This window comes from Salvelinus alpinus, chromosome 33 (assembly GCF_045679555.1).
Source record: "Salvelinus alpinus chromosome 33, SLU_Salpinus.1, whole genome shotgun sequence".
Taxonomy (NCBI): Eukaryota; Metazoa; Chordata; class Actinopteri; order Salmoniformes; family Salmonidae; genus Salvelinus; species Salvelinus alpinus.
The window spans coordinates 11,838,828-11,899,775 of NC_092118.1; the positions used below are offsets into that span (position 1 = coordinate 11,838,828).

The window sequence follows — 60,948 nt, forward strand, 5'->3', positions numbered from 1 at the left end:
CTTCATCAGATGACACTCATAGGACTTCGTGTTACACAATACATGTATGCTTTGTTGGATAAAGCGCATATTTATATCCAAAAATCTCAGTTTACATTGGTGCGTTACGTTCAGTAATGTTTTGCTTCCAAAACATCCGGTGATTTTGCAGAGAGCCACATCAACTTACAGAAATAGTCATCATAAACTTTAATATAAGATACAAGTGTTATGCACAGAATTAGAGATATACTGCTCCTTAATGCAACCGCTGTGTCAGATTTCAAAAAAACTTTACGGAAAAAGAAAACCATGCAATAATCTGAGTACAACGCTCAGACAACAAAACCATGTTGGAGTCAACAGAAGTCAGAAATAGCGTTATAAATATTCACTTACCTTTGATGATCTTCATCAGAATGCACTCCCAAGAATCCCAGTTCCACAATAAATGTTTGATTTGTTCGATAAAGTACATCATTTATGTCCAAATACCTCCTTTTTGTTCGCACGTTTAGCCCAGTAATCCAAATTCATGAGGCGCGAGCAGACGAAAAGTTCAAAAGTTCCGTTACAGTCCGTAGAAACATGTCAAACGATGTATAGAATCAATCTTTAGGGTGTTTTTAACATAAAATGTCAATAAAGAATTATTTTGTCTGTAGAAATGAGATGGAATGCAAGCTAACTTTCACGTGAACGTGCGTGGTCAGCTCATGGCACTCTGCCAGACCCCTGACTCAAAGAGCCCTCATTCCCCCCTCCTTCACAGTAGAAGCATCAAACAAGGTTCTAAAGACTGTTGACATCTAGTGGAAACCTTAGGAAGTCCCACTGTATATTCGATAGGCGATGAGTTGAAAAACTACAAACCTCAGATTTCCCACTTCCTGGTTGGATTTTTACTCAGGTTTTTGCCTGCCATATGAGTTCTGTTATACTCACAAACATCATTCAAACAGTTTTAGAAACTTCACAGAGTATTTTCCATCCAAATATACTAATAATATGCATATCTTAGCTTCTGGGACTGAGTAGCAGGCAGTTTACTCTGGGCACCTTATTCATCCAAGCTACTCAATACTGCCCCCAGCAATAAGAAGTTTTAAGTTGACCAATTATTTTGACCAATTACAAAACGGCATAGAAAAGTGAGTAAAGCCCATGTTATTTTTTCACTGCACGTAGATCAACTTCATCCGGATCAACTCTCCTTCTATTGAAATAGATGTAAAGGTATTTTGTTTGAGTTAGCCTTTATCTTGCTCAGGTCTCTGCCTCCAATTGGCCTTTTCAGCTTGAGTACCTCTGAAACAATCAATGAAATGGACACAGATTGAGGGGAGCATGTCGATATGGAAGGTGGGTGGACCAGGGGCTGAACAACTCAATGAGGCAACAAGACAAGCCATCAGCCATCACCTTCACATACTGTACACCAGCAAGAAATACAAAAAAAGAAGATATTCTCAAGGTGTGTGTATTTTCAACCATTTATGCCGCAATTCACTTTTGTTTGTCAAAATATATGATATTGTTTAAACTCTCAGATGACTGTGGCCTTCTGTTTGATTAAGAAAATATTAGCATCATAGACAATACTGCTAGCATTGAGCATTGCATGACATCCACGCTCATATCTTCTTTACACGGTACTCCTATCAAGTGTGTCTGGAGAAGAGAGACATAATAGCATAATATAGTTTAAACCATTTTTCATAAACGCACATGCAACCATATTCAGTCTGGCGTCTGGCAGAAAGGACTATATTATCCACTTTTGCAATCATGACTAGACTGAAATGATTGCATCTTCTGGAGAGTTTCAATTGTTTCTGCACCATCCTCTATGCAAAGAGCGTTCAATTGCCTTCAGATCTTTATTTGCAATGTGCTCTGTGTGCTGTAGCTAATACTTCCTTTGAACAAGAGCAAAGAATATTTGTCTTTTAGATACATTTTCAGGACATCGGAAAGTTGTGTCAATTTTAGACTATTGTGTGCATTTGTAATACATAATCCTTGTCACCTGCAGAGTTTTTATATTTACTTAATTAAACAACCATTATTACTATGAAATGAAAAGCATAGTTTATCTTAATTTTTTTTTTTAAGTTGTTGCCTGTTGCTCCAAAAAGTCCCTACCCTCCTTCTATCCTCTCCTCTATGCATGGATGCCGACATTCTACAGTAGGTGACATACAGGAAAGGTTTCTGATGGGGTAGGGGGGAATCTTTTGTGAGATTAGGGATGCAATTACAGTTGAGGCCCTTGCTGTGACATACACACATATAGCGTAGTGGAGTGACAGCAGGGTGGGGGTGCTGACGCGGTGACAAATGAGCCAGCCACAAAAACTCTCGCTCACAGCTAGTAGCAATAACCTGGAATAATGGAGGATGACCTTAAAGCTCTCACCCTGAAATCTTCACGTTGATTACGCTAGCAGAGAGGCTAAACTCAGTCGGCGCTGATGCGTCAGCCTCACTGAAAAAACATTGCCTCACTACACTACTGTAAAAAAAGGGAGGTAAGCCAGAGGAACAAGAGGTTGTTTCAATTTTACATTGTTGACTCATGTATTGTCCCATTACGGGCCCTTTATGCACTGTATTGTCCTCCATTCAGTCCTAAAATCGACGCTGTTATAGGCCTACTTCCTAGCTGCAACTTGCTTGGCCCAAGAACCAACCAGTGTGAACCGAATGTTTTTAAACCTCAATGAATGAACAAATTGTTAGGACTTTCAGAAGTTGGATATGCATGACTTGTTTTGACGAAATCTGACATCTCATTTATGTTGTGTAATGGTGGTACCCTGCAACAAAGATGAGTCATTAGGATGTCACAAAATGCTTACCTAAAGTCGTCAGGACGTTGTGTCATGGTCCAGAGGAAGTTTTGTCTCCTTCTCAGTTTGTTCCGGGACGTCCCCAAGGACAATATTAGGACGTCTCAGGACTTTTTGTCATGGTCCACCCCCCCCATAATAAAAGGATTTACCAGTTTAAGATAGAGACATGGGCTGCTTCTCAATACACCGTATCCGCCTATGTCGGCCTTCCGCCGAGCTACAGCGGTGTTTGTCAGACTAAGAAACATACCAAAAATTGGTCTTCTCACGAAAATGTCTGTAGCATACCAACATCGGCGGATGCGGTGGTTTGAGACAGCAGCCCATGCAAAAAAAACGGAAGTCTCTAGCTTAAACAGACAGACTTTGATGCAGTTTTTTTCATTATGTTAGTTAGATTGCTTGAATTGGGTCCTAAGCCTTTAAGTGAGACTACTCTGAAAGATTAGCTAATGAAATGCATTGTGTCGATGAAGAAACAGTAAAGCTCAAACTTTCCTCAGATTGCTAGGTGGTGCCAGCAGGTAGAGAGCCCTCTTCTCAGCAGCTTTCCCAAAGAGCCGTGTTTTATAGGAAATGGGAGTGGAGAAAAGAGACAGTACTAAGCAATGCAGTTAATTCTCTTCAGGGTTTATTGCTCGACCTCATTAGAAACAATAGACCTTTTAAAGGCTTTTAAATGCCCAGTTAACTGGTGATACAAATGATCAGTGTCAAATATCTCAATGAGAAGAGGAAAAATCTGCTGATTAAGACTAGTGATAGATTCTGAGTAGAGGAAAGGAGAATACAGAGGCTGAATACAGAGTGCACAAAAGGAGGAGGAGAGTAAGGTGAAAGTGAATTGGAACTTTGGTGTAGAGAGGAGACAGGGACAAGTAAGGACCTTCTTTAGAAACAAGGAAGGACATTCTGTATCCACAACAAAGAATACACCGTGGGTATTTTCTAACTGTAATTCACAATATTTCACCCAAGGATGACTTCAAGGCACACAGACCAACATGTTCACGTCCTTTTCACCACACGGTGAAATGTTGAGTCAGCCTTGCCTTGCCTTGCTGAGATGTTCGTCCCTGAGTGATAATGTTAGCGTGAACATGTAGAGGTTGAGTTTTGGCGTGAGGACATCCTGTCAGGTAGCTGTATATTTAGCTCGACTGTCACAATAGAAAAGCTTATTTTTACATTTTGTACCAGAGATGAGCTTCTGCTGACCGGTGCCAATGTGGCAGGGCCGGATTGACTCACAATCGCCTCCCGACGTATAACTATCTAGGAGAAATATTGAATATAGCAGTGTACTGCTGGAGACCAGCCTGCCCACAACGGATGGAATGATCTAATTGGAAAAATGTGTAGAAAGATAGACAGATGTTGAAGATCAAATAAAATGTTATTTGTCACATGCTTTTTAAACAACAGGTGTAGACTAACAGTAAAATGCTTACTTACGGGCAAGGGTGTGCCGAGTACTCGGACACAACGAGTATTGTAACAGATATGGAGAATTTTCCAAATACGATTATGACACAAGTATTTTTTTGCAATTATCTGTATTCGGGGAAAAACAGTTATTTTTAACTGCCAGAACGCATCTCTCTTTTCCTCAAACTGTGTGAAGCACTGTGTGCTCCAAACAACTGTGGGCTAGTTCTGGTAAAGAAACTGGCGAGGTTTCAGTTGGGCCTGCTGCAACGATTGGATTAGAAAGAGCCACTCTCCATCTGCTCTCATTACCAAGACAGACACATGCGCATGGCTGTTTCAGACACTCAGGGCACAAGTCTCCCCTTCTCCAAACATCATGTACGAATCAGAATCCGTATCTCATCATCTAGTTCTTTTCTGTAGACTTTCCTGAGGCCATTTGGTTGTTTTTGTCTGTCTACTTGGTGTTGTTCAGCAGGCCTACATTGTCTGTCTACTTGGTGCTGTTTAGCAGTCCTACTTTCTCTGTCCGTATAATTATTCCATTGCTGACGACGTCTGTCGTTTTGTAGTGATCCAAGCCCATGCTTCTTCCTATTATTATTTCTTCTTGCATGTTTACAGAGCAACAGATCATAAGAAAATAAAATTACTTATGTAGATAGTTTAGTTTGATTGTACAAATGTTGTGGCATAAGTGTCGGGAGAGAAACATTTTGCTCCTCTCGAAAGTGAAACAATATATTGGGCAAGCGAATTAGCCAATCTTCATCTAAATCTGTGTCTGGAATAAATGCAGGCAGTAGTAGCCAGCCATGCATTAGGGTATGTATTAATCTATTCCATTGATAAGTAGGCGTGCGCGGACCAACTGGCAAGTGTCTTCACTGACATTTTCAACCTCTCCCTGACCGAGTCTGTAATGTTTCAAGCAGACCACCATAGTCCCTGTGCCCAAGGAAGAAAAGGTAACCTGCCTAAATAATTACCACCCTGTAGCACTCACGTTTGTAGCCATGAAATGCTTTGAAAGGCTGGTCATGGCTCACATCAACAGCATCCTCCCAGATACCCTAGACTCACTCCATTTTGCATACCGCCCCAACAGATCCACAGATGACGCAATCTAAATCGCACTCCACACTGCCCTTTCCCACCCGGACAAAAGGAACACCTATGTGAGAATGCTGTTTATTGACTACAGCTCAGCGTTCAACACCATAGTGCCCACGAAGCTCATCACTAAGCTAAGGACCCTGGGACTAAACACCTCCCCCTGCAACTGGATCCTGGACTTCCAGGTGGGCCAGTCGTGAAGACAGTCGTGAAGAGGGCACGACAAAACCTTTTCCCCCTTAGGAGACTGAAAATATTTGGCATGGGTCCCAAGCTCCTCAAAAGGTTCTACAGCTGCACCATCGAGAGCATCCTGACTGGTTGCATTACTGCCTGGTATGGCAACTGCTTGGCATCTGATCGTAAGGCGCTACAGAGGGTAGCGCGTACGGCCCAGTACATCACTGGGGCCAAGCCTCCTGCCATCCAGGACCTACAGTTGAAGTCGGAAGTTTACATACACAGGTTGGAGTCATTAAAACTCGTTTTTCAAACGAAAATCAAAAGAAATCAGCCAAGACCTCAGATAAAAGATTGTAGACCTCCACAAGTCTGGATCATCTTTGGGAGAAATTTCCAAATGCCTGAAGGTACCACGTTCATCTGTACAAACAATAGTACGCAAGTATAAACACCATGGGACCACGCAGCCGTCATACCGCTAAGGAAGGAGACGCATTCTGTCTCCTAGAGATGAATGTACTTTGGTGCGAAAAGTGCAACTCAATCCCAGAACAACAGCAAAGGACCTTCTGAAGATGCTGGAGGAAACAGGTACAAAGTATCTATATCCACAGTAAAACGAGACCTATATCGACATAACCTGAAAGGCCGCTCAGCAAGGAAGAAGCCACTGCTCCAAAACCACCATAAAAAACTACTACGGTTTGCAACTGCACATGGGGACAAAGATCGTACTTTTTGGAGAAATGTCCTCTGGTCTGATGAAACAAAAATACAAACTGTTTGGCCATAATGACCATCGTTACGTTTGGAGGAAAAAGGGTGAGTCTTGCAAGCTGAAGAACACCATCCCAACCGTGAAGCACGGGGGTGGCAGCATCATGTTGTGGGGTTGCTTTGCTGTAGGGGGGACTGGTGCACTTCACAAAATAGATTGCATAATGAGGAAGGGAAATTATGTGGATATATTGAGCAACATCTCAAGACATCAGTCAGGAAGTTAAAGCTTGGTCGCAAATGGGTCTTCCAAATGGATAATGACCCCAAGCATACTTCCAAAGTTGTGGCAAAATGGCTTAAGGACAACAAAGTCAAGGTATTGGAGTGGCCATCACAAAGCCCTGACCTCAATCCTATAGAAAAGTTGTGGGCAGAACTGAAAAAGCATGTGTGCAAGGAGGCCTACAAGCCTGACTCAATTACACCAACTCTGTCAGGAGGAATGGGCCAAAATTCACCCAACTTATTGTGGGAAGCTTGTGGAAGGCTACCCCAAACGTGTGACCCAAGTTAAACAATTTAAAAGCAATGCTACCAAATATTAATTGAATGTCTGTAAACTTCTGACCCACTGGGAATGTGATGGAAGAAATAAAAGCTGAAATAAATAATTCTCTCTATTATTATTTCACATTCTTAAAATAAAGTGGTGATCCTAACTGACCAAAGACAGGGAATTTATACTAGGATTAAATGTCAGGAATTGTGAAAAACGTAGTTTAAATGTATTTGGCTAAAGTATATGTAAACTTCCAACTTCAACTGTATATAATAGGCGGTGTCAGAGGAAAGCCCATAAAATTGTCGGAGACTCCAGTCACCCAAGTCAAATAGTGTTTTCTCTGCTACCGCACAGCAAACGGTACCGGAGCACCAAGTCTATGACCAAAAGGCTCCTTAACAGCTTCTACCCCCAAGCCATAAGACTGCTGAACAATTAATCAAATGGCTACCGGAAGATTTACATAGACACCTCCCTACTCGCTGTTTATTATCTATGCATAGTCACTTCACCCCTACCTACATGTACATATTACCTCAACTATCTTGTACCCCCGCACACTGACTCGGTACCGGTACCCCCTGTATATACAGTGGGGCAAAAAAGTATTTAGTCAGCCACCAATTGTGCAAGTTCTCCCACTTAAAAGATGAGAGAGGCCTGCAATTTTCATCATAGGTACACTTCAACTATGACAGACAAAATGAGAAAAAAAATCCAGAAAATCACATTATAGGATTTTTTATGAATTTATTTGCAAATTATGGTGGAAAATAAGTATTTGGTTACCTACAAACAAGCAATATTTCTGGCTCTCACAGACCTGTAACTTCTTCTTTAAGAGGCTCCTCTGTCCTCCACTTGTTACCTGTATTAATGGCACCTATTTGAACATGTTATCAGTATAAAAGACACCTGTCCACAACCTCAAACAGTCACACTCCAAACTCCACTATGGCCAAGACCAAAGAGCTGTCAAAGGACACCAGAAACAAAATTGTAGACCTGCACCAGGCTGGGAAGACTGAATCTGCAATAGGTAAGCAGCTTGGTTTGAAGAAATCAACTGTGGGAGCAATTATTAGGAAATGGAAGACATACAAGACCACTGATAATCTCCCTCGATCTGGGGCTCTACGCAAGATCTCACCCCGTGGGGTCAAAATGATCACAAGAACGGTGAGCAAAAATCCCAGAACCACACGGGGGGACCTAGTGAATGACCTGCAGAGAGCTGGGACCAAAGTAACAAAGCCTACCATCAGTAACACACTACGCCGCCAGGGACTCAAATCCTGCAGTGCCAGACGTGTCCCCCTGCTTAAGCCAGTACATGTCCAGGCCCGTCTGAAGTTTGCTAGAGAGCATTTGGATGATCCAGAAGAAGATTGGGAGAATGTCATATGGTCAGATGAAACCAAAATATAACTTTTTGGTAAAAACTCAACTCGTCGTGTTTGGAGGACAAAGAATGCTGAGTTGCATCCAAAGAACACCATACCTACTGTGAAGCATGGGGGTGGAAACATCATGCTTTGGGGCTGTTTTTCTGCAAAGGGACCAGGACGACTGATCCGTGTAAAGGAAAGAATGAATGGGGCCATGTATCGTGAGATTTTGAGTGAAAACCTCCTTCCATCAGCAGATGAAATGTGGCTGGGTCTTTCAGCATGACAATGATCCCAAACACACCGCCCGGGCAACGAAGGAGTGGCTTCGTAAGAAGCATTTCAAGGTCCTGGAGTGGCCTAGCCAGTCTCCAGATCTCAACCCCATAGAAAATCTTTGGAGGGAGTTGAAAGTCCGTGTTGCCCAGCAACAGCCCCAAAACATCACTGCTCTAGAGGAGATCTGCATGGAGGAATGGGCCAAAATACCAGCAACAGTGTGTGAAAACCTTGTGAAGACTTACAGAAAACGTTTGACCTCTGTCATTGCCAACAAAGGGTATATAACAAAGTATTGAGATAAACTTTTGTTATTGACCAAATACTTATTTTCCACCATAATTTGCAAATAAATTCATTAAAAATCCTACAATGTGATTTTCTGGATTCTTTTTTCTCATTTTGTCTGTCATAGTTTAAGTGTACCTATGATGAAAATTACAGGCCTCTCTCATCTTTTTAAGTGGGAGAACATGCACAATTGGTGGCTGACTAAATACTTTTTTGCCCCATTGTAGCCTTGTTATTTTAATTTTATTGTGTTACTTTTTATTATTTTTTACTTTAGTTTATTATGTAATTATTTTCTTAACTCATCTTGAATTGCACTGTTGTTTAAGGGCTTGTAAGTAAGCATTTCACGGTAAGGTGTACACTTGTTGTATTCGGAGCATGTGACAAACAAAGTTGGAATTGATTTGATTTGAATAGGACTAAGCACATTGAACAATGTGCATGAATGAGTGAAGATACATAACGATGCGCTCTGAGATGCGATTTGATTCACCAAAGTTTAAAACACACTTCTGGTTTTCCGATCAGGAGTTAATCTGATTACAAGTATCAAGTGTGATAAAACAGATACGAATACGAGTATGACGAGATCAGCACACCCTTACTTACTGGTCTTTTTTCAATAATACAGAGTTAAAGATTAAATATATACAGTATATCACAAAAGTGAGTACACCCCTCATATTTTTGTAAATATTTGAGTATATCTTTTCATGTGACAACACTGAAGAAATTACACTTTGCTACAATGTAAAGTAGTGAGTGTACAGCTTGTATAACAGTGTAAATTTGCTGTCCCTTCAAAATAACTCAACACACAGCCATTAATGTCTAAACCGCTGGAAACAAAAGTGAGTACACCCCTAAGTGAAAATGTCCAAAACCCGACGCCTCGAGTCCAGTATGGACCGAACTGCATACGCCGGACATCGGGGGGGCGGAGGGACCTCCGCACCTCATCTTCTTGAAGCGGACCAGCCACCACCGGCCTGAGGAGAGACACATGAAACGAGGGGTTAATACGGTAATAAGGGGGGTGCTGTAACCTATAACACACCTCGTTTATTCTCCTCAGGACTTTAAATGGCCCCACAAACCGCGGACCCAGCTTCCGGCAGGGCAGGCGGAGGGGCAGGTTTCGGGTCGAGAGCCAGACCCGGTCCCCCGGTGCAAACACCGGGGCCTCGCTGCGGTGGCGGTCAGCACTGGCCTTCTGCCGCCCTTTCGGCCCATTTAAGATACCCGTGGGCGGCCTCCCAGGTCTCCCTTGAGCGTCTCACCCAATCGTTCACCACAGGAGCCTCGGTCTGGCTCTGATGCCATGGTACCAGGACCGGCTGATAGCCCAACACACATTGGAAGGGTGACAGGTTTGTAGAGGAGTGGCGGAGTGAGTTCTGGGCCATCTCTGCACAGGGCATGTACTTCGCCCACTCCCCTGGCCGGTCCTGGCAATACGACCGCAGAAACCTACCCACATCCTGGTTCACTCTCTCCACCTGCCCATTACTCTCGGGGTGAGTAAAAAGGCTGACCGAGACCCCCAAACGTTCCATGAACGCCTTCCACACCCTGGACGTGAACTGGGGACCCCGATCAGAAACAATGTCCTCAGGCACCCCGTAGTGCCGGAAGACGTGAGTAAACAGAGCCTCCGCAGTCTGTAGGGCCGTAGGGAGACCGGGCAAAGGGAGGAGACGACAGGACTTAGAAAACCGCATAAACCACATAAGGCCACATAAACCCTCACGTCCTTGGCTAAAGTGGACCACCAGTACTTCCCACTAAGACATCGCACCGTCCTACCGATCCCCGGGTGACCAGAGGAGGGGGACGTGTGAGCCCACCAAATTAGCCTGTCTCTAACCTCCAGCGGAACGTACACCCGTCCAGCTGGACACTGTGGTGGAGTAGGCTCAACACGCGATGCTCGCTCGATGTCTGCGTCCACCTCCCACCTCACAGGTGCCACTAGACAAGAAGCCGGGAGGATGGGCGCAGGATCGATGGCCCGCTCCTCCGTATCATATAGTCGAGACAGTGCGTCTGCCTTAGTGTTCTGGGAGCCTGGTCTATAAGAGATGGTAAACCTAAATGTCGCCACACCTTCAGGGCCCTGACAACAGCCAGCAGCTCCCGATCCCCCACGTCATAGTTTCGCTCCGCCGGGCTGAGCTTCTGAGAAAAGAAAGCACAGGGGTGGAGCTTCGGTGGCTTACCCGAGCGCTGGGAGAGCACGGCTCCAACCCCAGCCTCGGACGCGTCCACCTCCACTATGAATGCCAGAGAGGGGTTCGGATGCGCCAGCACGGGAGCCGAGGTAAAAAGAGCCTTCAGACGACCAAAAGCCCTGTCCGCCCCAGCCGACCATCCCAGACGCACCGGCCCCCCCTTCAGCAGTGACGTAATGGGAGCAGCCACCTGTCCAAAACCCCGGATAAACCTCCGGTAGTAATTGGCAAACCCTAAGAACTGCTGCACCTCCTTTACCGTGGTTGGAGTCGGCCAATTACGCACAGCTGCAATGCGGTCACACTCCATCACCAACCCCAATGTGGAAATGCGATACCCAAGGAAGGAGACGGCCTGTTGGAAAAACAAGCATTTCTCAGCCTTGACGTACAGGTCATGCTCCAACAGTCGTCCAAGTACCTTGCGCACCAGAGACACATGCGCGGCGCGTGTAGTGGAATAGACCAGAATATCATCAATGTAAACCACCACACCCTGCCCTGCAGGTCCCTGAGAATCTCGTCTACAAAAGATTGGAAGACTGCTGGAGTGTTCTTCAACCCGTATGGCATGACGAGGTACTCATAATGGCCGGATGTGGTACTAAACGCTGTCTTCCACTCATCTCCCTTCCGGATACGCACCAAGTTATATGCACTCCTGAGATCCAGTTTTGTGAAAAAACGTGCTCCGTGAAATGACTCAATCGCCGTGGCAATGAGAGGTAGTGGGTAACTAAACCCTACCATGATGGAATTTAGACCTCTATAGTTAATGCACGGACGCAGCCCTCCCTCCTTTTTCTTCACAAAAAAGAAACTCGAGGAGGCAGGTGAGATGGAGGGCCGAATGTACCCCTGCCCCAGAGATTCAGATATGTATGTCTCCATAGCCACCGTCTGCTCCTGGGACAGGGGATACACGTGACTCCTGGGAAGTGCAGCGCCTACCAGGAGATTTATCGCACAATCCCCTCGTCGATGAGGTGGTAATTGGGTCGCTTTCTTTTTACAGAAGGCGATAGCCAAATCGGCATATTCTGAGGGAATGCGCACGGTGGAGACTTGGTCTGGACTCTCCAACGTTGTAGCACCGATGGAGACGCCGACCGCCGAGTGCTGCCCGAACAGGGAGAGGAGTTACCTTCGGTAGAAGTCGTGACAAAGATGAACTACAAAACTTATTGTATGACCTCTAATACACTATATTAGGCCCAGCCTTTGGAACATTGGTTTTCCTAGATATGGCTACTATATTGTGATCACTACATCCAATGGATTTGGATACTGCTTTAAAGCAAATTTCTGCAGTATTAGTAAAGATGTGATCAATACATGTTGATGATTTCATTCCTGTGCTGTTTGTAACTACCCTGGTAGGTTGACTTATAACCTGAACCAGGTTGCAGGCACCAGTTACAGTTTGAAGCTTTCTCTTGAGTGGGCAGCTTGATGAAAGGCAGTCAATATTTAAATCACCCAGGAAATAAACTTCTCTGTTGATATCACATACATTATCAAGCACTTCACACAAGTTATCCAGATACTGACTGTTAGCACTTGGTTGTCTATAGCATATTCCTACAAGAATGGGCTTTAGGTGAGGCAGATGAACCTGTAGCCATATTACTTCAACATTATTTAACATGAGATCTTCTCTAAGCTTTACAGGTATCCGATTCTGAATATAAACCTCAACACCTACACCATTGGCATTTCTGTCTTTTCTGTAGATGTTATAACCATGTATTGTTACCACTGTATCATCAGAGGTATTATTTAAGTGAGTTTCAGAGATAGTCAGAATATAAATGTAATCTGTTACTAGCAAATTATTTATGTAATGAACCTTGTTTCTTCAGCTACATATGTTAACGTGGGCTACTTTTAGCACTTTCTGGGATGCTTGATTGTATTCGTTGCTTTACTGGGAAGCTTAGCAGAAGTAGACATGCTCATGTTTTTTTATGTTAGTGCAGGGTGAGCTGCACACAGTGGACTTCCTACTAGGGCACACCACCTCAGTGCTAACAGTATAACTTGGGTTCATAGGCACATGATTACTGCATACAATAGTTGTAGGATCAGCAGAGACATTCAGGGCAGTTAGGTTACTTACATTGTGTCTTCCAACGCCCCTGGGTTAATGCACATTTGCTGAACTATTATGACAACTCAGCGACACAATGGTAGGGATTAACTGAGCTGGGCTTGGGTAATTGATAAGTCATTGTCTCAACGCAGCCTTCTAATGCTGTGAATGGATCCAGGAACCCACATTATTTGGGTGGATCCTATCCTCCTTATAAAATGAGCTTTGTTTCCAAAAGGTATCAAAATTGTCAATAAATGTTACACCCACAGAGCTGCTATAGTCACATAGCCAATTATGGAGGGCTAAACGTCTGCTGAAACATTCAATGCCACGATTTAGGGAGGGCACAGGGTCAGATATTATGGGGTGTGTGTTAGTGTCAAGCAGAGACCCAATCAGTTCTTTAAAATTCATCTTTAGCTGTTCTGAACTGCCCTTCATAATGTCATTGAATCGCACAATTATCCCGGACAAGAGCGTAATAAACACAGCTTCAACAGTGCTGGATACTTTTGTTAGCTATTCCAGGCGAAGCAGGCTCCATTGCAACCTAGCTAAAGGTTTTGAAACAAACACTTATGAGAAAAATACCAAATGAAACAAAATAAAACTTTTGAAACAACAGGCCGAAACATCAAGTTGAATCGCAGGAGGTATCCGAGCTTGTGACAGTAAAAATAACATGGCTATATACAGGGAGTATCAGTACCGAGTCGATGTGAAGGGTTACGAGGTAATTGAGGTATCTATGTACATAGACAGTAGGTAGGGTTAACGTGACTAGGTAACAGGATAGACAATAGACATTAGTGGGTAGCCATTTGATTAGCTATTTAGCATTCTTGTTTAACAGTCTTATGGCTTGAGGGTAAAAGCTGTTCGGGGTCACATTGGTTCCGGAGTTGGTCCACTGTTACTGCTTACTGTGCGGTAGCAGAGAGAATAGTCTACAGCTTGGATGACTGGAGTCTTTGATCATTTCTTGGGCCTTCCTCTGACACACCTGGTATAGAGGTCCTGGATGAAAGAGAGCTCGGCCCCAGCGGTCCAGTGATGTACTGGGCTGTACTCATCACCATCTGTAGTGCGTAGCGGTCGAGTGCCTTGCAGTTGCCGCACCAAGCGGTGTTGTTGCCTACCCCCCCTCCCCCCTCCTCGTCAAGAAGTCCAGGATCCAGTTGAAGAGGGAGGTGTTCAGTCCCAGGTACTGGAACTTGGTGATGAGAATGGAGGGGACTATGGTGTTGAATGCTGAGCTGTAGTCAATGAACAACATTTTAACATAGGTATTCCTTTTGTCCAGGTGGGTGAGGGTAGTGTGGAGTGCATCATCTGTGGAAATGTTGGGGCAGTATGCGAATTGGAGTGGATCCAGGGTGTCTGGCATGATGTTGATGATGTGAGCCATGACCAGCCTTTCAAAGCATTTCATGGCTACAGACGTGAGCGCTACCGGGCGGTAGTCATTTAGGCGCTTTTGAGCACGGGGACTATGGTGGTCTGCTTGAAACAAGTTGGTATTACACACCGGGTCAAGGATAGGAGGAAAATGTCAGTGCAGACACTTGCCAGCTGGTCAGTGCATGCTCTGAGTATGTGTCCTAGCCCCTTGCGAATGTTAGTTAACCTTTTTAAAGGTCTTACTCACATCGGCTACGGAGAGCGAGATCACGTGGTCGTCCTGAACAGCTGGTGCTCTCATGCATGGTTCAGTGTTGCTTGCCTCGAAACAAGTTTAGAAAGCATTCAGCTCATCTGGTACGCTCGTGTTGCTGGGCAGCTCATGGCTGGGTTTCCCTTTGTAATACGTGATAGATTGCAATCACTGCCACATCTGTCAAGCGTCAGAGCAAGCGTAGTAGGATTTGATCTTAGTCCTGTATTGACACTTTGCCTGTTCAATGGCTCGTCGGAGGTCATAGTGGGATTTCTTTTAAGCGTTCGAATTAGTGTCCCACTCTTTGAAAGCGGCAGCTCCAGCCTTTAGCTCAGTGCGGATATTGCATGTAATTCATTGCTTCTGCTTGGGGTATGTATGTACGGTCACTGTGGGGATGATGTCATTGATGCACTTATTGATGAAGCTGGTGACTAATGTGCTAAACTCCTCAGTGTTATCGGATGAATCCCAGAACATATTCCAGTCTGTGCTAGTGAAACAGTCCTATAGCTTAGCATCCTCTTCATCGGATCACTTCCATATTGAGCGCATCACTGATACTTCCTGTTTGAGTTTTTGATTGTAAGCAGGAAGCAGGAGGATAGAGTTATGGTCTGATTTGCCAAAGGGAGGGTGAGGGAGGGCCTTGTATGAGTTTCTGTGTGTGGAGTAAAGGTGATGTAAAGTTTTGTCGCCTCTAGTTGCACAGGTGACATGCTGGTAAAATTGAGGTAAAACAGATTTTAGTTTCCCTACATTAAAATTACCTGCCACAAGAAACGCCGCCTCCAAATGAGAATTTTCTTGGTGGCTTCTGGCCCTATACAGCTCGTTGAGTGAGGTCTTAGTGCCAGCCTCAGTTTCTGGTGGTAAGTTGACAACTACGAAAAATATAGATGAAAACTCTCTTGGTAAATAGTATGGTCTGCAGCTTATCATGACTCAGGCCATAAAAACTAGAGATATCCTTAACATTAGAGATCATCCACCAGCTGTTGTTAACAAAGAGACACACCCCTCCTCCCTTTGTCTTACCCGAGTCTGCCGTCCGGCGTTCAAATTCCTTTTTGGAGCCCAGGATTACGGCCTGGTCTGGAGTAAACAGAACGTCTATAGTATTCATTGAACGTTAAAGTAGACATTTTTATCCAAATTGAGGTTAGTGATCGCTCTTCTGATGTCCAGAAGCTGTTATCGGTCAGAGGAAATGTACAACAAAGTTAAGATCAGCGTAAAAAATAAACACATGAAAAAATACCAAAAATTGGTCAGGAGCCTGTAAGACAGCTTCTGACACTACAGCGCCAACTTGCTTCTAGAACCTTTACATTCGTTATTTACCCTCTCCCCAGCTCTTGGCAATCTTCTCTACTGTCTTCCATTTCCCTCTCCTCCCCCTGTCCACCTCTGTTGTTCCTTTTACTCTCCTCTCTTCTCCTCGTTCCCTCATTGTTCTGTCCTCCTCCCTCCCGTCCTCTCTGTTCTGTTCTGTATTGCATGGCCCTGTGTACAGGCTCCACCTGGAGCCTCCCAGCAGTCCACACCATATGCTGCCTGGCCATGCACTCTTCATATAAAAGTAAAAATAATATTGAAAAATAGAATTACAGTAAACCATGTAAATATAGTCTTAGAAATGAGCTAGTCATAAAATGTCATAGTTAGTAAGGTGTTACCAACCTTTTGAATATTCCAGTAGTTTAATTTCTCACAACCATTGGGAGCCCAGCATTCAGAGAACCTTTCATATTGTATGAATTTTGGCGCTAATATTCCCAAACTATCCCTAACGTGATACTAGGTTGAAATGTGTGTTGGATATAGTATATCGTAGTGTTTTGATACATTTTGTGGGCTGTGGAAGGGGAGGACAGTAACCTGTTGCCACAGCAATTGTTTTGACAATAGTGTGGCCTGATAAACCTTCTCCAGCACCCAAACTGCACACGTATATCAGTGATGGATATGGTGGGAATAAGAGGTCTTTAGTCCCATAACGCTGATCTTTGCCTCATCCTCCCTCAATCCCAGCTAAAATATAAGTGTAAAGGGACGGCATATGCAATCTGGTCCATGTACAGGCAGGGAGAGCCTAGTAGTTATCTTCCTGATGGAATGGATTGCACTGAGAGGGCAACCGTTGATCTCATATTCTCTTATTAAATAATTGACTGATATATTAATGGGATCTTGTCCCAGCAACAGAACCACATCATTATTCTCCTCCCTCTCTTTAATACTACATATAGAGAAAAAAAATCCATTGCTCTCTTTTCTCTCTCTGTCCTGTCACTCTCTTTTTTGAAATTGCATGGCAGGAACATTTATCAAAATATAATGTATGCTTTGCTTCTCCATCATAATCTCAGTCACCATTAACAATAAAAACAGCGACTGGAGCCAGGTACAGTATTGACCAGCGCTTCCCAGAGTGTAATGTCTGTTCAGGTCAGTTGATATTTCATGGCAAACTTTCCTGCAAGGAGTTGGCAATCTGTCCTGCCACATCTGATTCTTCATGGAGAAAAAGCTACCTCTTAAGTGCTTTATCACAAACTCTGTAGAATGGTGTTGCTATGGTTACTCTTAAATCACAAATACACGCTGTCCCATTTTGCCATTTGTTATAGCATCATATGTCTACTCACCCAGACTATTGTCCAGAAAGTACAGTACCAATCATAAGTTTGGATACACCTACTCATTCAAGGTTTTTTTTTTTACTATTTTCTACATTGTAGAATAATGGCAAAGACATCAAAACTATGAAATAACACATATTGGATCATGTAGTAACCAAAAAAGTGTTAAACAAATCAAAATATATTTTATATTTGAGTCTTCAAAGTAGCCACCCTTTGCTTTGATGACAGATTTGCACACTCTTGGCATTCTCTCAACCAGTTTCACCTGGAATGCTTTTCCAAAAATCTTGAAGGAGTTCCCACATATGCTGAGCACTTGTTTACATGTACATTACATTTAAGTCATTTAGCAGACGCTCTTATCCAGAGCAACTTACAAATTGGTGCATTCACCTTATGATATCCAGTGGAACAACCACTTTACAATAGTGCATCTAACTCTTTTAAGGGGGGGGGGTTAGAAGGATTACTTTATCCTATCCTAGGTATTCCTTAAAGAGGTGGGGTTTCAGGTGTCTCCGGAAGGTGGTGATTGACTCCGCTGACCTGGCGTCGTGAGGGAGTTTGTTCCACCATTGGGGTGCCAGAGCAGCGAACAGTTTTGACTGGGCTGAGCGGGAACTGTACTTCCTCAGAGGTAGGGAGGCGAGCAGGCCAGAGGTGGATGAACGCAGTGCCCTTGTTTGGGTGTAGGGCCTGATCAGAGCCTGAAGGTACGGAGGTGCCGTTCCCCTCACAGCTCCGTAGGCAAGCACCATGGTCTTGTAGCGGATGTGAGCTTCAACTGGAAGCCAGTGGAGAGAGCGGAGGAGCGGGGTGACGTGAGAGAACTTGGGAAGGTTGAACACCAGACGGGCTGCGGCGTTCTGGATGAGTTGTAGGGGTTTAATGGCACAGGCAGGGAGCCCAGCCAACAGCGAGTTGCAGTAATCCAGACGGGAGATGACAAGTGCCTGGATTAGGACCTGCGCCGCTTCCTGTGTGAGGCAGGGTCGTACTCTGCGAATGTTGTAGAGCATGAACCTACAGGAACGGGTCACCGCCTTGATGTTAGTTGAGAACGACAGGGTGTTGTCCAGGATCACGCCAAGGTTCTTAGCACTCTGGGAGGAGGACACAATGGAGTTGTCAACCGTGATGGCGAGATCATGGAACGGGCAGTCCTTCCCCGGGAGGAAGAGCAGCTCTGTCTTGCCGAGGTTCAGCTTGAGGTGGTGATCCGTCATCCACACTGATATGTCTGCCAGACATGCAGAGATGCGATTCGCCACCTGGTTATCAGAAGGGGGAAAGGAGAAGATTAATTGTGTGTCGTCTGCATAGCAATGATAGGAGAGACCATGTGAGGATATGACAGAGCCAAGTGACTTGGTGTATAGCGAGAATAGGAGAGGGCCTAGAACAGAGCCCTGGGGGACACCAGTGGTGAGAGCACGTGGTGCGGAGACAGATTCTCGCCACGCCACCTGGTAGGAGCGACCTGTCAGGTAGGACGCAATCCAAGCGTGGGCCGCGCCGGAGATGCCCAACTCGGAGAGGGTGGAGAGGAGGATCTGATGGTTCACAGTATCAAAGGCAGCCGATAGGTCTAGAAAGATGAGAGCAGAGGAGAGAGAGTTAGCTTTAGCAGTGCGGAGCGCCTCCGTGACACAGAGAAGAGCAGTCTCAGTTGAATGACTAGTCTTGAAACCTGACTGATTTGGATCAAGAAGGTCATTCTGAGAGAGATAGCAGGAGAGCTGGCCAAGGACGGCACGTTCAAGAGTTTTGGAGAGAAAAGAAAGAAGGGATACTGGTCTGTAGTTGTTGACATCGGAGGGATCGAGTGTAGGTTTTTTCAGAAGGGGTGCAACTCTCGCTCTCTTGAAGACGGAAGGGACGTAGCCAGCGGTCAAGGATGAGTTGATGAGCGAGGTGAGGTAAGGGAGAAGGTCTCCGGAAATGGTCTGGAGAAGAGAGGAGGGGATAGGGTCAAGCGGGCAGGTTGTTGGGCGGCCGGCCGTCACAAGACGCGAGATTTCATCTGGAGAGAGAGGGGAGAAAGAGGTCAAAGCACAGGGTAGGGCAGTGTGAGCAGAACCAGCGGTGTCGTTTGACTTAGCAAACGAGGATCGGATGTCGTCGACCTTCTTTTCAAAATGGTTGACGAAATGTTGGCTGCTTTTCCTTCACTCCGCGGTCCAACTCATCCCAAACCATCTCAATTGGGTTGAGGTCAGGTGATTGTGGAGGCCAGGTCATCTGATGCACCACTCCATCACTCCTTCTTGGTCAAATAGCCGTTACACAGCCTGGAGGTGTGTTGGGTCATTGTCCTGTTGAAAAACAAATGATAGTCGCACTAAGCACAAACCAGATGGGATGGCGTATCGCTGCAGAATGCTGAGGTAGCCATGTTGGTTAAGCACCCGCACACCATCACACCTCCTACACATGCAGAGATCATCCGTTCGAACCAAAAAGGTGTACAGTCAGCGTTAAGCTGCCCAAGCCTGAAAGATACCTGGAGACTGTATGCAGCAGCTTCTGGCCAGAATGCATTGCATTGAAAATCACTCAAAAAATAAACAATCCATATCATCAAACTAATGCAGTTGGAATTCATACAAAATAGTTTACAGACAGGCTTCACATCAATATCCAACGATTGAGTTCTGTTCCGTTACCCATCACATACAGTATACAGTATTGTGAATATGATATGGGATAGTTCTAAATGGGTCACAGAACAGATCTTGCAATCCAAGTATCCCAGCTAAACCTCACTAACTAATACTTTATACACTGAGTGTATAAAACATTAGGAACACCTTCCTAATATTGACTTGCACCCCCCCCCCCTGCTGCCCTCAGAACAGCCTCAATTCGGCGGGGCATGGACTCTACTAGGTGTCGAAATTGTTCAACAGGGATGCTGGCCCATGTTGACTCCAATGTTCGACTGGATGTCCTTTGGGTGATGGACTATTGTTGATACACACAGGAAGCTGTTGAGCATGAAAAACCCAGCAGCGTTGCAATACTTGACACACAGAAACCGGTGCACCTGACAACTACTAACATACCCCATTCAAAGGCACTTAAATCTTTTGTCTTGCTCATTCACCCTCTGAATGGCACACACACAATCCATGTCTCAATTGTCTCAAGGCTTAAAAATCTTTATTTAACCTGTCTCCTACCCATCATCTACACTGATTAAAGTGGATTTAACAAGTGACATCAATAATGGATCATAGCTTTCAACCTGGATTCACCTGGTCAGTCTACGTCATGGAAAGAGTGTTTCTAATATTTTGTACGCTCAGTGTTTAATTTTTTTATATTTTTATTTAACCTTTATTTAACTAGGCAAGTGATTTTTTTATCGTTTTTTCATCCCATTGACAACTTCATTATTTCACAGAGTCCATCAGTAATTCCAGAATCATAATTGTGCTTGTGTTTAACCTGCTAATGATGATAACGTAATGATGACCTGGCAATGGCATCTTCTCTCAACGACGCATAGTAAGGAGGAGAGGAGAGGACGGGTGGAGACTGAAGAGTCAAGTTCTGTTTTTAAAACAGGTTGTGAGACCCTAAAAGCTTTGGGCACCGAGCAAAATGCCCGAAATACTCAGATAAATAAATATGAACCATGAAACCATGAACCATCGTTTTCTTCATCACTTCTTCATCATCTCTCTTTTCCTCCTTCTACTGTTCCCACAACACACTACTCTGAATACTTTCTGGTGTCACACTACACTGCACATTTGCTAGTCTCCATTTTTGGGAAATGGGGATTATGCAGTCTGAAAAGGTCTTGTGCCTAATTATTTTATGATCTGTCTCAATGGTAGAACTGTATGGCGGATTGTGGGACCATTTCTGTTGATGAATGAAGGAAAGCTGTGAATAATTTCAGTGAGAAAGGACATGAGTCACATTTTATCAGCAAGGTTTCATCTGAAGAAAGAGTACAATATAAATGTATGATGATTTCCCCATCCCCTTTGTCTCTCATGTATATTGAAAATATGCCAATCAATCTGTGTCCATGGTAGTCACCTCCACCCCACTGTCGCAGCTATACAAATAGCTAAGGTGCACTGCTGGTTTGGCTCTGTAGCCTCTATCAAGTAATGAGGCCTGAAATGAAATGCAGTACATTTGGCAATAAATGCTGCCCTTTTATACTCCTTTCTGTGCTTTGGTGTGATTAATGAATGTAGAAATGTTCAGATAAAGTTTAGCTCTTTTGGCAGAAAGTCTGCATGTATTTGTTTGTTTGACTAGTCTCTATATAGAATGTAATCTAGTGCACAGTATGTCACACACTAACCTACACTACATGACCAATAGGATGTGGACACCTGCTTGAACATCTCATTCCAAAATCATGGGCATTAATATGGAGTTGGTCCCCCCATTGCTGCTATAACAGCCTCCATTCTTCTGGGATGGCTTTCCACTAGATGTTGGAACATTGCTGCGGGGACTTGCTTCCATTCAGCCACAAGGGCTTTAGAGAGGTCAGGCACTGATGTTGGGCAATTAGGCCTGGCTCGTAGTCAGCTTTCCAATTGATGCCAAAGGTGTTCAACGGGGTTGTGGTCAGGGCTCTTTGCAGGCCAGTCAAGTTCTTCCACGCCGATCTCAACAATCCATTTCTGTATGGACCTCGCTTTGTGCACGGGGGCAATGGCATGCTGAAACAGGAAAGGGCCTTCCCCAAACTGTTGCAACAAAGTTGGAAGCACAGAATCGTCTGGAATGTCACTGTATGCTGTAGCGTTAAGATTTCCCTTCACTGGAACTAAGGGGTCTAGCCAAAACCAAGAAAAACAGCCCCAGACCATTATTCCTCCTCCACCAAACTTTACAGTTGGCACTATGCATTTGGGCCGTTTGCGTTCTCCTGGCATCCGCCAAACCCAGATTTGTCCGTCGGAATGCCATATGGTGAAGTGTGATTCATCACACCAGAGAACGCGTTTCCACTGCTCCAGAGTCCAATGGCCGCTAGCTTTACACCACTCCAGCCAACGCATGGCATTGTGCGTGGTGATCTTAGGCTTATGTGCGACTGTTCGGACATGGAAACCCATTTTATGATGCTCCCGACTAACAGTTCTTGTGCTGACGTTGCTTCCAGAGGCAGTTTGGAACTCGGTAGTGTTGCAACCGAGGACAGACGATTTTTACACACCACGCGCTTCAGCACTCAGCAGTCCCTTTCTGTGTGCTTGTGTGGCCTACCACTTTGCGGCTGAGCTGTTGTTGCTCCTAGATGTTTCCACTTCACAATAACAGCACTTACAGTTGACCGGGGAAATTCTAGAAGGGAAGAAATTTGACAAACTGACTTGTTGGAAAGGTGGCATCCTATGTCGGTGCCACATTGAAAGTCACTGAGCTCTTCAGTAAGGCTATTCTACTGCCAATGTTTTGTCTATGGAGATTGCATGGCTGTGTGCTCAATTTTATACACCTGTCAGCAACAGGTGTTGCTGAAATAGCAAAATCTACTAATTTGAAGGGCTGTCCACATACTTCTGTGTATATTGTGTGTATGATTGTAATTATGTACTATTGTTCAGCAATATACAATGTTAGAGCGATTTCTGAGTAACTGAGACTCAGGGAACTCTCACAACAGTAGGGGATCCCAGTTAATCGTATCGAAACAATGGCTAATCAAGATCAAACTTGGCACTCTCTCACCTGTATCTCTGTTTGTCCAATCTTATTGAACTCAAACAATCAACGCAATATCATCGATTGTCTCTTGCTGCATGTTTGCCATTGTAATTCGTCTATGATTTCATATTTTGGCAAAGGAAATAATTTTGTGAAGTATCTCTTCTTGTTTGTCTTATTCTCAGAGGCACAATTTGCATAGCTGAATTGCTGCAACGCTTCCACCTGTCTGTTTGGTCCTTGTTTTTCAGAGGGAACAACATAAAAGGGAAAACAAATTAACAATTAAGATTAATAAACCAATTAGGCACATTTGGGCAATCTTGATACAAAATGTTGAACAGAAATGCAATGGTGCATTGGATCAGTCTAAAACTTTGCACATACACTGCTGCCATCTATTGGCCAAAATCTAAATTGCGCCTGGGCTGGAATGATACATTAAGGCCTTTCTCTTTTATTTCAAAGATGATGGTACAAAAAAAAATACTAAACAATACATCTTTTACCAGATCTAATGTGTTACATTCTCCTACATTAATTTAACAATTCTACAAACTTCAAAGTGTTTCCTTTCAAATGGTATCAAGAATATGCATGTCATTGTTTCAGGTCCTGAGCTACAGACAGTTAGATTTGGGTATGTCATTTTCGGCAAACATTTGAAAAAAGGGGGCGGATCCTTTAAGAGAATGAGTGAAACAGTTTCATGGTTTTTGTTTCGTTTTTTTCTTTTCTGAAACTAATAGGTGGATAACGTTGCTCAGGTGCACAGTAATTCTTGACTTTCTATATTTATTTGCATTGATAGCCATTCCCAGTATTTGAGAGCTAATAACTAATCTTCTTCTTTAAACTCAGCAAAAAAAGAAACATCCCTTTTTCAGGACCCTGTCTTTCAAAAATAATTCGTAAAAAATCCAAATAACTTCACAGATATTCATTGTAAAGGGTTTAAACACTATTTCTCATGCTTGTTCAATGAGCCATAAACAATTAATGAACATGCACCTGTGGATCGGTCGTTTAGACACTAACAGCTTACAGACGGTAGGCAATTAAGGTCACAGTTATGAAAACTTAGGACACTAAAGAGGCCTTTCTACTGACTCTGAAAAACACCAAAAGAAAGATGGCCAGGGTCCCTGCTCATCTGCGTGAACGTGCCTTAGGCATGCTGCAAGGAGGCATGAGGACTGCAGATGTGGCCAGGGCAATAAATTGCAATGTGCGACGCCTAAGACAGCGCTACAGGGAGACAGGACGGACAGCTGATCGTCCTCGCAATGGCATACCACGTGTAACAACACCTGCACAGAATCGGTACATCTGAACATCACACCTGTGGGACAGGTACAGGATGGCAACAACAACTGCCTGAGTTACACCAGGAACGCACAATCCCGCCATCAGCGCTCAGACTGTCCGCAATAGGCTGAGAGAGGCTGGACTGAGAGCTTGTAGGTCTGTTGTAAGGGAAGTCCTCACCAGACATCCCCGGTAAAAACTTTGCCTATGGGCACAAACCCACTGTCGCTGGACCAGACAGGACTGGCAAAAAGTGCTCTTCACTGACGAGTCGTGGTTTTGTCTCACCAGGGGTGATGGTCGCATTTGCATTTATCGTCGAAGGAATGAGCGTTACACAGAGGCCTATACTCTGGAGCGGGATCGATTTGGAGGTGGAGGGTCCGTCATGGTCTCTGGCGGTGTGTCACAGCATCATCGGACTGAGCTTGTTGTCATTGCAGGCAATCTCAACGCTGTGCGTTACAGGGAAGACATCCTCAACCCTCATGTGGTTCCCTTCCTGCAGGCTCATCCTGACATGACCCTCCAGCATGACAATGCCACCAGTACTGCTCAGCCACCAGCCATACTGCTCGTTCTGTGCGTGATTTCCTGCAAGACAGGAATGTCAGTGTTCTGCCATGGACAGCGAAGTGCCCGGATCTCAATCCCGTTGAGCATATCTGGGACCTGTATCCCTCAATCCCGTGAGGGCTAGGGCGGTTCCCCCCAGAAATGTTCGGGAACTTGCAGGTGCATTGGTAGAAGAGTGGGGTAACATCTCACAGCAAGAACTGGCAAATCTGGTGCAGTCCATGAGGAGGAGATGCACTGCAGTACTTAATGCAGCTGGTGGCCACACCAGATACTGACTGTTACTTTTGATTTTGACCCCCACTTTGTTCAGGGACACATTATTCCATTTCTGTTCATATTTACACATGTTAAGTTTGCTGAAAATAAACGCAGTTGACAGTGAGAGGACATTTCTTTTTTTGATTTTACATGTTGTCTTCTCCCTACTCCGCTGCTCTTATCAGTTTTTAGAATCGTACTTTGTGCCAAGTTAAGCTATACAGGGGCCTGCCGCCATCAATATAAATGCAAATAAACCGTGGGGCACCGAGAGGCCGTGGTGTGGTTTTGTGATGATAATATTATACTTTTGCCTCAGAGGAAGTTGCAAGACTAGGTATTGAGCTGCAGATGAGGGCCAGGCTTTGAAGTTCTAACACATTATCCCAAGTGGAAACACATGAAAAGGAAATTATTCTTTAGCGGGAAGATCATAAGGCCTGAAAGAGACTCCTTTTTATTTCACCGAGACTGGGAGGGGGCCACAAACAAGGAGATTTCAAGTAAACAGTGCAAAGGAGGGTCAGCTTTGTACAGTATTGTAAATAGTTGTGTCTTTGGCGCCTGTATTTATTTTGCACTCTAACTGGGGGCTATGGAGTCATACGAGTCAAAGAGTCATGTGCTGTGGTGTGTAGATTGAGATGTAATGCATGGAAATGCATGGAAAGCTATTTGCATTCATTGCTTATTACATGTTAAACCTATCACTGCTCTCTCATACGCCTCCTTCTTCCACGACTTGTCATGGACATTCTCAGGATATATTTTTTCTGTATTGACACAGTAACTGAAGATATAAAATTGGACACTTCCTAGATTGAGGCCTAGCCATGATGTATTGTTAGCCAGAGGCGGTGGGTTATTTTTGCCGATTCAGGCGGTTTTGGCAAATAACCTTGTGGAAGGGTACCCACCATTAGTGTGGTTACATGGGATTTTACAGCATTGAGATGTTCCAATCATCAATACTTATCACCAAAATCACTGATCAATTACACCAGCACAAAGGGGCAAACCTAAAATGCCCGTCATTCTATGCATACAGGTATTCTACCTTCAGCTCTAATAAGTTAGTCATCATAATAGCATCTTAAAACTGCAGTTTAATCTTTCTGTTCAACTAGTGATGACCTTATCTGTGAGAACGTAATTCAAGCCCTTACATCTCCTCAGCAGTTTCATCTCAGATCTCGTTTCACCTGAAAATAGGACAGGACATGGACAACAATGTCACCCGAGAAATGATATGTGTATTTGGGTGTCTTATTTCACATAATTATCACAACATTGTTAGACTATCTCCGTAAGGTGTGATCTATTAATGAAAGGAGAGGACACAGCGGGCCAGGTCATGTTTCAATTCATGGTTATATAAGAATCACGTGAAGTACCACAGCAAATCATTTTCACAAATTGGATCGCTGAATATAATCTCAATGAAGCCTGTCTAACTCGGATCAAAGAAGTACTGGTGACTCAGGAGTCTTCAAAATCCCACTTAGAGTGGCACAACACCGTGCTCTCTACACAAATCATATGACGCTTAGAACAACAACAACTAGATGTTAAACACAATTTAAGTGTGGGCATAACTCTTTGAATACAGTTAGTCATGTGGATACTTTGAACTTGCAGAGAACTATAGTTTGAGGGAGAAAGAGCTGGGAGAGAGTGCTAGTTTCCACAGAAGAATGCGTGGGTATGTAAGGAGATTGACTAGAACCTGGAAGATAAAGAGAGACAAAGATGGATGGGGTAAAAGAGTGCAAAGACAGAGACAAATAGTTAAAAGTGGGATAGTGTGAAAGAGAGAGGGATAAAGGAAGAGGGAAGAAAAGACAGTCTGCTAAACAGAGTGACAACTCCTTGTATAATGCAGCGGCGAGGAGCCTGCTGTTTTTGTTTCTCCATGCTGAGAACAAATGGTAGTAATCAGGGACTCTCCAACTGACAATAAATATCAGGATGCGTTCCCTCGCTCAGAAAACAGAGGAGAAGGAGAACATAAAGACATTCGAAAAAAGTCTTGCCTTACTTCTCTGAAAAGAGATGCACTAAAAGCCACTAAAGTTGCAATTTCAGAAACTGGTGTGCGACATAATGTTTGAAAATACCATATAACGCTATAAAGAGAAAAGCAGTGGTGATGGTTTGTATTTCTGTTGTCAATATTTCTTTCTCTTTGTGCTGCAATGTGACAAGGCCTTTTTCTAGACAAGGCCTTTATTGTGACTGCGAACCCAAAATATACCAATTTTAGTAGGACTAATAGCTAGCAAATTGAATGTCAAACACATTAAAGAGAATGAATACCATGAATTCAAGGTTTTTCATGAAGGACACACTTGTATGTCTGTATTTAATATATTGAACCAAACAGAGAGGTCAAAAACACTGTTGTATTATGAAGGCTTTGGAAAACATTGAATCTTAGTGTGGTATTCCAACAATTGCAGATAGCGGCTTCCAGATAACACATTATCAACCACAATTGCAATTGTTTGAATACCATATTTACGCTCATGATGTCAGAGCACATAAACATTGAATATTCTATACCAGTGTTCCTCCTACCCAGTCATGATGAAATAACTTCCGTATCTACTTGATCAATGTTATTTAGAGTGTCTTCATGACTAATTTCTAAAACCTCTGAGAGACTGGACTATTTTCTCCCTCCGCTCGCCTCAGTCTGTCGCTATGTCAACGTGCTTTTGTTCCCCTTCCTCCAGTAGTTTGCTGTGATTAGGGGATGCACAGCGGGGTGCTGGCAGAGCCTCTCGCCACGCTTAACCAAGGTAATTGACTGCCTGTGAAGAGGCCTGCTGAGTGCACCGGGAGAAAGGGTGCCTTTCCCACACTGCCCGCTACCTAAACCTTTTATTATCCCGAGTCCACTGCTTCCTGTGCCTTAAAACTGTCATCTTTTCATTTCCACCTAATCAAAGGTGCTTCAGTGGGTTATCTTTTTCCTGGAGCCTGTGGCATATTCAAGGGAACAGAAGAAACAAGGAAGCCGAAAGGGAGAGTTTATTTCATAAAAATTAAAATGACACATTTTTTTACTCCCTCACGTCACTATTTCAAAATGGCCTACGTTTTATAACAAGGCTTCATTCGAATAATGAGTCTCCATTCTTTCACGTTGAAAGAGCTTTCGCTGGCGACTTCACTGGTATTTCTATATGAAAATACAGCTAATTCTCTGGAGTCTATTGACATTATTGCATCTCAAAGTCATCTCCCTTTCAAAATATTTGCTTTGACAAGGAATGGACCTCATCATTTAGTCTTATCTCGGCAAAATCCAGACTGCGCATCCACGTACAGTGAATGCATGGAAACCATCACCGTGATAGTGCTGTGAAAATGCTTTAGTTGTAAACATGCAAATGAATCATGACAGTTACTGTATCTTGAAGGTATGCATCAATCTCTCCTCTCGACTGATATCCACCGGTCTCTCTTTCTCAACGGAGCTGGGGATTTGAGAAAGTGTACATTGTTGCCTACTGGTGATGAAATGCCTTTGCTATTTTGTGTGTGAATGTGTGTTGTTGAGTTCAACAAATCAAATCAAATCAAATGGTATTTGTCACATGCGCCGAATACAACCGTGAAATTCTAACTTACAAGCCCTTAACCAAAAATGAAGTTTTAAGAAAAAATAAAGTAAAAATGGAAATATAACAAATAATTAAGGTGCAACAATAAAATAACAGTAGCGAGGATATATACAGTGGGGCAAAAAAGTATTTAGTCAGCCACCAATTGTGCAAGTTCTCCCACTTAAAAAGATGAGAGAGGCCTGTAATTTTCATCATAGGTACACTTCAACTATAACAGACAAAATGAGAAAAAGAAATCCAGAAAATCACATTGTAGGATTTTTAATGAATTTATTTGCAAATTATGGTGGAAAATAACTATTTGGTCAATAACAAAAGTTTATCTTAATACTTTGTTATATACCCTTTGTTGGCAATGACAGAGGTCAAACGTTTTCTGTAAGTCTTCACAAGTTTTTCACACACTGTTGCTGGTATTTTGGCCCATTCCTCTATGCAGATCTCCTCTAGAGCAGTGATGTTTTGGGGCTGTTGCTGGGCAACACGGACTTTCAACTCCCTCCAAAGATTTTCTATGGGGTTGAGATCTGGAGACTGGCTAGGCCACTCCAGGACCTTGAAATGCTTCTTACGAAGCCACTCCTTCGTTGCCCGGGCGGTGTGTTTGGGATCATTTTCATGCTGAAAGACCCAGCCACATTTCATCTTCAATGCCCTTGCTGATGGAAGGAGGTTTTCACTCAAAATCTCACGATACATGGCCCCATTCATTCTTTCCTATACACGGATCAGTCGTCCTGGTCCCTTTGCAGAAAAACAGCCCCAAAGCATGATGTTTCCACCCCCATGCTTCACAGTAGGTATGGTGTTCTTTGGATGCAACTCAGCATTCTTTGTCCTCCAAACACGACGAGTTGAGTTTTTACCAAAAAGTTATATTTTGGTTTCATCTGACCATATGACATTCTCCCAATCTTCTTCTGGATCATCCAAATGCTCTCTAGCAAACTTCAGACGGGCCTGGACATGTACTGGCTTGAGCAGGGGGACACGTCTGGCACTGCAGGATTTGAGTCCCTGGCGGCGTAGTGTGTTACTGATGGTAGGCTTTGTTACTTTGGTCCCAGCTCTCTGCAGGTCATTCACTAGGTCCCCCCGTGTGGTTCTGGGATTTTTGCTCACCGTTCTTGTGATCATTTTGACCCCACGGGGTGAGATCTTGCGTGGAGCCCCAGATCGAGGGAGATTATCAGTGGTCTTGTATGTCTTCCATTTCCTAATAATTGCTCCCACAGTTGATTTCTTCAAACCAAGCTGCTTACCTATTGCAGATTCAGTCTTCCCAGCCTGGTGCAGGTCTACAATTTTGTTTCTGGTGTCCTTTGACAGCTCTTTGGTCTTGGCCATAGTGGAGTTTGGAGTGTGACTGTTTGAGGTTGTGGACAGGTGTCTTTTATACTGATAACAAGTTCAAACAGGTGCCATTAATACAGGTAACGAGTGGAGGACAGAGGAGCCTCTTAAAGAAGAAGTTACAGGTCTGTGAGAGCCAGAAATCTTGCTTGTTTGTAGGTGACCAAATACTTATTTTCCACCATAATTTGCAAATAAATTCATAAAAAATCCTACAATGTGATTTTCTGGATTTTTTTTTCTAATTTTGTCTACAGGCCTCTCTCATCTTTTTAAGTGGGAGAACTTGCACAATTGGTGGCTGACTAAATACTTTTTTGCCCCACTGTACATAGGGGTTCCGGTACAGAGTCAATGTGCGGGGGCGGTAGTTGAGGTTAGTCGAGGTAGTTGAGGTAATATGTACATGTAGGTAGAGGTAAAGTGACTATGCATGGATAATAAACAAAGAGTAGCAGCAGCGTAAAAATGGGGGGTGGGGTGGGGACAATGCAAATAGTCCTGGTAGCCATTTGATTAACTGTTCAAGAGTCTTATGGCTTGGGGGTAGAAGCTGTTAAGAAGCCTTTTTGACCTAGACTTGGCCCTCCGGTACCGCTTGCCGTGCGGTAGCAGAGAGAACAGTCTATGACTAGGGTGGCTGGAGTCCTTGGCAATTTTTTGGGGCCTTCCTCTGACTGAAGAGGAGTACTCTCAATTTAAAAACAACCAATGGTGTTGTTCAATTCTGCATAACAAAGAGAACAGGACACCTTCCGCTGACAGTGTATCAACAGTCAGGGTGTGATGTGTGACACTCGAAATGATTAGCTCTCTAATCCTTAAAGCTGTACACAAAAATCTTGTGTTATGGAGACATATACAAGCTGATACATTGTTTTTTTCTCTCTCTCTCATTCTCTCTCACTCACTCGTCCTCAAATCTAACATCCTGCAATGAAATCTTAGAGAGACAGAATCTGTCTGGGAATTGTGTCGTCCAATATAAAGTAAAGAAATTGAATTTGGTGAGGTCAGGGATAGAATATATATCGCCAAACAACCAGTAAGATATACAAGCCTATTCAAGAGAGAGATACAAGGCTACTACTTGTTTATTTTTATGACACACACTGGATACAGTGGACAATACTTATTTGAATTGTATTTGATATATAATGGATTTTCTTAACCATAAAGCTGTCTTTTTTTTTTCATTCCATGGCTGTTTTAATAGGAATGATTAAGATGTGCAGATTTGCACAGGAGAACAGAGAATGTAATTTATTTTTCTACTAATCTGGCTCATGGTCAGCACTGAGTTGTCCCAAGGTCAGTCAGTGTCATAGTCTTATCACTGTTCGGGAGTATATAGTGTCTTGAGATTGGAGGACATGGTCAGTGCAATATTAGTGTAATGGTCGTCCTACTAGAACCTCTGGCTTCAAGAGTCTTCAAGAGGAAGTCTATGTCCATATTCATATTCTAAGCCAATGAAAAAACCTTCAAATGCATGCTACAGGATAGTGATGATGATGATGATGATGATAATAATAATAATAAATAAATAAAACAAATCTGGAAATGCATCGAGATGGAACAAATTCCCCCCTAAAAATACCACAATCAAGGGAATTAAAATGTAGGTCAACTCAGGTAAAAGGAAAAACATTAAAGGCTCTATCTTCCGTAAAATGCACGAACAGCAGGGTTGAGAATGCAGCCGTGTTGCGTCAAGCTGCACGACTGGATTGTCTGCGTCACATTAATATCATATATTTGAAATGAATAAGACAGGAAGCAGCCTCCATGTCACACCGAGGCACCGTTCCCCCTGATACTGTAGCACCAACAGCCAGCCATGCAGTAAGGTCATGAATTACTAAACATGATCCTTGGCTAAATGTAAGAGACTGCACATCTGCGGATGATTGCCTGACACAAGCACGCTCCTCATATGGCTCATTCACCACCTTTGATGGCTTCCTGTGGAAAGAGCTATGTCTCAGCTATGCCTCTGTAAACTCAGCTATGTCTCAGCTATGTCTCTGTAAACTCAGCTATGTCTCAGCTATGTCTCTGTAAACTCAGCTATGTCTCAGCTATGCCTCTGTAAACTCAGCTATGTCTCAGCTATGTCTCTGTAAACTCAGCTATGTCTCAGCTATGTCTCTGTAAACTCAGCTATGTCTCAGCTATGTCTCTGTAAACTCAGCTATGTCTCAGCTATGTCTCTGTAAACTCAGCTATGTCTCAGCTATGTCTCTGTAAACTCAGCTATGTCTCAGCTATGTCTCTGTAAACTCAGCTGTCTCAGCTATGTCTCTGTAAACTCAGCTATGTCTCAGCTATGTCTCTGTAAACTCAGCTATGTCTCAGCTATGTCTCTGTAAACTCAGCTCTGTATCAGCTATGTCTCTGTAAACTCAGCTATGTCTCTGTAACGGCATTCTACGTCGTCCTCCTCCTCAGACGAGGAGAGGAGAGAGGGATCAGATGACCAATGTGCAGCGAGGTGTGATGACATATTGAATTTATTTAAAGACGAAGACGAACACGAAAAAAACACTTGGAAAATTACAAAATAACAAAACGACGTAGACAGACCTGAACATGGAACTTACATAACTACACGAAGAACTCACGAACAGGAAAAGACTACATCAAACGAACGAACAAACGAAACAGTCCCGTGTGGTGCGCAGACACAGACACGGAAGACAATCACCCACAAACAAACAGTGTGAACAGCTAACCTATATATGGTTCTCAATCAGAGGAAAACGTCAAACACCTGTCTCTGATTGAGAACCATATAAGGCTAATTACAAGTGACCTAAACATAGAAACACAAAACATAGAATGCCCACCCCAACTCACGCCCTGACCAACTAAACACATACAAAATAAACATAAAACAGGTCAGGAACGTGACAGTCTCAGCTATGTCTCTGTAAACTCAGCTATGTCTCAGCTATGTCTCTGTAAACTCAGCTATGTCTCTTTAAACTCATTTGAACTCATTTCATCTCATTCAGCCACGTGTGCTCTAATAGGCCAAGAATGTCTTACTTAGTCTTACGAAGAGGAATGTTTTGATCAGCACACAGATGCAACCAGGAGAGCCTCTAATAGAATTGTTACTCGTTTTACAGAAATAGAGAATTAAAATAGAATTTACTGTTTTGTTTAATTTGTAAAAATTAACCAATTGCTGATAGAGATTGTGACTTGGGAGTCCTTGCAGAAAAAACACTTGGGTAAATGCAGAGGTCAATGCTCATAACATATGAGCAATACATTCTGTCCTCCTCTGGCCCACGATGGGTGTTGATGAAACAATCAATAGGCCTTATTTGAGGTCAGCCCTACATAATGGCTGGTTTTGATGGTGTGGATCTCTAGCGACGCTGCTGGGGGCTCGGAATGCTGAAGATCATGATCCATCTTGGGGAATCAGTGGCTCGACTCAAGCTGCCCTTTGTTATTCAGCTAAGGCCACTCATCTATTGATATTTCTCTACTGTCAAATGAGACCAGGGACTTGCTGTTCCATGTAAAGACGTTTTACAATGAGGTAATCAATAGCACAGTTTGACAATCCCCCTTGATTGGATAAACATATTAGCATTCATGTGCTTTCAAATATAAATATTTTTCCTGGTTCATCTAGTACATGTTTTTACTGTATAGTTTGAGCATGGGGAAGTTTACAGTTTGAGCACGCTCACAAACCACAGTGTGGCCTAGAGCCTTCAAACTCAACTCTGGACCTCGAAGCCAGGTCCACTGCTTATTTTGATTGTTCTAATCAGGGACTGATTTAGACCTGGCACACCAGGTGGGTGCAATTAATTATCAGGTAGAACAGAAAACCAAAAGGCTCCGAACCTCATAGGGTAAGAGTGGAATACCCCTGACCTACAGTATGTGTGTGCAAGTACAAGTGTGTGTGCAAGGCCTGCTGTAAATTATTATTATGAGCCCCTAAGTGCATGTAAAGGGGTTCTGGTTAAGGAAAGAGAATGTCAGTCTCCTGACACTGACACATTCTCAAGGGACAGCACCAATGCTGCCCATTGAAACAATGAGGCCATCAGAACTGAAATGGACCTTCCAGCATAACCTTGGACTTTTGACTCTTTATTCAAAATGAATTGAGCGCTACTGTTAAAACTAGTGGAAACATCGCCCACAGCCTGATAAAATAGAGTCATCATTTCCCACAGCAAAGCCTTTCTCTAGCTCTCATGTCCTCTTCTCCCAATTCTCTCTGACTCTAGCACTCTATACTAGCTTTGGGTGAAGTGCTAATGGGAAGAATTCAGTGAACAAGCAATGCATTATTGGCAGCTTGGCAGCTGGGAGAGCCGTTTTAGGATTCAGCAATGGGATCAGTCTGCTGCACCATCCAGGCATCTCAGAAAGACCCTAGATTAAAGCAATAACGGTGGCACCGAGTATGGACCACTTGGTGGCACACATTCTTAAAGGTCTGTGTGTGTGTGTGTGTGTGTGTGTGTGTGTGTGTGTGTGTGTGTGTGTGTGTGTGTGTGTGTGTGTGTGTGTGTGTGTGTGTGTGTGTGTGTGTGTGTGTGTGTGTGTGTGTGTGTGTGTGTGTGTGTGTGTGTGTGTGTGTGTGTGTGTCACAGCAGGCTGGTCACACCAATCATCACAATCATCAAACCATAAACCGTTATGACATGTATTGGGTGACATTGACATAGTTCCCTATTTATTTTCAAAGCAAATAGCACAACATGATTAAATAGGAGCACGACTGTGTTGAATGGTTCAATATCATAGTGAGATTGATTTTAATCCGAATTACCACTGTCTGTTTGAGGGAATACGGATTATCCCGGTGGTTATAATACCAGAGGCTGTGCGACAGCTGACCAATACTGCAACAACAAAAGTATAAAGCGCTGCAGTTTTTCTGTAGGCCTATTTTTCACATTAAATAAATACAAATCTCGGCTCCTGCTAATTTTAGAGTGGCTTGTTGAGTTTGGAGAGAAAACAGCATGAATCATCTTGATTCTATATGTTTTAAGGGCTGGCATTTCGTTTGGACGTCAGGTTGTGAGAATTGTCCTCATAGGTTGTGCCGTTCGTTGATTTGAGGGAAGGGTTGATTAGGTTTCAACGCGCGTCAGGTTATCGGTGGCGTCGCGCGCATCCCACACTAAGTTAGTGGGTTTGGAAATGCTAAAGCGCCTCCTCACTGATATGCACTCGCACACAAAGCAGACGGATCCGCTCGCGAAACTGGGAACTATCTACTGATCCTCCAGGTCTTAGTACAAAACACGGGACTCTCGTCCTCGGCAGGTCCTCTTTATGGGAGCGGACACAAGGATGGTTATGTAATGGGTCTTGGAGAAGTGCCCGGGAAACCTTCCCTTCATGTGGAAAGCAGAATGAGCAGGTTTCTTCAGCTGAGAAGAAGTTTGGTTTCGACCTGAAGCACATCAGGAAATAAGAAATCACAGTTATAAAGGGATAATAACAGAATATAGAGCAGCTGCAGAACATTCTCACTTATCAAGAGAGGGTATTCTGGTTCGCACCTTTGGATTGTACGTTTTTCGCCTGGCTGGCAGGAAAACATATTGGAGTACGTTATTTGGATCTTGTGAAATATCTTGAATATTTGGGAAAGCTAACGAATTACCCAACAGATCAGAGACCAACGCTTGCCCATCATGGAAATTGAAATGTTGATGTTATAAAGATACATTTATGGTCAAATGACCGTCTTTACGCGCTCTCTAATCTAACTACCTTGGGATATCTATGAGATGGAAAAACGGGGACTCAACGGCGTCCTTTATTATTTAATTCTTAATGCACCCTTGTTATTCTGTGTAAATGGTAAGTCAACTTTGTTAGTCGTGGCATGCCGTGCTTTTGATGGTGAACACAATTGCTGTCAATCGAACAGCTCATGTCGTTAGATTTGGGATTTCAAGCTGTTGTGATATGGACCGGACCGGGTCATTATTTGAAGTCGAGCGCATTATTATGCTGCAGTGACTTGGTCGTTATAAGAAAAAAAAGAATTACGTTGTCGATTAAATGATACATGGGTGAGAGAATAGATTGATAGGATTCAAGTATTAGACGCACACACGTCAAGACTGCGCTTCAGCAGTTTTGCATAATGTCCACATTTCCTCACTTATGCTAAGCCTAATGCAAGATGAACATAGTCTCTCAAAACACGTAAGGCAACAATAATTAGTATTCTCATAGTGAACAATTACTTGTATGTATTCCGTTACAGGTTATATCAAACGCCATGGTCATTTCAATTCACCGTACACAGTACACAGGTCACATGAAGCCAATACGCCTAGTTGTGTAGGCTACCTTTGCGTCATTGCTTCATTGTCTATTTTATTTTAAGTCTTAAACTATTATAAACTGATATTTAAATTGAATGGCAACCTGAACATGATTGTATTGCGAAATAAAGACAATGTGGAAACGGATCTCACTAAAGCGCATGTCAGTTGTCTGTCGTGAGGCTACGTAATCTCAGACCTTTGTAAATGTGTTATTCCAACATAGTAATCTATTCTATACCTTCTCTTTTCTCAATGTTAGCTACGTTTACTGAAGTGCCCAAAGATGTGAGTGTCAGTGAGGGAGAAGACGTCGAGATGCCGTGCGCCTTTCGTGCCATCGGATCATCGCCCTTCTCGCTTGAGATCCAGTGGTGGTACCTAAAGGAGACAACACCTAAAGAACTTGCACACGAACTGCAAATAAGCGCTCCGGCGAACAGAGCCAAGGTAATGCTGTCCCCATGACAGGGAGGGCAGGTTGGGCTGCTCCCGGGCAACTACTGAGAGGGGCTCTGTTTAAATGTTCGAAGTTGCGCCAAAAGTGATTGACATTCACGGCTACGGCTGTGTGCAATCTGGCCTTTCATGATGGCATCGCCATATGTACGACATATGTCACTATTGATTTGATGGACTCGATTACAACATGTTTGCCGACTAAAAGCATGTGAAAGGATATACTGGAGATTATAAACACTGTGTGGCCATTCATATTAAAGAAGGGGGTGTGTATATTGGGGTGAGCGGGAGGGGGTGCGTCACACCTAATGATACAAATGGCACACAAATGCCCACGTTGGAATATTCCATAATGCTGTTGGATAACTGTGACATGATTACGCAATCTGTGCCTTTGTTTCAAACGACTCGGGGACACAGAACAACCCCATCTGTAGTTTCTGCTCTGTTATTGAAGCACAATAAACACGCACTGGAAAACACAAACGATCATTTATGACAGCTCGAGAGTTAATACAGCTGTTGCTGTCTGTCGGTGGTGTTGATGTCAATGCACGCTGTTTCGGGCAGGTTTGGGAACAACGCAACTGTTGCTGTCCATGGTGCTGATTCCAATGCGCGCAGCTGTAGAAACAATTGTGCAATGTCGAAAGCTATTCAAAATTGCACATGGAATTCCAATTGTGTTGAAGCTCATATCCTTAAGTGTAATTACTATTAACGAGAGTATTATGCAGTCTTGTGTCTCTGGCTGACCATAACACTTCGACAAATTTCTGGTTTCAGGTCACTCAAAAGGATGCCACAAAAATAAGCGTAAGTGTTTGTGTTTCCTCATGTCCAGCTGAAGCATTCACGCTAAAACTTTATCATAGTGTAGATATCTATCTGATTTCTTCAAATGTTGTATATGTATGGCTGCACTGTTAAGTCCCATAATGCATTTGAGTAATAACATGTTTATAAACGTTGTTCAAGATCATAGGGCTAGTCACATCATATGGCCAAGTGGTGCTATGGAGGTCGATGGACAATATTTTAGCACAAGCTATGGTGGTAACTGTCCACGCCTCTGTTGCAAGTGGGCATTTTTCCAAGCATCGTTTTTTCTAGACTTACGACTCCATTTTGTACAGTTCGCTCAAACCTGGCTGGCTCACCATTATCATGTCGCCTTTATAATATAAATATAGCCTAATCTTGTTTTGAAATGTATCCAGAGACTTGCCACACAACAGGCAGCATTAAATCTGCCATGTTTAGGCCCACCACTAAACTGCGACGTTATTGCATTTTCCTGCCGAGCGGCAAGTTATTTCTCTATTGAGACTGCGTCCACACGATTAAGATTTTTTGGGGGATTATAGGCCTTTAGGATTTAGGCTATCAAACCCATAAACCCTCATCGCGTGCTACATATGTGGCAGTAGTCTAATGGGTGGCCGACATAGTCTCCTTTGATATAGACATATTTATTGTCGAAACCAACAGGTTATATTGTGCATGTAGCAATTTCTCCCTTTCTCTGTTTCTCTTTGTAGACTGTGAGGGTACAGGGCAGCGCCATATCTCACAGGCTTAGTCTCTCCAAGGTGCGAAAGGAGGACGAGGGGGTGTACGAGTGCCGAGTTTCCGACTTGTACTCCGACGAGACTCAGGAATACAAGGTTCAAGCCACCCTCCGGGTGGTTCCGCGTGATGGCATGGTGGCCGAGGAGGCCGTGTCCCACATTCAGAATAGATGGCCACTGAGGAACAGCAAGGACGCGGTGGCCGGGGGGCGGGCTACCTCTGAGCCGGGTCAGGGAAAGCCTCGTGTGCCTCCTCCGGCGGGAAATGGCCCCCTCCCCGCCAGCACGATGACCACCGCCTCTGCAGCAAAGTCCTCTGCTTCGCCAAGGCCCGGCAATGCGGCCATCCTCCGACAGCAGCACGGAGCTGGTAAGTTAAAGTGCAACAGTGACACCTAGTGATACAAGGGTAGAAGATGGGGAGTTTGTGTGTGTTGCTCCTCCATCTCCTGTCAGACCACCAGGAGCATGTAATTCAGATCGGTGATTTACCCTCTTTGAGTGAATAATAAATTACACTGACATTTTTATTGTCATTGAATAATATAATGTTATTTACAAATAATATATTTGATGATGCTTGTGTAGAGAACACAACCTGTTACATGTAAGTATATTGCTTCACAGGGCAGTGTTTCTTACGGGGAGGTATTCTTTCTTTCATCATAGCTTAATAAAAAAATGAATTTATCCTTGCTGGGACATATCTACCTATCTTGCCACCAGTTGAGACATTTGATTTTGCCAGAGGTCATAGTCAGATTATGGAGAGTGAGGGAAGGTGTGTATGTATATGCAGTAGGTATCATAAATATTCATCCCCTTGGATTTTTTCACATTTTCTTGCGTGGCGTAGTGGGATTGAAATGTCATTGTCGTTGATCTACACAAAATTCTCCATTATGTCAAAGTGAAAAGAATGTTAACAAATTAATAGGCCTACAAATTAAATAACTCAAATATAGTTGTTGCACAAGTATTCACCTTTTTGTTTAGGCAAGCCTAAATTAGTTCAGGAGTAAAAATGTAGCTTAGAAAATCACATAATAAGTTACATATACTCACTCCGTATGAAGTAAAACGGGTTGACATCATGTTTTAATGGCTAACCCTTCCTCTGTCCCCCACATACACCATATATAAGGCTCCTCAGTCAAGTGTTGAATTTCAAGCACAGATTCAACTACAAAGACCAGTGAGCTTTTCAAAAGCCTCGTAAAGAAGGGCAGTGATTGGTAGATGGGTAACATTAACAAATTAGACATTGAATATCTCTTTAGGCATGGTCAAGGTAATAATGATACTGTGGGTGATGTATTAAACCACTCAGACACAACAAAGACACAGAGGTCTTTCTTAACTGAGCTGTAGGACAATATGGAAACTCCTCCGGGATCTCATCATGAGGCCAATAGTGATTTCAAAACAGCTACAGAGTTCACTGGCTGTGAAGGGAGGAAACTGAAGATCGATCAGCAACATTGTAGTTACTCCACAATAATGTCCTCAATGACAGAGTGAATACAAATAGAAATAGAAAAGAGTGTGGCTGAAATAGTGAATCCACTCATTTGAAGGGGTTTCCACATACTTTTGTATATATACATGATCAACAAATCAAAGTATATTTTAGATTTTAGATTCTTTAAAGTAGCCACTCTTTGCCTTGATGACAGCTTTGCACACAATGAGTAGGTGTGTCCAAACTTTTGACTAGTACTGTATACAGTTGAAGTCGGAAGTTTACATACACCTTAGGCAAGTAAATTTAAACTCAGTTCTTCACAATTCCTGACATTTAATCCAAGGAAATTCCCTGTCTTTGGTCAGTTAGGATCACCACTTTATTTAAAAAATGTGAAATGTCAGAATAATAGTAGAGAGAATGATTTATTTCAGCTTTTATTTCCTCCATCACATTCCCAATGGGTCAGACATTTACATACACTCAATTAGTATTTGATTGGCATTGCCTTTAAATTGTTTAACTTGGGTCAAACGTTTTGGGTAGCCTTCCACAAGCTTCCCACAATAGGTTTGGTGAATTTTGGCCCATTCCTCCTGACAGAGCTCGTATAACTGAATCAGGTTTGTAGGCCTCCTTGCTCGCACAGGCTTTTTCAGTTCTGCCCACAAATTTTCTATAGGATTGAGGTCAGGGCTTTGTCATGGCCACTCCAATACCTTGACTTTGTTGTCCTTAAGCCATTTTGCCACAACTTTGGAAGTATGCTTGGGGTCATTGTCCATTTGGAAGACCTATTTGTGACCAAGCTTTAACTTCCTGACTGATGTCTTGAGATGTTGCTTCAATATATCCACAATTTTCCATCCTCATTGTGCCATCTATTTTGTGAAGTGCACCAGTCCCTCCTGCAGCAAAGCATCCCCACAACATGATGCTGCCACCCCTGTGCTTCACGGTTGGGATGGTGTTCTTTGGCTTGCAAGCGTCCCCCTTTTTCCTTCAAACATAACGATGGTCATTATGGCCAAACAGTTCTATTTTTGTTTCATCAGACCAAAGGACATTTCTCCAAAAAGTATGATTTTTGTCCCCATGTGCAGTTGCAAACTGTAGTCTGGCTTTCTTAAGGAGGTTTTGGAGCAGTGGCTTCTTCCTTGCTGAGCGGCCTTTCAGGTTATGTCAATATAGGACTTGTTTTACTGTGGATATAGATATTTTGTACCTGTTTCCTCCAGCATCTTCAGAAGGTCCTTTGCTGTTGTTCTGGTATTGATTTGCACTTTTTGCACCAAAGTACGTTCATCTCTAGGAGACAGAACGCATCTCCTTCCTGAGCGGTATGACGGCTGCGTGGTCCCATGGTGTTTATACTTACGTACTATTGTTTGTACAGATGAACGTGGTACCTTCAGGCGTTTGGAAATTGCTCCCAAGGATGAACCAGACTCGTGGAGGTCTACAATTTTTTTCTGAGTTCTTGGCTGATTTCTTTTGATTTTCCCATGATTTCAAGCAAAGAGGCACTGAGTTTGAAGGTATGACTTGAAATACATCCACAGGTACACCTCCAATTGACTCAAATTATGTCAATTAGCCTATCAGAAGCTTCTAAAGCCATGACATCATTTTCTGGAATTCTCCAAGCTGTTTAAAGGCACAGTCAACTTAGTGTATGCACAATTATGACCCATTGGAATTGTGATACAGTGAATTAAAAGTGAAATAATCCGTCTGTAGACAATTGTTGGAAATATTACTTGTGTCATGCACAAAGTAGACGTCCTAACCGACTTGCCAAAACTATAGTTTGTTAAGAAATTGGTGGAGTGGTTGAAAAATGTGTTTTAATGACTCCAACCTAAGTGTATGTAAACTTCCGACTTCAAATGTATATACACACTATCTATACAAAAGTATGGCCTTACTGAAGCGCTTAGTGACTTTCAACGTGGCACCGTCATAGGATGCCACCTGTTCAACGAGTCAGTTCATCAAATTTCTGCACTGCTAGAGCTTCCCCTGTCAACTTTAAGTGCTGTTATTGTGAAGTGGAAATGTCTAGGAGCAACAATGGCTCAGCTGTGAAGTGGTAGGTCACACAAGCTCATAGAATAGGACCACCGAGTGCTGAAGCGTGTAGCGCGTAAAAATCATCTGTCTTCAGTTGCAACACTCACTATCGAGTTCCAAACTGCCTCTGGAAGCAACGTCAACACAATAATTGTTTGCCAGGGGAGGTTAATGAAATGGTTTTCCATGGCCGAGCAGCCGCACACAAGCCTAAGATCACCATGTGCAATGCTAATCGTTGGCTGGAGTGGTGTAAATCTCGCCGCCATTGGACTCTGCAATAGTAGAAACGTGTTCTCTGGAGTGATGATTCACGCTTCACAATCTGGCAGTCCGACAGACGAATCTGGATTTGACGGATGCCAGGAGAACGCTACCTGCCCGAATACATAGTGCCACCTGTAAAGTTTGGTAGAGGAGGAATAATTGTCTGGGGCTGTTTTTCATGATTCGGGCTAGGCCCCTTAGTTCCAGTGAAGAGAAATGTTTGGTACTTTTTACCCCTTTTTCTCCCCAATTTTGTGATATCCAATTGGTAGTAGTTACAGTTTTGTTCCATCGCTGCAACTCTCGTACGGACTCGGAAGAGGCGAGGGTCGAGAGCCGTGCATCCTCCGAAACACAACCCAGCCAAGCCGCACTGCTTCTTTACACACTGCCCGCTTAACCCGGAAGCCAGCCACACCAATGTGTTGTGAAACACTGTACAGCTGTTGATCGAAGTCATCATACATGCGCCCGGACGCCACAAGGAGTCCCTAGAGTGTGATGGGACAAGAACTTCCCAGCCGGCCAAACCCTCCCCTAACCCGGATGACGCTGGACCAATTGTGTGCCGCCTCATGGGTCTCCGTTGGTGGCCGGCTGCGACACAGCCCAGGATCGAACCTGGATCTGTAGTGATGCCTCTAGCACTGCGATGCATTGCCTTAGACCGCTGCGCTACTCGGTAGGCCCGTGAAGGGAAACCTTAACGCTACAGCATACAATGACATTCTAGACGGTTCTGTGCTTCCAACTTTGTGGCAACAGTTTGGGGAAGGTCCTTTCCTGTTTCAGCATGATAATGCCCCTGTGCACAAAATGAGGTCCATACAGAAATGGCTTGTCGAGATCGGTGTGGAAGAAATTGACTGGCCTGCACAGAGCCCTGACCTCAACCCCATCGAACACCTTTGGGAAGAATTGGAAGGCCGACTGCGAGCCAGGCCTAATCACCCAACATCAGTGCCCGACATCACTAATGCTCTTGTGCCTGAATGGAAGCAAGTCCCTATAGCAATGTTCCAACTTCTAGTGGAAAGCCTTCCCAGAAGAGTGGAGGCTGTTATAGCAGCAAAGGGTGGACCAACTCCATATTAATGCCCATCATTTTGGAATGAGATGTTCAAAGAGCAGGTGTCCACATACTTTTGGCAATGCAGTATATACGGTGCCTTCAGAAAGTATTCAGACCCCTGGACTTTTTCCACATTTTGTTACGTTACAGACTTATTATAAAATTATTAACAGAAAAATAAATCCCCATAATTCTGCAAACAATACCCCATAATGACAAAGTGAAAACAGGTTTTTAGAAATGTTTGCTAATTTATTAAATACGAAAAACAGAAATACCTTATTTACATTAGTATTCAGACCCTTTGCTATGAGACTCGAAATTGAGCTCAGGTCCATCCTGTTTCCATTGATTATCCTTGAAATGTTTCTACAACATTGGAGTCCACCTGTGGTAAATTCAATTGATTGGACATGATTTGGAAAGGCACACACCTGTCTATAAGGTCCCACAGTTGACACTGCTTGTTAGAGCAAAAACCAAGTCATGAGGTCGAAGGAATTGTCCGTAGAGCTACGAGACAGGATTGTGTAGTGGCACAGATCTGGGGAAGGGTACAGCATCACGTCTGGAGGAAACCTGGCACCATCCCTACGGTGAAGCATGGTGGTGGCAGCACCATGCTGTGGGGAGGTTTTTCAGTGGCAGGGAGACTAGTCAGGATCGAAGCAAAGATGAACGGAGCAAAGCACAGAGAGATCCTTGATGAAAACCTGCTCCAGAGTGCTCAGGATCTCAGACTGGGGCAAAGGTTCACCTTCCAACAGGACAACAGCCAAGACAACGCAGGAGTGGCTTTGGGACAAGTCTCTGAATGTCCTTGAGTGGCCCAGCCAGAGCCTGGACTTTGAGCCTGGACTCAATGCTATAATCTCTGCCAAAGGTGCTTCAAAAAGTACTGAGTACAATGGTCTCAATTCTTACATGCTGACCAGACCGGACACGTCGCGTGCGCGAGCGTCGCACAATAAATGTAGAAATCCATGTTATTCAATTATTGCACCCACACTGCTCACGCTCGCCAACAAGCGTCTGCGATGCCAAGGGCTAAAATAGAATTCCTTTCTATTTCCGACGCAGATCGTGCTGAAAGTTCTGCCTCTCCCATCTCCTCATTGGTTTATAGAAGCAGGTACCCACGTGCCTTCTCCTCATTGGTTATACCCACGTGGGTGATTGAAAGACTAACTGTTTTCCGGTAGTCGTGGTAAGACTATGAAAGTTTAGATGCCGATCACCATATAAAGTTCAAAGATAAATAAAATCCAGATGTGGAAAGCTCTTAGAGGCTTACCCAGAAAGACACACAGCTGTAATAGCTGCCAAAGGTGATTCTGACATGTATTGACTCAGGGGTGAATACTTATCTAATCAACGTATATTTAGTGTTTTATTTTTCATTCATTTAAAAAAAATATATGGAATTTTCATTTCACTTTGACATCAATTACCAAATAAATACCAATTTAATTAATTTCAATCCCACGTTATAATGCAACAAAATGTGAGAAATCCAAGGGGGGTGAATACTTCCACTATAGATGCTGCAGAAGAGAGTGACAGGTTCTTGCCTTTATAGTGTCCACCATATAGAGAAAGAAATTATGAAGATGTGATTCACAATGGCCGTGGAGATGAGGTCTCCTCATGATCTCCACACTATAACGTGAGAGCGCCTTAAAGCAGCCCCTGGAGAGAGCGAGCAGGGGGCTATCTCACACGCCAGACTCGCTATTGATCGATGAAGCATACTCCTGAATAATTAAATTTCACAGACTCCGCAGGAGGGTTTAATTCGCCGTTCTGCCATATCAGACTTACAGCTGCTGACGCAGTGGTGGTGCAGCGTGGGAGACATGTCTGGTTGGGGGTAGGGAAGGAGGATGCACACTTATCAGTACGTGGGATCATACTTGTATGTTTATGTGCGTTAGCATGTAACTGTGTGCTGATGTATGTTTTGATTGTGTCTGTGTGTGTGTACAGACGGGATGTGAAAGCAGCCAGGGAGACCTCAGACTTCTCCTCCTCTTTCCTGGCTATTGCTGTCAGTGCGTTGGTGGTTTGCAGGGTGACTAAGGGGGTAATGTAGAGCAAGGCCCTCCTCTAATGATAGGCTGTTGCCAGGGTTCTGGCTTCTTTACACGGGGGTTGTCTCTCTCCTCAAGGAACTCCTGATGGGAAGTTTTCCGAAATACTTTAGAGGCCCTTGGAGGAGATATTGTGGGAAGTTTCATTCTCTGTTCCTTCCCTATTGTGTCTATCGTACTCAGTGTTGTGTCTGCTCGACGTGTGCTGTGGCTTGTCGGGATGGCTGTTCTCCCCTTGCTGTGGCTTTGTCCTCAGGGCAGAGGAGGACAGCTGGTGGGGCCATAACTGGAGGAGAGGACTCCAGAGGAAACAGCTACACGCCTCTGCTTCCACTACTAATCCCCGACTTCTTATTCAGTAATATCATCCAACAACATGTTCATATAAATGTATGCTTGAAGCCAATGCCATCTACAGAGCCTTGAGTTCCATTGAAAATGGAATCAACAGAGTTGTGCAAATTGGTCATTTGGAAGCCTACATTTACTTCTTCTACATGTGAGTCATTTAGCAGACTCTCTCATCCAGAGGCCAGGGATCCATTTGGTCTTCTCTATGTGATTCTAATCCCTTACTTTCTGAACGAAGCTAACTGCCAACCGAGGGGTAATCATGCTGAAAACACCAAGCTAATAGAACGGCACCATGCTGTTAGTCCTCCTCATGTTGGACTGTTCAGAACACGGATGCTGCCATCCTGGACATGCACCGTGGACGTGACACTAGCCTGGAGCACGTTAAATGGCCTTCTCCTAGGAACTGGCATTGTGGATCAGCGTGCTCGCTGATCCATTTGGCGAGAAAAATCAAACAATACCGTTGCCAGTTCACTGATTCCTCATTCCTCTCTCTGCATCTCTCTCTCTCTCTCTCTCTCTCTCTCTCTCTCTCTCTCTCTCTCTCTCTCTCTCTCTCTCTCTCTCTCTCTCTCTCTCTCTCTCTCTCTCTCTCTCTCTCTCTCTCTCTCTCTCTCTCTCTCTCTCTCTCTCTCTCTCTCTCTCTCTCTCTCTCTCTCTCTCTCTCTCTCTCTCTCTCTCTCTCTCTCTCTCTCTCTCAACATGACCCCCATTTTCTCCAAAACACAATAGAGGCAGGATTCTTGTCCACGTATTTAATGTAGCAAAAATGACATTGAATCCTTTTCGACCAAATGAGCAGTTACTGCCTTTTTACTTGGTTTTGATTTATTTTTTATTTTATTTAACAAGGCAAGTCAGTTAAGAACAAATTCTTATTTACAAAGATGGCCTACCCCGGCCAAACCTGGACGAAGCTGTGCCAATTGTGCACCACCCTATGGGACTCCCAATCACGGCCAGATGTGATTCAGCCTGGATTCAAACCAGGGACTGTAGTGTCACCTCTTGCACTGAGATGCAGTGACTTCGACCGCTATGCCACTCTGGAGCAGAATAATGCTCTGTTTAGATTACAAAACGAGGTTAGGCAGCCATTGTTGGGGCAATTGGATTGACTGACCAACATTCGTATATACGTCATACTGAGCAGTAATACTTGTATGCTCCAGTTCTAAATAATGATTTAGTAAAACATCATCATCTGTGGATCAGATACAGACTGACCTCTGGGCTTGTTGTCTTAACATGATTGTCCAGGGCAGAGCAAGGCAAACTCACTATGAGAATCTGATGCATATTATTTTTCATATATAGCAGCGCAAGGCTGATATATTCCTTCAAATTGTCTGGTCAGTATTTGCTTCTCTGTCTCTCATCATGTATCTCTGTCAGACTAAATCAAATACAGTAAATCAATCCATGTAAAAGTGCCTCCCTGACACGTTTACATTGACTGTGGGAGACAGAATTTTTTCTTGGCTTTTTTATTTCTTTAAGTGAACCCCTCAACATATTTGTCAACAGATTGTGAAGGTTAAAAAGCACCCTGGCATATTTGAAAGATTGGCCCTCCCTTGTCGTACCACAATAACAACAGTTGAGGGGGAAAAAATGTGATCTGGCCCGCCTCTCGGAAATGCGTGCATCTGTCACTTTTCTGCAATGTCATCTGGCTGACTGGCAGAAACAATTAATATTAAAGGGGAAATGCCACGGGCATGTGGCAGATAAGCTGGCCCCTCAGCACACTGTCAGGTGTCTCAAATTGCCTCTCAAATTTTCATTTTTCATCTGGGGGTTTGGTGGCCTTGCTGGGATAACAGATCAACTTGCAGTGCACCATTCTCCAGTGCTTCACAGGGAACCGGATTGATGGTCCCATGGAGGATCAGTGGCTAACACTTTGGGGATGGTGGTTGTCTATCATGAATTCACAGTGGAATGTGTGGCGACTGCACAGCTGTGAATGTTCCTCCTGGTTCTCAATTCACTAACAGAAAAACTACGACACAACAGTGAAATGGAACCTTGTTGAAACTTTAAACTGCGAATACAACCATCCATGGAATCACAAGCTCTACTCCCAGCATTTTCCAACATTAGAAACAGAATATTATTCGAAATATTTTCATCTCAGAGCATTTCTTTGTTTGTGGCACCTCCCAAGCATTTATACGATAGTGTTGTCCCTTACGTAAAACAATATTTCAGATTAATTTAAAGTATCTCAGTAATTCGGCTCACTTGTTTCACGAATATCAACCTGTATGTAGGCCAATCTGAAAGCCAATTACAATGTGAACCGCTATTACTGAGATCCTTAATTAATCAATCATCAAATTAATTCACTGGGATATTCTAATTAGAATTTTATTGACTATCTATATTGATTATGGACTGCTTGATTAAAAGGAACATTTGGTTAGTGGAAATATTCCACATTGTGCATGTGACTGTGGGAGTTAGTTCAATAATGTTGCTGTTTGTATTATTCACAGTGAAAGTGAGGGGAGAAAGAGAGAGCAATAGGAGGAGTTGACTATGCAATAATATTAAAAACTGTGACTGTGTGCACTCAGCACTTCGTCGAAAGGACTTGCCAGGTGAACTTGTTTGGTATGGAGTGCGGAAGATGGCATCGAGCATGAGGACAGCCAGACAGTGATGATGCAAGAGCTCACTTGAATACACCTACCCAAAATGCAATGGTCTGCTTGCTACTCTAGATTACCTTGATATCCCTTGGCAAGAGTATTTGTCTCTGGCTGGACAGCTGTCTCAATCCCTCATTAAACACCCAGTCTATCACATCCTCTCTCTCTCTGTGTGTGTGTGTGTGTGTGTGTGTGTGTGTGTGTGTGTGTGTGTGTGTGTGTGTGTGTGTGTGTGTGTGTGTGTGTGTGTGTGTGTGTGTGTGTGTGTGTGTGTGTGTGTGTGTGTGTGTGTGTGTGTGTGTGTGTGTGTGTGTGTGTGTGAATATTAACAGGCTGATGTGGCTTTTCAGTTGTCAGTCTCCGCTCTAAGGACAATTATGACAAGTGTTAGGTAACTGTCAGACTGTGTGGGAAGCACTTCACTTCTCCCAATGTGGTGTTGATTGACTTACGTTGTTGACTTCCATTGTTTGCCTGGCAAGAAGGCACTGTGCTGGTGTTGTCATCTCTGTGACAGATGACGGCTGGACGGTTATGGGGACTTTACATTACTCTATTATTATTGGGCCTTTGTGTTGCGGCCTATAGCTCATCCAAGACCATGAGATAGTGGGAAAAGTGGTAGAGAGGTGGAGAGTTCTCACTTAAATAAGTGGTCACTTTCACCTGTAAGGAAAGACACTACATGACCAATATGGAACAATGGTAGCTGGCAATCCATAATGGTAGAACTCTGTAGCGGTTCTCTTTATTGTAGGTACCCCAAGCAGTCAGAGTTGCAAAACTATGGCGCACTGCAGGGTGAAGTGGTGGAGGAGTACTTATTTGCCTCGCCCTCAGCTTGTATTATTGAACTTCCAAGGCTTTTTGGTTCCATGTGGTGAAGAAGCCTGTTGGAGTTCAACCTCCCCCTAACAAAAGACGTTCACTTGTGACCCGTGTATCCATGAGGACAAACGTAGGCACCAACAAGAGAAAACATCATACAACATCCCTCTTTGTATGTTCAGTCCAGTTAAACGAATAGAACAAAGTCAACCACCTGTGTGGATGCAGTGTCTTTGTTAGCCAAGCTCGGTCAATAGTTCCCTCTTTTTTCCTCTGTCTCTCTTTGCAACATAGTCTTTGGTCTTTTTTTGACTGCATCTATCTGCAGTACGTTGTGTTGCACTCCCCATTGAACACTCCATGCTCTGAAAACGTTTTTTTTTTTGTTTCTTTATCCACATCTGTGTTTTCAGTCGTTCTGTTTGTCCTCCCCCATATGCGATTCCTAATCATCCCCCTATTCAGCCGTCTAGCAGATGCCAACCGTAACCTTCGAGAATAGTGATGTCATCCTAATGGCCATTAGTTACAGGTCTACACAGTGCATAGCTGCTACTCGGCAGAAACACTCGTGTCTAACAGAACGATGAGATTGTACCTCTCATCCAAGGGGTTCGGCTTTAGGTAAATTGTCAATGTCTGCTAATGTGTGAGGGAGAAGGAGAGAGAGAGAGAGAGAGAGAGAGAGAGAGAGAGAGAGAGAGAGAGAGAGAGAGAGAGAGAGAGAGAGAGAGAGAGAGAGAGAGAGAGAGAGAGAGAGAGAGAGAGAGAGAGAGAGAGAGAGAGAGAGAGAGAGAGAGAGAGAGAGAGAGAGAGAAATCAAGTGTACACTTCACAGTGCTGGTGTACTAATGACAGTAATTATTGTGCGAATAGGGCATGTAGCTGAGTCATAGCTAGTGTTGTACACTGTTTGAGGGGTGTATTGTTTCTGCTTCACTTTGCCCCCAATGAGCTGCAATGTGATCTCCAAATAATGTGTTGGGCCTATTCATTTGCCAAATTTCAACACCCCCACGTCATACACCACAGATGGCTTTTTAACCTTCCAAATATTTGAATGTGGTGGGTTATATAAAGTATAGCAGACTGTCTGCAGTTAAATAGACTATTGAATTCATTGTATTTTTAAAGGTCGAGGTTACTCTCACAAACCTACATTTCCATAGACGTAAATTATTGGCTAACTGATTTATCTACGGTAGACAGATGATCTTACAGACACTGTGTTCTGAGAGTAAGTGTATGCTTTGATTGATTCAAGACTCAGGAGAGAATCATCTGAACCGTAAGGCAAAGCGATGTCATTCCCACAGAGAGATATCCACTGGTACTAAAACATGGTTCAAAGATAAACAAGACAGATCCCAACAGAGTGGCGTGCGAATTTGGAGTTGGAGCAGTGTGTGCTCTTATAAGTGTAAACTTATTTTAAGTGTAAACTTATTTAGTGCTTCCAGTAGGGGGATTAGTGTGGATGGAGTAATGCCTTGGTGTTTAGTTTGGTGACTGCTGTGTTAACGTGCAGTGATTCTGGCAACAATGGTCCTGGGAGTAGTTCTCAGGTTTTAGCTGATTCGTGTGGGTTTATTCATGTTGTTATTTTCATGGCTTTTGTTTGATCTTTGTATTTTTACACAGCTTTACCTGCATTCCGTCTTCAATGAACACCTATATTAATTGTCTGAGTAGGAGAGTGTCTGATAAAGATCATCAGAGATGACACAGGGTGAAACCATTGGTTTAATGTAGTTGTGGATAGAAAATAATGACTTTTCCTTGAGTCTGAAGAAGTTGTAGAATATTCTATAGAATAGAGTAGAATTGAACATAGAATAGAGGGATTCTGTGCCAAAGATTTCGTATCCATGTTAGAGCGTGAGAAGAAGTTCTGGTTTCTCAAGCAGGGTACCTGAAAAGTCTGGCTTTTCCTAGTGCTAAATGAATATCTATTGACACCAGGTATGAACTTTGAACAGATGTGGATTATTGCGTGACTAAGCCATTTCAAAAGGTGAACTGAGGCAGTCCTCTGGTCCCCACCAATATCACAACTGATAATCCTGCTCTGTTTCCACATTTCAATCCCAAAGTGCTTTTCTAATACTAAGGTGGTTATATGTTATCACAATTTCTACTCAGGAAATTATTATTTTTCAACAAATTTAGATTGGATTGGACATTTTAAAGATGTCTGTGACAGCACCTGCCATAAGTGGTGATTGTAAGGGTCTGGTTGGTGCTGAGGTGGGGTGCGTCACGAGGGGACAGGAGCAGTCAGAGCCGGCTGTCTCCAGATAGCCTTAAATAAACACCTGTCATTTGGATCCTTGGTGAGGAGGGTCAGATAAGTGGGGGGTGGGACACAAAAGAAGGGATACAGTTTACAAAGAGGTACAGTGCCAGAGACATAAACAGAGAGCGGATGGAAGGACATGAGAGATTGAAACAATAGAAGTAGAATGGGGGAGAAACAAGGGGAATTGATGCGAAGATTAGAGCCAATCAGCGAATCAACGTTCAGCGAAATATGGAGAAAGACATTTGGTATAATGCTTTCTCACTCCCTCCATTTTGTCCTGAATACACTACAGTTCTGTCTGTGATTAAGACAGCTGGCCTGGCTCCGGGTGAGTCTTGTAAGGCACTGTTAAGCACTTGTATTGCCCTGTTTGCGTGTAGTAGAGTTCATATCTTTGAGTTGATGTTCGTGTGGTCTTTATACCATGTCTTTGGGCTGGGGGATGATGGAAGCGTTGGTGTGTGGATGTGTAGCGGGGCGTGGCCTGGTTGAAAACATGAGAATAGAAAAACAGACGGCTGTTTCACACTAGAGGTGTCACAGAAGCTCCAGCCTCGTTAAACATTGACTCATTACGCTTGTTTCTGTGTGTGTGTGTGTGTGATGATCTGAAAAATCAATCTGGCCTGCCTTTTGTTTGTAGGGGTCTGTTCCTCGGTGACCGCGTGCGTCCGTTTATGCATGTGTGTGTGCGTACATGAGCATGTGTGCTCGTATGAGAGAGTGTGCGTGTGTCATAATGAAACAGCTTTTAGCCAGCAGTTGCTCTACTGCCCAAACAGGAAATGAAATGTGTCAGACAGGGATTAGGAGCTGAATCCAAGGGCCACTCTTCCTCATGGCCAGGTTCTCCCCGACATGTCTCCTACCTTTCCTGTACAAAACCATCAGCATAAGTAGATGCCGCCATTTCATGGACTCAAAAGGTAGCCTGGCAATGTGGATGAAACTCTCACCTCTATCTGCAACATGGCAGCAGAAGCGTGAACGAAATTAGACTTGAGATTTTCCACAACTGTCATTTTGTCAGACATAATTGTGTGAAATATGGCCTAGGTAATACAGAATTCTACTCCTGGCAGGGAGTTAACAGATATCATGAGCTACTGTGAGCTTCCTTTATTCTGGAGGATCCCCCATTGTTCCCATTCACCACAGCCAGGCATCCATGATACTGTCTTAACACTGTATCTCTCCTCAGTTTCTGTGTGCAGGTTTGATTTGTAGCACAGAGACATTTCCACTGACCTTTCTACCCCCTCTGGTTGTCTTTGTCTGGCCAGGTTCTGGAGCCATTACCACCACTGACCCGTTCCTCTTCATCACTCTCCTGATCCTGCATAAGCTCCTCCCCTTCCTGTTTACCCAATAAGAGACTTCAACCAAACGGCGACCCGAAAGTTTTCACTTTATGTACCAAACAACGAAAGGGAAATATATATATAGATGTCTACCGTTATGGCACATCCCTGAGGGCGAGGAAACGAATGGCAAAGAGAGGAGAAGAAAGGACTGACGATATAAGGACTGAATGAAAGAGAAGGACAAGACGTGGTCTTCTGACTGGGACTAATGGAGGACACGTCTAAGAACTGAATGTATATGAATTGTATGAGAAGCATGAAACAAGGAATCTATGTGAATAAGAACTTCACAGCTACGTCATACACACAACCGACATCCACTAAACGCTGTATCCAGTTTCCAAATAGTATCTGCCGTGCTTCATGCATGGCTGTTCTTATTTATTTTCGGGTGGATATCTTTTGATGTTTTATTTTCTATTTGTATTATATTTTCAGTTCAATGGATTTTTGGGGGGAATTCATTTTTCAGGATTTTGAAATGATTTTGATCATATCTGCTTCTGGAAGATTCTTTTTTTTTATTCTAATAGAGATCCACTCCTCATGTATGTTTAGGTTGATTTGCATGAGCTGTTGAACAGAAACCCATCATGTTTTTTCACAGACGTCGAAGATGGGGCTTTTTTTTAATGTTCGGTTCATTCACGGAGACTGTGAGTCTGTGTCGCTCTGTTGCCCCTCTCTCTCATGATTTCTCCGAGCGTCGTTTCATGATGTATACAAATATGACCTTATATATTTTGATTAAATAAGGCACACATTACCATAGTTGTTGTTAGTCACCTTCAATAATGTTTATTTTTATTAAAAGATATGGTGGTCAAAGTTAAGACATTCATTTATAAATACAAAAAAAAAAAAACTTATTGGTATGTTGCCAACACCAATTGAAATAAAAGTTGTAGTTTTTTTTCAATAAAAATTGACATCAAAGGCGTTACATGTGAACATTACATCTATGAATCTTTCTTTGACCATACAGGAAACCATGTCTTAGTGCTCCCTGAAGTATATGGTTGACCCATATCATGAGATTAATCTTTCCATGAACTAGAAGTGAATTAGGTATGTAGGTCACTGTCCAGACAGATCTTTCTTGCCAGTGTGTGCTCCACAAGCGCTAATGTTTAATGAAGCGCCTGTGTGCATCCCTGTCCAAGTGTACCTCCAAAAGTCAGTTGCAGAACCAGTGTCTGAGCTCCGTTGAATCCATGGGAGATATGTGACAGCTGAGCAGCTGTTGATGCTGGCAAAGCAGACGCAAGGTACCACTTGAACGCCCACATTGTCGACTGAGGGTCGCAACGCAGTCCCCTGGGAGTAGTGAGCTGTGATGTAGTCTTTCCGGCAGGATAGGCACACATTCAGTGGAAGAATTCTCGCTCGTGTAAGCATGTCTAACTAACAAAACCAAAAGTCATATGCGCATCCCAGGGAATGAGCAACGGAAACTCCTAACTAGTCTCCTCTTGTTGTCTGTTTCTCTTTCATCGTTTGTCAGTTTCCCACATTAATATTGGTGGAGAATGGGAAGACTGGTTCCACTTTGAACTTTAGTTTGGCTCCAGACAGTCCTTTGGTCTCAATAGATGTCGAGCAGACATGATATAAACACAAACAGAGCTCTCATTGCAAGTGTTGAATGCCAATGTCTTTTGACATTTGGCAGTTTATTAACTTTCCCTTAAACTATTGTTTTGATTCACTCTTGAGTATGGACTGCATTTGTCCCGAAAATTAATATCACCACTAAATAATAAACAGGTCAGATAGGTAAAAGCTAACAGCAGCAAACCGGCAGCAACATAAAAAAAAAAATTGGTTTTGTTTCAGTGCCTTTTTAGGGGCTGTTTGCCCATCAAACTAATGAGTGTTTGACAAGGGATTTAAGTGTGTTACACAACATCCGACAAGGCCCTGAGTGCTCTCTACGCCCCGTAAATCATTTCCTGTAAAAATCGCAGCCCCGTTCCCTCTTTTGTCTCCTTCTCGCCCTCTAAAACCATTCTTCTAACCAATGACCGAGGTGGACAATGACATCCAGGGTATTGGATGCGTATTAGGAAGTTTCGCCACATCTCGTTTGCATAACACATTACCGAGTTCTGTAGGGCGAGGCAGGCAGTCAACAAAGAGCCCAATGATTATTCCTCGTCAGTGTCTGATTAATTCTGGCGCACACCCCTCCTCTGCCCGTTACAGACGGGCCGCATTAAAGTGACAAAGCCAAGTAAGGCAGATACTGTCCTGCTCTGTGGACTGTGCATATGGAAATACAACTGCTGCATAGAGAAAAGCACATGACACATACGGATGAGAACATTCTTAAATAAAGAATAGTTAGCATCGATTTTCTCTGAAGATACTTATTGAGGAACCTTATGTGCCTACTAACAAGCTGTTTCTGCCTTATTTAGGCCGGCCTTAGAATGCACTTGACTCAGTACTATGCATAGGTAACTAACAAACAGCGAGTAGCAGCAATGTACAAAAGGGAGGGGGGGGGGGGGGCAATATAAATTGTCCGGTGGCGATTTTATGAATCAGTTTGGTTTATAAAAAATATATAATTTGCTGCGTTTACTGGGTCACCGAGAGGTAGAAGTATTACATTCACCATAATCCAGATCAGCCAAAAATAGAAAATTAAATGCAGTATAAACATTTCTTTCCATTTACAGTATTGGTCCATGACATAACATTTATGGTCAGGGTGAGAACACATAACTAATATCCTGTGGTGTGAGAGTAAGGTTAAATTCAAAAGTCGTTACAAGGAGCAGCTAATAACTGTTCGTCTGTCTGGAAGATATCCAGCAGATCAACAACTACAAATAAAACACCCCCCCCCCAGGCACCAGGCGAACCCCTACTACCAAACCAGCTGAACTAGTTCTACTGTCGTTTTGAAACAGAAAGGGCCCTCTACCATCTAGCCCCTCTGCTGACAACACCCTCAGCCATTAGGACTCCCCTCCACCCTGCCCCCATCCCATCTTGTATTATCCAAATGCTAAAATATGTATTATATTCTGCTGAGCCATCTACTTTATGTTCCTATTCTTATCTTTTATTATTTCTTATTGTTGTTGCATTGTCGAGAAGGAACCTGCAAGTGGGCATTTCATTGGACGGTGTATACCATGTGTATCCCATACATACGACTAATTCAACATGAAACTTAAAACCATCTACTTCCTATCCCGACCCCCCTCCTGACTACTCTCTCCCCTGCCACCCTCCCTCATTGCCTCACTTCCCACGGCCACCCCCCCCTCCTTTCCTTCCCTCCCCTCCTCCCCCGTCCTCCCTCCACCCTAGGTCTGTGGACAGTGCCGTCAACATGGGCCTTCACTACATCCACCAACACCTCGACAACCCAAGGACATGCGTGAGGATATTGTTTGTGGACTTTAGCTCGGCCTTCAACACAATCATTCAGTACCTGCTACAGCACAAACTCTTTTTTTAAATATATTTTTTATTATTATTATTCTTCTTTTTTTACCCCCTTTTTCGTGGTATCCAATTGATAGTAGTTACTATCTTGTCTCATCGCAACAACTCCCGTACGGGCTCGGGAGAGACGAAGGTCGAAAGCCATGTGTCCTCCAAAACACAACCCAACCAAGCCGCACTGCTTCTTAACACAGCGCGCATCCAACCCGGAAGCCAGCCGCACCAATGTGTCGGAGGAAACACCGTGCACCTGGCGACTGTTGGTTAGCGTGCACTGCGCCTGGCCCGCCACAGGAGTCACTGGTGCGCGATGAGACAAGGATTTCCCTACCGGCCAAACCCTCCCTAACCCGGACGACGCTTGGCCAATTGTGTGTCGCCCCACGGACCTCCCGGTCGCGGCCGGCTGCGACATATCCTGGGCGCGAACCCAGAGTCTCTGGTGGCACAGCTAGCACTGCGATGCAGTGCCCTAGACCACTGCGCCACCCGGGAGGCCTACAGCACAAACTCAACCAGCTGAACGTATCTGACTACCTGCAGGTGGATCACCGACTTCCTGACCAACAGGACACAGCACATTAAGCTGGGAAAACATCTTTCACTCCCCATCTCTCAGTACGGTGGCGCCGCAGGGTTGTGTGCTCTCCCCCCTCCTCTACTCACTCTACACCAATGACTGCGCCTCCAGCCGACTCAATGTCAAACTACTCTAGTTTTCTGATGACACCCCCCCGGTTGGTCTCATCTGTGACGGGATACCGTCTCATCAAGTACCGTGGAGAGGTTGACCGCCTGGTGCAGTCACCACAACCTAGAACTAGACACAGTCAGAACCGTGGAGATGGAGGTTGACTACAGGAAATTACCCCCACCATCTCTCCCCCTCGAGGTGAATGGCTCAGCCGTCAGCACGGCCAAGTCATTCAAATTCCGGGAGACTATCATCTCCCACGACCTCAAGTGTGAGGACAACATCACGGCGGTCACCGAGAAGGCTCGGCAGAGGATGTACTATCTGCGCCTGCTGAAGAAACTCAAACTCTCTCTAACAATTCTGGTTCGGTTCTACACAGCCAGTCGATCCTCACCTCTTCTATCGCCGCATGGTTTGGGTCTGTGTCTGCCCGCAATGCATCGTCTGGTCTGCGGAGAAAGTCATCGGCTATCACACGCCTCCATCAAGGACCTGCACATCTACAGGACAAAGAAAAGTGTAGGAAAGATCATCGCCGACCCTGCCCACCCCAGACATCCCATCTTTCAAAGACTCCCCTCTGGCAGACGGTTTCAGCCAATCTGACCAAAACCACCTGAACAGTTTCTTCCCCCATGCTGTATTCCTCATCAACTCGCCATCGGGCTCATAGGGAATAAGTGACTGCCTCAAACACTAATCTGCGCTATACTACATTGGCACTAGGTACACCTCCACACAGCACTGTATATTTTTGTCACAGCAGAATCCCTCCCCCTGGATACATAGATATACCCCCTTTGTAAATTGTGTATTCCCACTGTAATCAGTCTATACTCTAGGGTTTTTGTGTTTTATGGTTACTGTTCTGATATTCAATATTCTGTATGATGTCTATGTGGACTTGTGTCTGTATTCTGTTTGTATATTGTCTATTGCTGGCAGCACCTTCTCACCAATGCAAATTCCAGGTATGTGTAAATGTACTTTGCGAATAAAGGTGATTCTGATGTGCAACGTTGCCACAAGGTGTTCTAGAAATGTACACATCTGCTAGAGAATTCCGTGACTACACCGCTCAGGATCAGATCAGTGATGCAGAGGGTAAAGACATGTCAGAAGTCTATTATTTAAATGCAACAGGAATTAATGAGATAGATAAAGACCTCAGAATGCTGCCTGGGGCATTACATAAAGTTTATTTCTCCCCTTAGCCAGTTCTTAGATTTATCAGCAACCAGAGCATACTGCAGCAGATGAGAAAAGGGAGAACAGCAGAATCATGTTCAGATTTTCTGTCATCCTGAAATCAAGGGCTACTGGTAACTAGCAAAATTGTACAACGCAGTGTGTGTGTGTGTGTGTGTGTGTGTGTGTGTGTGTGTGTGTGTGTGTGTGTGTGTGTGTGTGTGTGTGTGTGTGTGTGTGTGTGTGTGTGTGTGTGTGTGTGTGTGTGTGTGTGTGCATTTGTGCATGTGTATGTACATAGTAATCCTTCACCTCAAAGATTCAATGTTGTCAGAGATGAAGTATCCTTGTTCCAATCTGTCCCTCTGATAAAGCAGGGAGCCAATTAAACAGCATGGTCAACAGTGGCAGAAGCACAGTAGGGCATAAACAAAACGTTTCAGCCTTCATGTAAGACAGACAACCTCCCCAGTGCCAGTGTCTAAACCGTGGTCAAATTTACACAGCCATATCAGGCCCAGCCATGCTACAGCAGAACCCATGCCTGAACAGACACTGATGCTACCTGACACTCTCCGAGGATTGTCTGCACCTCAGCCCACAACACTGTGTCTCCTGCTAGCAGGCCAGGGAACAAGACAGCAGAGAAGATTGGTGAACAGCAGGTGCTGCCCTTCGCTTAGATAGACTATTCTCATTTAAAATGCTTTAGGCTCTCCTGCAAACCTGGCAAACATTCGTTTATCCACTGTCAGTAGGGCCGGCTATATTGTTGTGGAGAATTACTGACCACAAATGTTATGGAAGGTTGTTGTTGTGAAAAAGCTACTGACAGGGTGACCTCATGAGCAACCTGGTCTCAGAACAATTTCCTATTATTCGGTATGTAAATCTGAGACACTTCATTTAGTATGATATGTTACGTTTCTTACGGTATATACTAAGTACCATTTCGTATGATATGTTGCGAATTACAAATCATATTAAATGTTACGAATTTGCAAAATGTACAATATGTTGTGAATTTTAGCTAGGTGGCTAGGTGGCCAAATTTAGCTAGCTGGCTAACGTTAGCTAGGCTAGCAGTTAGGCTTAGGGGTTAAGGTTAAGTTTAGGTGTTAGGTTAAAGGGTTAAGGTTAGGGTTAGGGTTAGGGGCAGGGTTCGCTAGCATGCTAAGTACTGTAGTTGCAAAGTAGTAAGTAGTTGAAAAGTTGCTCAAATTCTAAAGTTGTCCATGATGAGATTCGGACTCACAACATTTGGGTTGCTAGATGTTTGCTTTATATGCCCAACCAACCAGCCTGACCAACCACCCTATTTTTGTTTTCGCTTTAAGTAACCATCTGCCTTATGTAACCATACCAAACGCAACATATCATACTAATTTGAGTGTCCCAGATTTATTTTTAATATGTTACATCTAGACCAGGCTGCATGAGGACAAAGAGGACAACAGATAAGCAGACACGTTTTGTAGTGATTGAGGAGGTGGTGGAGGGAAGGGTTTTTTTAAGCACAGAGATATCACTGAACATCTGGCAGCTCAGCCCAACGGGGAGCTGGTGACATTGAAAGACAGATCCTTGACTAAAGCGCCACAAGCTGATTGGATTGCAGCAGGTTAAACAGGGACAGACGGACAGAAAGCAAAATGGTTCAAAAACAGTTCTCTCTGGAAAAAAATGAACAGTGTAGGCCAGATCATTAGGCTTATAGTTTACATGAAAAAAACAAATGTCTGTTCAGCTTGTGCATACTGTATTTGAAACATCTAGCACATTGTGTATGTAAATATAACGTTCAAATCCTTAACATGCATTATATTATAAAGAGAAGAAAACGAGTGGCTAATCGTCCAATGGTGCCACCTCCCCCATCTCTAAACTCACATGCATACATTGAGTAGGACGTGTGGATCGTGTGGATTACGTGCAGGTAGGTATTTATTGAGACAAATCTAGATGTAATGCAATTGTCTTATCGAATTCAAGCCATGGAAATGATTTTCTCTTTATTAAAAAACTCCCTCTCTTATTCCCTTTTTGTCTTTTTCTCCTTCTCCGCCCCCAGACCTTTAGAAATCACACCAGCAGTACACTGGGACCATGGCAGCTACATTCCATAATTCATTCCAAACCTGCGATGTTTCTTATTATTTGACCCTGCTGGTCATCTATGAACATTTGAACATCTTGGCCAAGTTCTGTTATAATCTCCACCCGGCACAGCCAGAAGAGGACTGGCCACCCCTCACAGCCTGGTTCCTCTCTAGGTTTCTTCCTAGGTTCTGGCCTTTCTAGGGAGTTTTTCCTAGCCACCGTGCTTCTTCACCTGCATTGCTTGCTGTTTGGGGTTTTAGGCTGTGTTTCTGTACAGCACTTTGAGATATCAGCTGATGTAAGAAGGGCTTTATAAATACATTTCATTTGATTTCTAGAGAACTCATTTGCACTTGTTATTACGCATGGCATTGGGTTCGTGGCGATTAAAAATGTCCTTCTTAGGAAGAG

At 43.7% G+C, this 60,948-nt stretch overlaps 1 protein-coding gene across 1 annotated transcript; it reads left to right on the plus strand.

Moving 5' to 3' along the window:
* Positions 1 to 35,461: 35,461 nt before the first annotated feature.
* vstm2b (V-set and transmembrane domain containing 2B) lies at positions 35,462 to 54,030 on the plus strand. The gene is made up of 5 exons (XM_071381220.1): positions 35,462 to 36,109; positions 36,845 to 37,032; positions 37,831 to 37,860; positions 38,586 to 38,985; positions 53,010 to 54,030. The coding sequence occupies exons 1-5, from the start codon at positions 36,037 to 36,039 to the stop codon at positions 53,096 to 53,098; spliced, it is 780 nt and encodes a 259-aa protein (XP_071237321.1). The 5' UTR covers positions 35,462 to 36,036; the 3' UTR covers positions 53,099 to 54,030.
* The last annotated feature ends 6,918 nt before the right edge of the window (positions 54,031 to 60,948 follow it).

Excerpts from the sequence above, each read along its gene's own strand:
- vstm2b (XM_071381220.1), top strand. The coding sequence starts at position 36,037 with ATGGAAAAACGGGGACTCAACGGCGTCCTTTATTATTTAATTCTTAAT. Across the intron at positions 37,033-37,830 it reads CTCCGGCGAACAGAGCCAAG|GTCACTCAAAAGGATGCCAC; the intron begins GTAATGCTGTCC and ends TTCTGGTTTCAG. Across the intron at positions 37,861-38,585 it reads AGGATGCCACAAAAATAAGC|ACTGTGAGGGTACAGGGCAG; the intron begins GTAAGTGTTTGT and ends TTCTCTTTGTAG.